Source organism: Anabrus simplex, chromosome 1, assembly GCF_040414725.1.
Source record: "Anabrus simplex isolate iqAnaSimp1 chromosome 1, ASM4041472v1, whole genome shotgun sequence".
Lineage (NCBI taxonomy): Eukaryota > Metazoa > Arthropoda > Insecta > Orthoptera > Tettigoniidae > Anabrus > Anabrus simplex.
This window is the reverse complement of record NC_090265.1, coordinates 584,958,314-585,026,433: the sequence shown is the minus strand read 5'-3', so window position 1 is coordinate 585,026,433 and position 68,120 is coordinate 584,958,314. Positions and strand designations below refer to the sequence as shown.

Here is a 68,120-nt window from a genome sequence, read left to right as displayed (position 1 = left end):
TCTCGGGTTCGGAGAATCAGCTGGTTGGTCTCCCTCAGATGCCAATCCCATTCTCAGCTTAGTTGTTCATCATGATGCCGTCGTATACATGCGTCAGAAATATATTTAAATATATCATTAGTTTCATGCTTCTATAAACTATTATATTCTCTTGAATCTTATTTCCACTATACAAAGTAGATTATAACACCGTAGGCGATAATATTTCAGATCGAATGACTTATAAAAATGCTTTATATATATATCTCCTTGTTTGACGAGAATATACTTCAAATTAACGATATCTAATTTCTGTTCTAAGTAATCCTTGTTAATTTACGATTCAATTCTAAACTACCGACAGCTATTCTTTTCCTTCTCCTATTAGTTATTGTACTTAATAATCTTGTTGCATATACGAAAATTAACGTTATGTTTCTGTATTACTACTCGTTCCTTCAATTATTCAAGAAATCTTCTTTCCAAAACAAGCTCCATTTCTTTGCATGTTACTTTCCTCATATAACTTCGTCTTGATATTCAACGTAATATTCGATTGTTCACTTTGCCGGTTTTAACAATTTAAAAGTTCTGCATTTATCTTAATCACGGCCATTTGGATTTCGTAGGTTTGAACATTTTTACTTCCCGTTTATGGTCTATTTGATTCGACATGTCTGTATTTCCTTTCAACATATTCACGGCCTATTTAATTCCGTATGTCTGTATTTTATTGCAACTTATTTTTGTGCTGCATATTTTCTGACATTTTATCGCGATTCATGGCAAAAGTTACTTTTCTAACATCTCGTTTTGACGTAATCAGGGCAATGAAATGGTACAATACTATAGGTAAGATCAGTGGCGTAGCCAGGATTTCAGTTTGGGTAGGGGGCATTCATCCAGAATTTTATGTTGATAGGTGTCCAAACTTCCAGAGTTTAGGTGGTGTAGAATACCTAGAAAGGAAATTAGTGTCCTTGGATCCAAGTAAAAGTGGTAGATTCGTGTGGATTCCGGAAGCTAATAGTAATCTTTTTCTTCTCTTCCCCCGCTTTTCCAACATCTGTGTGGTCGCGGGTGCGAACTGTGCCGCACATGTGGATTTGGCCCTGTTTTACGTCCGGATATTCTTCCTGACGCCAACCCTATATGGAGGGATGAAATCATTGTTGTGTGTTTCTTTGGTGGTTGGTAGTGTAGTATGTTGTCTGAATATGAAGAGGAAAGTGTTGGGACAAATGTCTAGTCCCCGAGCCAGAAGAATTAATCAGCCTATAAACACAAAACACCGAAGAAACACTATCAAAAATATACATACGAATATACAAGTATATGCACTCAAGGTAACATATTACATATTATAAAATGTTCCACTGAAGGCTACTCGCCTGGATTGTACGATGACGGTGAATAGGCGAATGGTTTTCTATCAAAACAATGCAATTATTTTATGCTTGTCTGAGCACATGAATAAGTTAAAAAACGTATTTTCCAAAATATGACTGATCTTGGTCACAACACTCATTAACTCAGCAGCACACCCCCCACACTTGTCACGGTTTTTTCAACTTTCATTATCAAAATATTGAAAACATTGAAAGAAACATCCCTAGAATTTCCACTGTCTAAAAATATATCTTTGAATCAGATATCAAGGTATGAGTTAATGTGTAGCTTTCCACAATTTAAAAAAGTAGTATAATGGTCACTAGACAAACTGTTGATGTTTCTAAAATGCCATTATATTACACTTATTTGAGCACATAGTGTTATTAATTAATTATTTATGAATGACAGGAAAATATTTGCTATGATATGATAGATCTTGGACACAACGCTCATTAATTCTGCAGCTCACACCCACACTTGTCACAGAAATTACCAGGTTTTTCAACTTTCATTATCAAAACATTGAAAGAAACATCCCTACACTGAATGATATATCAAGGTCTGAATTAATGTGTAGTTTTCCACAATTTGAAAAGTAGTATGACGGTCACTCGGCAAACTGTTGCTGTCTCTAAAATGCCTACCAAGCGAGCGCTGTTCATTCCGAAGGCCTGCAGATTACGAGTTATCGTGTGGTCAGCTTCTCAATTATAAGCACGTAGGCTGAGTGCACCTCGAACCAGTCCTCAGATCCAGGTAAAAATTCCTGACCAGGCCGGGAATCGAACCCGGGACCTCCGGTAAGAGGCAGACACGTTACCCCTACACCGCGGGGCCGGCTGATTACTTTTAGGTCTCCTTATTTTAGAATTTGACTTAAGGCATCCTGAATTCGATTCCCGGCACTGACAGAGTTAAGAAAGACATGGGTTGGATAAGATACAGCCTTGTTTGTGGGTGCAGTAGAGTTGCCTTTGAGTCTCCCGTAATCGAAACGTCTACGACCTGGAAGGTAGTCACCTTCATGGGGTGTAGTACCAAAGTGGTTCCCTTTTTTAAGAAGAGAAATTAAATGAAAATTCTACTTCCTCCCAAACGAAGAACGATATTACCAATTTTACGAACAGTTTCAATAATGCAGCCGGTTTATGTTAAGAGTACAGAAGCTATGATTGTACATGGTAACAATAAAAACCACCAATATCTACTGCAGATCCGTCACCGCACTCGGTAGGACCAGCTTTTTTTCATAACCACCGGGCGAGTTGTCCGTGCGGTTAGGGGCGCGCAGCTGTGTGCTTGCATCCGGAAGAAAGTGGGTTCAAATCCCACTGTCAGCAGCCCTAAAGATAGTTTTTCCGTGGTTCCCATTTTCACGCCAGGCAAATGCTGGGGATGTACCTTAATAAAGGCCACGGCCTCTTCCTTCCCACTCTTAGCCCTTTCCTTTTCCATTGTCACCATAAGTCCTACGGTGCGACGTAAAGAATATTCTAAATAAAATTAAAATATTTTCACAACCCCTTCCAAGGAAAAGTTGTATCCACGCTGCTGGCCTCGACTTATTACCCACTGAAATTATTTTGTGGGTGCGCCACTGCATCCACTCACCATTTAAGGTACAAGGTAAGCCCGTAGAATGGTTGGATACTCAAAATATACCACCATAAGTGACGCGGTTATGGCTCAAAAGTATAAAGAAAGGTAAGGGACTTGATCTTGTGTTTTAAGTAGAATCCGCATCAATAGAATGTGACTGCCCATTTTAAAAATGTTTCATGCATCGACTGCGATTCAAGCCTGGACAGCCCTGTTGAGAAGATAGAACCATTGGAACTGAGTTATCATCACGCCCGCCAATTACAAAATATTTACCCGCACTTTTGATGGTGCAATTCGAAGTTGCAATCAGTCGCCGGGCATTTGACAAAATATATAGGCCTACATATCGAACTTAGGCACGCATCCGTGGTTGTCTTGCTACTGTTAGAATTTTTTTAAAAAAAATTCATAACTTACCGAGGATGTACATAGTTTTGGCTTCTCAGTGACGAAATGGCCTTCTTAAAAAAATACTTATATGGCACAAAATGGGGAACTAACGTGCAGCTCAATATCCTGTCACAGTTTTCCCAACGCTGCAACTTAAATACAGCACATCTCTCAACCACGGTACAACCCGAGGATCCCTAGGACATTGTTGTTTCCTAGAACCGATGTGCAAAAGCTGACACTATGTTGTAAGCTTGCAACTGTTTCTGGCCGTGGCCCCAGTTATCTCGGTGGTCACGTTCCGGCCCCCAACTGAGTAATGCCATGGTAATTGCCCTTTTCCTGTCCGGCTCTATGGCTAAATGGTTAGCGTGCTGGCCTTTGGCCACAGGGGTCCCGGTTTCGATTCTCGGCATGGTCGGGAATTTTAACCTTAATTGGTTAATTTCGCTGGCACGGGGGCTGGGTTGTCGTCTTCACCATAATTTCATCCTCATTACGACGAGCAGGTTGCCTACGGGAGTCAAATCAAAACACCTGCATCTGGCGAGCCGAACTTGTCCTCGGACCCTCCGGCACTAAAAGCCATACACCATTTCATTTCATTTCATTTCATTTCATTTCATTTCATTTCATTTCATTTCATTTCATTTCATTATTTTTGACCCTTTTCCTCATGTCTTGAAATTTGTCAACACACAGTTAGATTCCCAATACTGAGGCCTCTACAGGGAAATATCCCCGCGCATCACAATCCTAAGTGTTTTCCTTTCATTCAAGCAGTAGAAATATGGAGAATTATGATTAACCCTATTGAGCCTTGCTAGTAGATTCTTTGTCGCTGCGTTAATTTGACATTTCGGCGTAAGTTTTTAAGTTGTTCGTACCGTACGTAAAACAACGGCTGATCCTCGCTCTAGTTTCAGGAAATATTTCGGGGGGGGGGGTGAAGCCCCACTGCCCCCACCCCCTGGCTACGCCAGTAGGTAAGATATTTTACATAATAGGCTAATCCATGGAAGAAATGAAATATACTGAAATACATCAACCAAACACAAATATGTCAGTATGGAACTAATCAAGGTTCTAGAATGAAATTGGAATGATGAATCCACACTCTATAAAGTTTGTATTTAAAATTATGAACTGCCAAGTGCCAAAACATTTAACGAACGTTCCACAACAAAATCTAAACTCAGACTAACGGGTGAATACCGCTCGACTATATGCAATATTTCTCATCTGCACTGCAGAACTGCCAAAACAATATGTTTCACGAGAAGTCAGTTTATGTGGTGTCGGCCTTATTTTATTACAAGGTCGGTATCATTATTGCACCTTCTTAATGAGCGACACAGCTTTCGTGTTCCTTTATTCTTTTCAAGCCTTGCTGAGTGGCTCAGACGGTTGAGGCGCTGGCCTTCTGACCCCAACTTGGCAGATTCGATCCTGGCTCAGTTCGGTGGTATTTGAAAGTGCTCAAATACGTCAGCCTCGCGTCGGTAGATTTACTGGTACGTAAAAGAACTCCTGCGGGACTAAATCCCGGCACCTCGGCGTCTCCGAAAACCGAAAAAGTAGTTACTGGGACATAAAGCCAATACTATTCTCCCTTTCAATAGATGTAGAGAAAATATGCTTCGAGACCCATCACGCCAGTGAAAGCACTGCCGCGTTCTCAGAATGCTGAATGACAGCTAGACTACTTGTGTCCCACATTGAGTGATGTGCTGTACGCACCGCAGCCCCAAGCACAGTGATTATATCATTGAAGAAGGGGAGGGCGGCTGTAACTTATTTCAGTAGATTTTGTTACTCTGAAAGTGAGAAATTAGAGGAGAGAAAAAAGATTATGGATTTTTTAAACGCTCAAATAAAAATCCGTCAATATTTACTTGTATTTTATATTAGCCTAATATTAAAAAGGAAAGATCTTCATTGGGGTAATCACATTAACGAGGTTGTAAATAAAGGTTACATATCTCTTCATGTGTTTATAAAGGTATTTAGAATAAGGATATAAAGCAAAGGGCATATTAGTCACTGGCAAGTCTCCAGTTAAGGTTCCAATGTATGGGACCCTCACCAGGATTACTTGTTTCGAGAATTGGAAGATACAGTATCTAAAGGAAAGCATCACGATTTGTTCTGGGTGATTTTCAGACAAAGGAGTACGCTAGTGTTCCGAAAATGTTATAATCTTTGGACTAGGAAGATTTGGGAGTAAGGAGACGAATTGTTCGCTAAGCGATATGGTCCAAACTGTAAGTGGAGAAATAGCGTGGAATAACATTAGTGGACGAATAAATTTGAGTAGATTTTTTAAAAGTAGAAGATAAAGTTGGAATACAAGAGCACCAACTGGGGCAGGTATTCGGTCATAGGAAGAGGATTTAGGGATTTTAGTAATTTACCCAGGACCGGGCGAGTTGGCCGTGCGATTAGGGGCGCGCCGCTGTAAGCTTGCATCCGGAAGATAGTGGGTTCGAACTCCACTGTCGGCAGCGCTGAAGATGGTTTTCCGTGGTTTCTCACTTTCACACCAGGCTGTACCTTAATTAAGGCCACGACCGCTTCCTTCCCACTCGTAGCCCTTTCCTATCCCATCGTCGCCATGAGACCAATCTGTGTTGGTGCGACGCAGGCCTAAAGCAAATTGTAATAAATAAATAAATAAATAAATAAATAAATAAATAAATAAATAAATAAATAAATAAATAAATAAATAAAAATAAATAAATAAATAAATAAATAAATAAATAAATAAATAAACCCAGAGAGATTTTCGATGAATTTCCAGTTCTTTTGAAATTATTTAAGGAAAGACTAAGTAAGCAACTGATAGGGAACCTGCCACCTGAGCGACGGTCCTAAATACAGATCAGTTGTAAACAAAAAAAGCTTTATTTTAGACTCAGTTCATTTCATATAGGGCCTAGGTGAAACTTGTTCAATCAATCAATCAATCAATCAATCAATCTTAGGAACATGGATGTATAAATATGTGCTGTTCATAATTTTGGAAATAACATTTTCTTTATATACTTTTTTTTTTTTTTTTTTTTTGCTAGTTGCTTTACGTCGCACCGACACAGATAGGTCTTATGGCGACGATGGGACAGGAAAGGGCTAGGAGTGGTAAGGAAGCGGCCGTGGCCTTAATTAAGGTACAGCCCCAGCATTTGCCTGGTGTGAAAATGGGAAACCACGGAAAACCATTTTCAGGGCTGCCGACAGTGGGGTTCGAACCTACTATCTCCCGAATACTGGATACTGGCCGCATTTAAGCGACTGCAGCTATCGAGCTCGGTTTTATATACCTTACTACGTACTACAGAAGATATGGAGAAATTGCTGAATGGTATGGACGGAGTCTTGGATAAGGAGTACAAGATGCAAATAAATAAATCCGCAACAAAAGTAATGGAGTACAGTTGTATGAAGTCAGGAGATGCAGGTAATATTAAATTAGGAAATTAAGTCTTAAAGGAAGTAAGTTAATATTGTTACTTGGGTAGTAAAATAACAAACGATGACAGAAGTGAGAAGGACATAAAACTCATACTAGCACAAGGAAGGAGGGCCTTTCTTAAGAAAAGAAATTTGCTCACTTCGAACAATGATATAGAAATTGGAAAAATGTTTCTGAAGACTTTCGTCTGGAGCGTGGCAGTGTTTGGGAGTGAAAGATGGACGATAACTAGCTCAGAAAGGAAGAGAATGTAAGCTTTAGAAATATGGCGTTACAGAAGAATGCTGAAGGTGAGGTGGATAGATCGAATCCGAATGAAGAAATACTGAATCGAATTGGTGAGAAGAGATCGGTTTGGTTAAATTTGACAAGAAGAAGAGATAGAACGATGAGACACATCTTAAAACATCCAGGACTTGTTCAGTGGTTTTTGAGGGAAGTGTAAGGGGTAAAAACGGTAGGGGTGGACCGAGGCATGAATATGACAAGCAGATTAGAGATTTAGAAATGAAAAAGTTAGCACAGCATAGGATGGCATGGAGGGCTGCATCAAACCAGTCCATGGACTGATGACTCAAACAATTCCACCTTACTATGTATAAATACTACTGTACATAGGATTACACTTTTATCGTTTGATATTTTTAAGAAACGTTTTTCAACTATTTTATGGGGGGAAATAATAGCACTCTTACGTACAAAAATGCAGAAATTATTATTCACACCTTATTACAAACATTTCTCAATGTTTTAATTCAATTAATTGTTTCTTGAGCACATGTTACATAAGTTTATTTTTCAATATTTATATTTCCAATGAAATATTTTACACAAACAAATGGAAAAGACTTAGGCTCATACCATATTTCTTTCTCGTACATTCCATATTTTCATACTAATAGTTTAAAAATGTAATTAGTCGACTTGTTATGATGCTCATTTATTAACATGAGACTGTTTTTCAAATATAATATTCAAATTCAAATAGGCTGTAATTTGTTTTGGTTATTCATGCCAATAAGTTCTTCTAATCGTTGTACTCGCAGATGAAGAGTAGTTTGTGAATACAGTTGAGGTCGAAGTATTTGGCATCCTTGTTCACTCCTCCACAGTTATCCTCTTCGGCACCGTCAGGCTTGTCTTTATACCATTCTGCGTAACCTGAACTGTTCAATGGCTCACCTGAGGACACAAATGCGTATTCATGAAATAATATATCTCCCTAAGTATATCTTCACTAAGCATTCCTTGTCAGAGGCTCATCTGTAACACACATTGTAAAAAAATAAAATAATACTTTTCTTTATTTTGAGCAATGAATGTTGTCTATTTTATTATGGTGAACATAGAAGTGTGCATAATTGAAATTGTATATAGAATTATTTATCCTAGAAAGGATAATTCCCAACATGCAGCGTAAATATGTATAAGGCATACATTATATCTTAGAACTAAGGTTCGGATGCTGCTAAAAAGTCATTTTTCATTCTTGAGGTCATTTTACCCGAAACCTTAAAGCATAACTGTGAATGATGGGTTCTGACCCCGTTCAAAGCAATTTTATGTTGCATATAAGTGCATTCCGGTATTGCGACCATTTTTATTGCTTTGGACACATTTTTCTCATTTTAGTGATATAAGGTCATATTTGGCTATATGTTGAGCATTTTTGTTTAAACCGAGGTGTCGTTTTTAATAAGACACACGTTCTTTGCGTCGATTTCGAAACACAGGATTTCAAATACTGTGGTAGATGTACTTTTATTTCTTTTCCCGGAAGAGGTAGCAGGTTTATAGGTAGCTGGTTTAGAAGATATGATTCCGAGAAAGAGATGATGTACGAACGTACGCTGGCAGATACCAAGAAGCATGCTAATACTTCATTTTTTTTTGAAAACAGAATGAGAGCGGTACTCTAATACTTGCTACCTATCCCTGAAATGCTCAAGTCATATTTTACCATTTTAGATCATATTTAGCTAGTTTTTAGGGCATATTTGCTTGCATATTTTGTACTTCTTTCGGTCATAAACTTCCGAACCCTACTTATAACATTGAGTTGCTTACAATAACTTACTTCAGCAGCTACATACCCTTGCCAGTGACGACAATTAATTGAAAGTCAGTTCAGAAGAAAGAGGAAATTGCCCATCCCATAGAAGCAAGAAAGACTGGAATATAACTATGTGGTCCCTATATTTCTGAACACGTTGATCCTTATATAGTAATTCAAATATAATTTCTAACTTAATTACCAATTGCAGCAACTTAAAGGCAGGTTTGTAGCTTGTCAAGTTCAATGGAAAGGCTCTGCGGTTGAATTGGTACGGTAGTGTAAAATATGAAGTGAAAATCGGCCATACTACTCGATGGAAGGTGAGATTGAGATTTTTTTCACAAGATTAGAATCACAGTCTTGTATTCATTGGCCTAGTAAATGTAGAAACGTCCACAAAGTTAATAGAAAGCTGAGTTGAGTGTTGTGTAGAAAATGGATGCTGTTTATTGCCGAGATCGAGGATCAAACCATTTAACTTTGGAACCCGTGCAGCCACGACGGGATAGGAAAGGGAAGCGAATGCAAGCTCAAAGCGACACCACCCTAACCCTACGGTCAACTCGGTTGGTGCAGCCCTTGTAATGCAGACCCTCCGACGAGGGTGGATAACGTGTGTGGCGTATGGCGTATAGGAAACACGTGTTATATGGTGGAGGATAGTGTTGTGTTTGTGTTGCAGGAATGTTGGGGACAGCACAGATATCCAGCCCCGAGCCAAGGCAATGAACTATCTAAGATTAAAATCTCTCTACCCAGCTGGGAATTGAACCCGGGGTCTCTAGGACCGAAGGCCAAGATTCTGACCATTCAGCTAAGTAACCGGATTGATTGGCTCCAAGAGGGATAGAGTGGTTATGGATGAACATGGTAATCATTTCAATTGTAGGCTGTGTGAATCCATTGTTTTTTTTTTTTTGCTAGGGGCTTTACGTCGCGCCGACACAGATAGGTCTTATGGCGATGATGGGATAGGAAAGGCCTAGGAGTTGGAAGAAAGCGGCCGTGGCCTTAATTAAGGTACAGCCCCAGCATTTGCCTGGTGTGAAAATGGGAAACCACGGAAAACCATTTTCAGGGCTGCCGATAGTGGGATTCGAACCTACTATCTCCCGGATGCAAGCTCACAACCGCGCGCCTCTACGCGCACGGCCAACTCGCCTGGTGTGTGAATCCAGATCAACAGGCTATGTCATTCTCATAGGTAACATCTCTGAGTATTTAACAACCAACCAACCACCCAACCAACCAACCAACCAACCAACTAACTAACTAAATAAATAAATAAATAAATAAATAAATAAATAAATAAATAAATAAATAAATAAATAAATAAATAAATACACAATAAAGAAATAAATACATTCTCGAACCAAAAAATGTGATGACATATACCGATTATGCAGTAACAAAGAAGTATATGAGATATGCAGCAGGATTTCATATACAATACGCAAACGAAGGGTTAAATTCTTTGGCCATATTTCAAGAACGCCCGACGACAGACTCACTAAGAATTTTTTTAACCATTTCAACAAGCCCAAGAGGAAACACAACTCTTATGACAAATAGTTTGTTAATACCAATAAATGAACATCCACAACAGAACCACTTTCAGAAACAAGATGCACACATTTGAGGGGTTTTTAGAGCCAGAAACAGGGACCAAGAAAAAACAACATTGGACGGCTGAAAAGAAAGAAACTGCAAGCAAGAGAATGAAGGAATAGTAGCGCCAAAAAAAACCGAAATCATGAAGAGTTATTTACGTGGTACATAGTTGGCCAAAAATGGTTATGGAAATAAAATAAATAAATAAATAAATAAATAAATAAATAAATAAATAAATAAATAAATAAATCACCACTGAACTGCATTTGTGGCTGTCGCCCAGGTGGCAGATTCCCTATCAGTTATTTCCTGGTCTTTTCTTAATTATTTCAAAGAAGTTGGAAATTTATCTAACTTCTCTCTTCATAAATTATTCCAGTCTCTAATTCCTCTTCCTATAAACGAGCGTTTGTCTCAATTTGTCCTCTTGAATTCCAACTTTGCCTTCATTTTGTGATCTTTCTTACTTTTAAAACTCCACTCACGCTTATTCATCTACAAATGTTGTTCCAAGACATCTCCCCACTGATAGCTCGAAACATTCCGCTTAGTCGAGCAGCTCGTCTCCTTACTTCCTAGTCATCCCAGTATCAAGTTTGCAATATTTTCGCAACACTTCTCTTTTGTAAGAAATCACCCGGAACAAATTGTACCGCTCTCCTTTAAATATTTTCCAGTTCTCTTTCCTTTAAATATTTTCCAGTTCTACGTCTACATCTCAGTATTATGCTATGCTTGTATACGTGGCCAGTCTTTTGGATGTTCACGAGCAATGAATTGAAGAGTGAAAATGGAAAAGGATGAAAGTGCCACAATGGTGAAATTTCATTTTTGCTCGAAATTGGCTGAAACGACCGGAAGGTATAACATGGTGAAGGCTGGAATTTCATATTGTGAGACTCCAGACTTCCAACCTTCACCGTGTTACGCCGTATGGCCCCTTCAGCCAGTTGCGAACAAGAAAACAAAATTCACAATTGTGGTATTTTCAACCTTTTCCATTTTCACTCTTCAGTTAACTTCCTCAAAGGTCTTTAGTAGCTCCCTCTGTGAATCAACGGAAGAGTGTCGGCCTGCGGATCTCAAGATCGCGGGTTCAAACCTGGAAGAGGTAGCCGGAAGTTTGTAGGACGTATAATATCGGCATGCAAATGATTTTGGGTGACACTAGTGGAGTTTATCCAAAAATAATTGATTAATATTCAGCCATGGATCTGCTCCCCTCCCACATGGCTTTCGGGTTGACTTTAGGATTGGAGGGTGAAGGCTTCAACTGTTCGTAAAATCAGCACTAGTTAGGGTAGAGTGCCGCCCTGTCACCTTACCCTCGAAGAATTAATCTGGTAGTCATTTTTGGAGCACGTTCAGTGAACCCAGGGCCTCTTACCCGTCCAGAAGTGAATGTTTTATTGTAAGGGTGGGGGTAGGGGTAATTGAACCCACATCCTTTTGGGTAAATCATCCACGCTATTACTCCTCGACAAATGTCCCCGTTATTATTATTATTATTATTATTATTATTATTATTATTATTATTATTATTATTATTATTATCACGCATAATATTTCTTTAACAATGTGATATTGCAAACGTATTGCAAGTTGGTTCATATTTAAATATATCATATTTTATTCTTTGTAAACATTTACAAAAATAGCTGTTCAGGATATGAATGTGAAGGGAGGGAGATTAAACCTGGTTAACACCCATTCTCCCGCATACTCCAATGAATAGCTATATAGAGTACTAGCAAGTACCCGCGGGTTCGAAGCGTGGATTTCGCAATTTGGTCAAAGTAATCGTTCCTCGGCATTGTACTAAGATATTATCTGAAAATTCTTAAAGTATAAAAACTCACCCAAAAATTGAGTTTCATTTACCCCAGATATTCTTTGTAAACCCTGGTTAAGGTATTACCTTTTGGGGCTACGACGACCATGCGACATAGAACTATACATGTGAGAAACAGTCTTCTCTCACGTTGCAAAAATAAATACATGTTTCTTTATTTTTAAAGGAGATTCCAAATACCAATTTTCACGTCTATTACATCTTCAGATTTTAAGATATAGTATCCTCATAAAAAATAATTCAACTATTTTTTATTTCTTTCACTCCCCGTTAAGTGCCTTCTCCGAAAATAAAAAGGTACATATTCCTGTATTTTTAAAGGACTTTCCAAATACCAAGTTTCTTGTCTCAAATGTGTGAAGTTTTTGACATATAATGTAAACATACCGGTACTCATTTTAAAAACTCACCCGATTTTCAAATTCTTTTCAGCCCCTCAACTGGATTTTCCGAAAACAAAAAAATACGCGTTTCATTATTATTAAAAGAGATTCTAAATAACAGTTTTCATGTACGTACGTCTGTAACACATTCAGTTTTTGCGATAAATGTGTAGTCATAAGAATAATTCAACTTCTTCTTCTTGACTCCTTTCCACCCCTCTCCCGCCTTAAGTGGACTTTCCGAAAAAAAAATAATGTTTCTTTATTTTGAAAGGAATTTGAAAATACCAACTGTCACGTCTGCAACAGCTTCAGTTTTTAAGAAAAAGTATCCTCATAAACATAATCAACTCCTTATTTATTTATTTATTTATTTATTTATTTACTTTCAACCTCACAACCCTTACGTTGATTTTCCGAAAAAAACAAAAAAACAAATGTGTGTTTCTTTATCTTTAAAGGAGATTCCAAATACTAATTTTCACGTCTGTAACATCTTCAGTTTTTGAGATATAAGTATCCTCATAAAGGTGATTCAAATCCTTCCTCCCCCCCCCCCCTCCTTTCCTACCCGTTAAGTTGATACCCCACCGCCCCCCCCCCCAAGTGCGCGTTTCTATTTTTAAAGGAGATTTCAAATACCAATTTTCACATGTTAAGATTTTGAGATATAAGTATCCTCATGAAAAGAATTCAACTCTTTTTCACTCCACCTCCACCCGATAATTTTGTTTCTGCCCACCCAAAAAATGCGCATTTCTCTATTTTTAAGGGAGATTCCAAATACCAATTTCCACGCCTTAACCTTCAGTTTTGAGATATTTCTCCAGAAAAAGAATTCATTTTTTTTACTTCCTTTCACTCTCCGCACTCAAGTGAATTATCTATAAACAAACAGTACACGTTTCTTTAAAAGAGCTTCCAAATACCAATTTATCACGACTGTAACATCTTCAGTTTTTTGAGATATATGTATCCTCGTAAAAGTAATTCATCTCCGTTTTCATCCCCCCTACCAAGTTGATTCACCCCCCCCCCTCCCCGTATGCGTGTTCTTTTATTTTTAAAGGGGATTCCAAATACCAGTTTTCACGTTTGTAACATCCTTACACTTTTTCGTATATATACATACATTCTCACACAAATAAGCCAACGGCCGTAGCCGTGTTGAAACACCGGATCACGTGAGATCTCCGAAGTTAAGCAACATTGGACGTGGTCAAGATTTGGATGGGTTGCCACGCGCTGTTTTTTGGGGGGTAAGGGAATGGAGGAGCGGAAAGGAACTGGCCACCCTACCGCAAGCAAACTCCGGCTCAGGCGCACCTCTGCGGAGGTTCGGACGTGCCTTCGGGCAGAACACACCCTTACCTTACTCATACAAATAATTCAACTCATTTTTCAATTCCTCCACCCCCTGCCCCATTAAGTGTTTTTTCAGAAAACTAAAGAATACGTGTTTCCTTATTTTTTAAAGGAGATTCCAAATACCAATTTTCACGTCTGCAACATGTTAAGTTTTTGAGATATACTGTAGATAGGCTAATTTTCAAAATTCAACCCCTTTTTAAGTTCCCCTTAAGTGGATTTTCCTAAAAACATATTTATGTTTCTTTAATTTTACAGGAAATTCTAAATACCAGTTTTTAAATCTGTAAAATATTACTTGTCTGAGATAATTTGCAGATATGTTCTTTTTAAAATTTCACCCCGTTTGTCACTCCTGTTCACAACCTATTCATCGGATTATCCAAAACACAAAAATACGTGTTTCTTTACTTTCAAAGGAGATTCCAAATACAAATTTTCATGTCTGTAACATCTTCGGTTTTTGAGATATATGTATCATCATGAAAAGAATTCAACTCCTTTTTCATTCCACCCCCCGCCCGTTAAGTTGGTTTCTCCCACCTAAAAACGCGTGTTTCTTTATTTTTAGAGGAGATTTCAAATATTTTCCATGTCTGTAACCTTCAGTTTTGAGATATCAGTTTCTCCAGAAAAAGAATGCAATTTTTTTCACTTCTTTTCACACTCGCCACTTGAGTGAATTTTCCAAAAACAAACAGTACCCGTTTCTTTAAAAGAGATTAAAAATACCAGTTATCACGACTGTAACTTCTTCAGTTTTTGAGACATATGTATACTCCTCAAAGAATCTCCTTTTTCATCCCCAACACCAAGTTAATTCCCCCCCCCCTCGCCCCCTCTTTGAAATGCGTGTTTCTTTATTTTTAAAGGAGATTCCGAACACCAGTTTTCACGTTTGTAATATCTTTAAATTGTTTGGTGTATATATTCTCATACAAATAATTCAAATAATTTTTCAATTCCTTCCCCCCGCCCCCGTTAGGGTTTTTTCCTGAAATCAAAAGAATACATGTTTCATTATTTTTAAAGGAGATTCAAAATACCAATTTTCATGTCTGCAACATGTTAAGTTTTTGAGATATACCGTAGATATATTAATTTTAAAAATTAACCCCCTTTTTCAGTACCCTTAAGTGAATTTTCCGAAAACAATATTTATGTTTCTTTACTTTTACAGGAAAATCCTAATACCAGTTTTCAAATCTCTGATATGTTTGCAGATAGTTTGCAGATATAGTCTTTTTAAAAATTCACCTCGTTTGCTACTACTGTTCACCCCCTGTTCATCGGATTATCCAAAAACACAAAAATATGTGCTTCTTCATTTTCAAACGAGATTCCAGACACCAATTTTCATGTCTGTACCATCTTCAGTTTTTGAGATATAAGTCTCTTCACAAAAGGTCTTCTACCAATTTTTCCCCTTTTTCCACCCCCCATAATGGGATATTCCGAAAACAAAAAAATACGTGTTTATTTTTAAATGAGATTCCCATTACCAATTTTTACGTCTGTAAGCTTGTAGGTACCGGGCGAGTTGGCCGTGCGCGTAGAGGCGCGCGGCTGTGAGCTTGCATCCGGGAGATAGTGGTTAGAATCCCACTATCGGTAGCCCTGAAGATGGTTTTCCGTGGTTTCCCATTTTCACACCAGGCAAATGCTGGGGCTGTGCCTTAATTAAGGCCACGGCCGCTTCCTTCCAACTCCTAGGCCTTCCCTATCCCGTCGTCGCCATAAGACCTGTCTGTGTCGGTGCGACGTAAAGCCCATAGCAAAAAAGAAACTTGTAGGTTTTTGAGATATAGATATCATCATTTTAAAAATTCAGTCCCCTATTCACCCCCTTAGCGATGGAATATCCATAAATCCTCCCTTAGTGAGCACCTACATGTTAATATGTGTGTATCCCCGAAATTTCACTTCTTTATGTCCAGTAATTTTGGCTCGGCGATGATGAATCAGTCAGTCAGTCAGTCAGTCAGTCAGTCAGTCAGTCAGTCAGTCAGTCAGTCAGTCAGTCAGTCAGTCAGTCAGTCAGTCAGGACATGTTATTTTATATATATATAGATTAGGTAAATGGAAATTTGGTACATATACCTAAAGGACCTAAAGAAATCGTTCATTGCATTCTGGATAAGAGCACGTTAGGCGACAATACTACGCATGTGGATATCAAAGTCAATAATTGACTTTGAATAGAATTATTCTATTCAATCCTACCAAGCGAGTCGGATAGGAGGATTTGTTAATGCGAAGTTGAAACTTACTGAAGCAGGTAGTTAGTCTTCAGAACGATGTTAAATTGTGGAGAACTCCTTAAATCTAATTTCCTGTGAAAGCTACAATAATAATGGCGAGGTAATGTTGCACTTGACAGGAAATGTAATTCAGAGTGACGAAGGAATTTGGTATGAGCTGTGAGAAGGAGCGTTATGAAACAGTGAAGAGGTATATAAATGGGGAGAAGGCAACATTAATGTATAAATGTTATGGAGTACTATGCCATCTTAAGATAGAAGATGGAACAGAATTAAAATGTTAATGACGTGCGATAAGAAGGAAAGGTTTCTGATAGTTAATTCTATGACTAATATAATTTCTTTGAAAGAAGTGATCAGTGCTTGTTTAGAAAAAGAAAATACGTGAAAATGAGTGCCTGATAAAAATACTGTTTTGCAATCAGTTTACACAGTATGTTATTTTAGTGGTATATCGTCCAGTCCAAGTATTTTTCATGAACCTATCCGAAATTAGAAAATTTGAGATTTAAAATGAAGGGGCTTTATACACTGAAATCTTTTATTTTTTAGCTTCATGCGATAGATCATTCACCTCAGTATAATTTCATGCAAAAATTTCCAGAATTTCTTTTTAGATATTTTATTTTTATTTAGCATGTGGCTTTTATTGTCGGGAATGTCCAAGGACATGTTCGACTCGTTTGCTGCAAATCCTTCTATGTGATGCCCGCGGGCAATATGCATATCTGGATGTGTGGTGATGGTAGCCAATGAGCAGTAGCGGCGATTGGAATTAAAAGTGGGGGCGGGGGCGGGGGGGGGGGAGCGGCGCAAAGTGTATGGACAACCAAAAGACACGTTTCTCTTCCTATAAACGAATATTTGCCCCAATTACAACTTTATCTTCATACCCTACTTTTAAAAACACCACTCAGGTTGATAGTTTACCAACTTAAGTGCGGTAATAATCGTACAATACAGTAAAACTTTCACCAGAGGAACAATAGTTACGCATGTATTAAAATTAAATAGAAGTACGGCCTGATTATACAATTTAAAAGTAATTTAGTATATGACTACGCACTAACAAGATTGCCAGACTGACGAATGCGCGCGGCAAGCGTACGGCCTTGGCAAAAATATACCCCTGCTACACTTTGTCGCAGAACATGCTCTTTTTACTCCGCGGGTCGTCACTACTTGCTGTGGTGCTGTACAATTCGGTTAGCCGCGACGAACGACATTTTGTGCGTATTATCACTGAGGATTTTTCTTAATAATTGAATAAATTAAAGGAAAGAATTAGCTGAAACAACAACAGGGTTTATACAAATCGTTTTTTAATAAAAATGGATTTTTCTCCACAAAGTGGGGGTGGGGACTGCCCCCCCCCCCCTTAATTGCCGCTACTGCCAGTGACCCAGCAAATGAGCAAGGATTTAAATACCAAATAGCAATTCCATATAATGATGTCTGGACACATTGTCTGTACCTTAATGAAGGCCACGGCCGCTTCCTTCCCATTTCTAGACCTTTCCTATCCCATCGTCGCCATAAGACTCATCTGTGTCGGTGCAAATAAAAAGCAAATAAAAAAACGATAAAAAGAAACGTGACGAGAAGTCACCAAACGTCTTTTCTCATATGAAGACTGCGTTAGGGAATTGTAACTGTAATGGTAGGTCCGCTTGCCTACCATCAATCACAATCAGGTTGGGGAGTTTTCATTATAATGGCAGACACTCACTCTCCACCTGCTATTTTACATCCTCAGAAAGACTGTCTTAGTGGTTTTCCCAAGTGCATAGGTCATTACAATGACGTCAATAGGAATGGCGCGATTAAAAGCAATATGAAATATTCGATCAAATAAAAAACCGCACATTCTCTCACTTTTAACGAACAGTACCACGCTGCCGGTCTAACAGTCCAAAGTTTCAGAGCTGAAATGACCACGCCGCAGACAGCCGTCATCCATGAACACTCTTCGTCTTTTTTCGGCGTGGGGGGGGGGGTCGAATAGTGGAGAGTCCCAGGGCAAATCTATCTCCTTTTACTAGTCTGTTTCCTAGGAGTACCCGATGAGTCGGAAAATCTCATTTCACTACACTGGCGGCGGAAAAATCTATCTGACTTGGAGAAAACCCCTCTTCACTGCTAATTTGGAATGAAATGAATGTAGAATTTAGTAAATGAAGAGGAAGACGCTTTTCTTAAGAAACGGCTCTTTTCAGGGTTGAATTTTGAATTATTTAGTGAATTGTGGTGCTATAATTTGGAATAGACCTAAATTGTAATTCTAGACCAGGTCATACTACTATTATTAAGTGAACCTCTGTAAAATGTGCACACTGCTCATTCAAAACAGCGCGTCAGAGTAGGGATCGAATAGCTGGAATACTGATGAACCAGTGTGTTAGGTGCCAGCAGTATCAGACAATGTATGAACCAGAGGAATGGCATGCTAAAGAAAAAAGCTTCCTAACTCCCCAGCTATTTTCCGCCAATATTCAGTCAGGCTGTTATACTCGGTACGCAACAGTAATCCCATCTATCGGAGTTGAGGGCACCTTAAGAGGCAAAGAACATCACAACAAACGATGGTCAATGTAATGTTATTGTTAATCAATGTTATGCGCTTTCCATAGTGTAGATCTTCACATTTAGTTTTCTTCCGACTCTGAAATACTACTCTTATCATAGTCGGTATGGTAAAATTGAATAAAACATAAATGATCGGAAATTGTATTCTCTATAACATTTGTTATGTAGTACTTTTCTATAGGACCAATAGCATTAAAATTACATTTTAGGCGCCTACCCGTAAACTGCTATTTCATCCAGGGTCAGTAAAATTGTTTATAGCTTAGACTATAGTTTCTTCTTCCTCGGCTCTATATACCGATTTTCATTAAATTCTGTTCACCCATTTTCTCGTGGCTCGGCGTTGGTGTGGACTTAGCAACAAAAATCGAAATTCATGAATATCTGTGTTATCATAGCCGGTACGGTAAAAAATGTACAAGACATAAATGATCGGAAATTTAATTCTATGTAACTTTAGTTATGTAGTATTTATCGATAGGACCATGAATAATATAAATATTTGAGAATTTAATTTTAGGCCTTCTCTTAAACTACTCAGCGTGAATAAAATGATTTATAGCCTAGATTTTAGTGGCTCATCCCCCGACTTTACATACCGATTTTCATGAAATTCTCTTCGGCCGTTTTCTCGTGATGCGTGTACATACATACATACATACATACATACATACATACATACATACATACATACATACATACATACATACATACATACATACATATATACATACATAGAAAGACAGACAGACAGACAGACAGACAGACAGACAGACAGACAGACAGACAGACAGACAGACAGACAGACAGACAGACAGACAGACAGACAGGCAGACAGACATAAATTACGGAAAAGTAAAAAAAAAAAAAAGCATTTCCTTGTTTCTGTGGACATGGCCGATACAGAAATACCATCCTTTTCAAATTCTGAGCAATGTACAGACAAAACTCTTATGTTATATATATATATATATATATTATGCCATACCTTTGATTTGCGACCTTTACCAGTATCTCTGTCTAATGTTATTGGAGTATTGCCTGAGTATACACATATTTAAATATTGCTCCGGCCTCTAAATCCTAAGTATCGGGTCGCAAGTCATACAAAGATTCCAAACTGGAATAGTATTTATGAACATAAGTTCCAACATATGGCATATAATCACTTCTCAGGGTAAAAATTCGCTTCGTTGTTCCTATATGCATTAAATAAATCGCGGATTCCGTTGAAGAGTTGCCATCCGTTGAAATAGTCACACCATATCCTGATGTTAAAAGAAATTATCCGATCCTCACCTAATACTCAGCGTAAACTAACTCAATAATTCCGTATACTATCCTACTACTACCTACTTAAAGAGTAGAAATGCAAAATCAAATCTAAATCTAATTTATTAGCATGCTAATGTATAATAAAATTGAATAATATATATTCATTGGCAATAAGGAAAGGAAAAATCGTGGAAATATAAGTATCATTCTCAAAGTGCTTGGTTTCCGAGATAAACATATTTGAAAGAAGTTAAATCTTCAATATATTTGCTTACATATTTGTTAATAACCAAATTATACCATATCTTCCATGATCAAATTCATATAAGGGGAAAAATAGGGATCAGAACTTTATTAAATCAAGGAGGAGTGGAATATCTTTCATTTAATGTTGTTTGGGATTTTCTTTGGGGCATAGGTTAAGTTTCATTTATGATTTCGGTCTATTTGACCAAAAATTTATCCAAACACAGATTTGTATTCTTGTTTAGATTCTTGTTTGTGACTCTCCACGTTACGAGATAAGCATTAGCATGTTTAATTATGGGTTCAAAACACCCATACAGTTACCAATATTCCTATCATAACCCAAATGAATAAATTAAATCAGTACATTACCATCTGTACAACATAAACCTAATAAATCTAGTACGGAGTGCCATAGATTTGTCGGTACGTCATTCTAATCTGCGAAAATCGTGCCATACAATCCTATTCGTGTGCCAATATATATTTACATACTCCCAAATATTTCCTCGCTGTGCCATAGTTTCGATAAGCAGACCGTACTCCGTGTAAGCGCTAACGTGCTGACCTTCAAATACGTAAATGTGCGAGATTTCATTCTATTCCCAAAAATATATGTATCGTAATGCATAACAAACACGTAACCTCTCCATATCATCCTCCGAAAGTTACAACGAATCACAAACAGCATGGATCGAGACATGCATTCAACTCAACATGGCCTATATTCATTACTTGCAGTGCTAACCCAAATCTAAATACAATATGTAACACAGGAATTCGCATTTCATTTATCTATCCCAATCTTCAATAACGAACAGAAACATATCTCCTCATTTTACTTATAACATGCCACATTAATACTTCATTTCCTCTGTATATATATATTCCTCCATATTTAAAATATTTCATCACTCAATTCCACTAAAATAACCTCTGTGTTACGGACGCAATCTTCAATAACCTGATTATTGTTTTCTACACTGCAACTTCGTAATATTTCAAACACCTTTTTACCACATTATTATCATACTGGCCATGATTGGTATACATATTGACCTGAAGTTCTAGGTTACGTCTTAAATCTCGCTTACATTTATACATCCATGACTGGTTAAACGCTTCACGGTCTATACGTATTAATTGGCACAAAACATGCATAAATACTCAGTCAGATCTAGATTCCAATAACCTTAAAATTATCACATTAGCACCGTAGTTATATAGCACAAAACAGCACATTTCATCGGCTAAAAATTGGCATTTGTATTCATATATCCTTTCATTGGCACTTGATCTCTTATATCTAGCACTCCTGTACACCTATAAATATTTTTCATTAATTGATTTGAAATTCATTACGATGCAACTCGTAATACTTATCTCGTAACTGGATTTCTGCTGGATCTCTGCTGGACTACGGCATCATGGAGTAGGCAACCACTGCGATCCGAAGACTACGTCATCTGCGGCTTCATCTTGGGTCTTGGCTTGAGCTAATCAGTCTTGAGCAAAACATTTCCTCTGTTTAAGCTGAGTCCATGTCACCAGTCATCATGCAATCATAAAAGAACAAATACATAGTAGAGTACATAGTATACTGGTGAAAAATAGGCAATTCAATTCCCAATACTTGTTCTTGGAAACTCGTGTTAGATGAAAATATTCTTTTCTTTAAATTTATACTTTTCTCTAATTTGGCCTATTCCTTGCTTTTTCTTTTGCTTAAACAGATATTGCCTCCCTCCTGGAAACAATAAATTATGCCGCTATGGTACTGATTTCGGCAATGTGTAATTCAGCTGAAGCTTCCTTTCCGTTTCTGACTTCAGATCTCACAGTGACGAATAATCCTTTCAAATCTAGTCTTCTTCCGTATTATGTTCTTGCAGATATATTCTTCTATACTGTTAATATACCAATATTTTCGTATTCGACGTTGATTTGATACTTTTATAATCTTTCTATAAGCCGTGCAACTTCTCTTCAACTTGTAGCTTTTTCTTCACAAAGTAGTCAAGAATCGTTCTCTTTCATATTTTTCCGTCCGTCATTATTTAACTCTTGAGATTCTTTTCCCTTGCGGCCGGGCAATATCGATTTATTAGATCACTACTCTGTGTACTTGCACTTGAAGTTATTGTCCGCCATCTTTGCCCACTGTATTCATTACCTTGACGGCCGCTAATGTAACGTAATGGTACAACATATATTCTGAGCAATTCTGAGCAATGTACAGACAAAACTCTTATGTTATATATATATATATATATATTTAAAAAGCCATGGTTCGCAATGGGATCATATACTAGACGCCACATAACCACTATAATAAGACTTCGTTTGAATCATGCTTGTACACTGGAACACCCATAGTGTTTGAATATTAAGGATAGCATTTATGTATTTGTGGTAACCATATTCGCACAGTAAACCATATATTATTTCAATGTAATAAATATCAAGTTTAGCAACAACATTCAATTTCAAAACTAATATAAATAGGATTCCATTTCCCCTTAAATGTTTTCTGTTTAATATATCATCCGACAGTTCAAACGGCAGAAATTTAAAACAAATGTAATATCGCGATATAATATTAATTTTCCCGAATTCCGTATGTGTGATCTGGTCATGTTTGTGTTTGTAGCAAGACGCCGTGATGGATTGCACTGGCGTGAAGAAAGTAGAACCCTGTGTCCTCGTGCCAAATATATTACTAACCATCTTCTTCTTTTTCTTCCTTTCTAGCCTATTTCAATCCACTGCTGGATATAGGCCTCTTCCATATGCTTCTATCGTCTTCGGTCGTGAGCTGGTTGGAACCAGCGTGTTCCAGCCAACAGCTTTATGTCATCGAGCCATTTCTTCCGGTGTCTTCCAATGCCTCTCTTGTGTTCCCATGGTCTCCAGTGAACAGTCCTAGAGGTCCACCTGTTGTAGACTTGTCGAGCTACATGTCCTACCCATTGCCATTTTAGTCTTGCTATGTATGTTAGATTCGTTCTTCTCCTGATGTCCTCTAAACGGATCTTATCCCTAAGGCTGATCCCTAGCATCTGTCGCTCCACGGCTCGTTGTGTTCGCTGAAGCTTGCGAGCACTTTCCTTCGTCAGAGTCATCGTTTCCAGACCGTAAGTAGTAACTGGCAGCACGCACGTATTATAAACCTTGATCTTCAGGTTAATTGGAACATCCTTGGTGGTCAGGATGAATCTTAGTTTTCGGAATGCTATTCAACTCATACTATTCTGCGAGGAATTTCTGCACGTTGGTTGTATTTTCCAAGTTTTATCTTGTGTCCAAGATAGATGTACTCACCGACAGCTTCTATATATTGGTTTCCCATTTTAAGTGGTTGACTGTCTGGGCTTAGTATTTTCGTTTTATTAATGTCCATTTCCAAACCAATCTTAGCAGAGACAGTTTTTAATTCTTGGATGATGCTTTCTAGCTCATCTAGATATTTTTCACTTATGAGCACAATGTCATCGGCAGAACGTAGGTGGTTCAAATATAATCCGTTGATTTTTATTCCTTTATTATCCCAATGAAGGGTTTTGAATACATCTTCCAAGGCAAGGGTAAACAGCTTTGGAGGGAATGTGTCACCTTGTCGAACTCCTTTGCCAACTGGTATTTTATTGGTGATGAGGTCTTCGTTCACTCTGGCTACCATTGTTGCTTGATCATAAATGTTTTCTAGGAGCTTTATATATCTTGAAAAACGGCTGTAACTAACCAAAGAAGGATGCATTTTTCACAATTCCAATTTATAGCACTCAATAGTTATTTCCATCTATTGGTAGTCACTAATACCTAAATCAAGTTAGTGACTGGACGTAGCACGTAAGCGAAGTACAAGAAAATCCAAAGAAGAATTTCTCTGTGAATAGTTTCAAAAGATTTCGACTCCCTACTAATGTTCTACAAGAAATGTCAACTGTGATTTTGAGAGATTCACTCCAAATCGTAAAATATCATCTGTATAAAAGTTATTTGAATAAATAGAATCCATCAGGGGGTAGTGCCCGAAAATTAATGAATGTTACTACATTAAAAAATTCTAATGAGAATGAATTAACTGTATTTTCTTATTTCTTACGGATTAATCAGCAGGCTGAACCTATGTGTTTTCCGTAGTATTAGGGCAGCTACCCTAAGAGGATTTTTCCCATTTGAAATTTTGAGTGTGATGTAAACAACAAGATCATCAGACGCACACACATAGACTACGATGGAATAAAAAACATCTCTGCCGCTCAAGGGCAGTACCCTGGAGCATCATACTTTGGGTCGGTACGGGGGGAGGGGGTACAACTTGGGAGGAGGGCCAGACCTTGCCCAGGCGGCTTCACTTGCTATGTTGAACTACTACTACTACTAAACATTTTCATTCTTCCCCTGAAGGGGAAGGCGGGCCTCCTAGACGGTGACGCCGTCTCTCAGGCCGGGAGATTTGTTACGGTGAAGGAGATGTGCGGAGAAGGTGAGGGGGTGGGCGGCCGTGGCCTATACTACGAACTGTCCCGGCATTTACCTTAGTGCAGGAGAGTGGAAAACCACGGAAAACCATTCTCAGGACAGCCGACGGGTGGGGCCAGGCGTGAAGTCTGGCACTGTGCCCCAGGCCCGTCTCCCGACCGTGGCCAACTTTCCTCTGCTCGGTTGGTCCGTCAGAGTACAGAGCTGATGGACCACGGGCAAGCCGTGGCCTCTTAAGGGAAGAAACCCAAGGGCCGAAACCCACTCCGCATCCACCGACGCTGTGCTGAAGAGGAGCCTTGTGGGGTGATGCGCTGCGCTAAAGCTAGCTAGAGCGACCAAGGTTTATAAACACAGGTTTGGTCATGTTCCGAGAATTCTTTTCAGCAGCGGTCATTTTGGGACCAAAGCTCTCTACTTGATGTCGTCTGCGTGCTATCCAGTGCAATGAGATTAAAGTTATAATGGGTTATTGTGTCGCTCCAGATTGTAAAAGTCACTTATTTAAAGGTACTATATTATTTAGAGTCCGGAAAGATAAGAACAGGAGGGAAAAATGGATGCAGAATTGCCGACGTCGTAAATGGCAGCCAACATTACATTAACAGCTGTGTGATGTTAGTATAAATTTTGCTAGAGAAAAATAGTGAAGTAATAATCACCAATTTTATTCTATTTGCTTTTGTAAAAAGCTGGTCTATCAAAGTATTTTTTACTGACCATATCTTGATCAATCTTTTCCTGCAGCTTCGTTTTGTTGAATATAAATCTGAAGTAAAGAGAACACATGGAAGGAAGCTGCTAAAATGGAATGCCATCCCTACACTCTTCGACTTTTCTAATCCCCCGAAATCTTTCCCGTGTGTCAGGAAGGCCCCGAACGAAAGAAGGCCGCCTTCAGTGCTTGTATATAAAATTGTGTTTGTCAATTTATTGGGACGGCAATTTATTGGAATAATCGAAATCGACTTTCAACCTATTATGTCGTGAAAATTCAGTATTTATTGTAATAATTTGTCTTTCTTTCTTAATACGTTTACCGTCCAGGGTTGCTTTTCCCGTGGACTCAGCGAGGGATCCCACCTCTACCGCCTCAAGAGTAGTATCCTGGAGCATCAGACTTTGGGTGGGGGAGCGGGCAACTTGGGAGGAGGGCCAGACCTTGCCCAGGGGGCTTCACCTGTTATGCTGAAGAGGAGCCTTATGGGGGATGGGGAGATTGTAAGGGATAGACAAGGAAGTGGAAGGAAGTGGCCGTAGCCTTACGTTAGGTACCATCACGGCATTTGCCTGGAGGAGAAGTGGGAAACCACAGAAAACCACTTCGATGAAGGCTGGGAGTCAAGCCCCCTCAACTCAGTTGACCTCCCGAGGAGAGCTATTGTGATAATTATTGTAATTGTTATTATTCACCGTTAGGGCCAATAAGGACCGCGAGATCTCAACTGTTTGTCTTCTTGCGGGCCCACCAGGTTTTCATCCTTTCGGAGTGTTTTCTTTCATGCATCAGAACTATAGTAATAATTTTGTAAATTCATGTAAATCAATGACCTCTCAGATTCTTTAACATTTAGACACGGTTTTCTTGATAGTACTAATGTAAAATTTAATAATTATTCAATTATTACTATTTTTATTATTATATACAATTTACTTCACTCTATTATTATAATAATTAACACACGTTCTTATCCCGAGGTGGTGCAACTTCTTTTTCAAGGAGACTCCCAATGGAGGTAAGCTGTATATACCATTTCAACCACATACCAGCCCTCCTGCCATACCTAAATTTCTGGCAGTACCGGGAATCGAACCCGGTTTCCGAGGACGGCATCTAATAACACTTGAGACATTGGGAGCGATGCATCAAGTCGGCCGTGTATAGACCAACGGTAAGGCATTCTTAAATTCAAACCTTCATTATTAAAGAAGTCTTGTTTGTGAACAGATGAGATTTTCTTCTGAAGAAGCGGAGGAAAGTTCTCTGCGAAACGTAAAGAATTTCACCTTGTTTTCTGACACGGCAAAAGCCCAAAAGCTTATTATCATGTTTACAATTACGAGCCGTGAAAGGATTAATTTAAATAACAACAATAATACAGTACCTAACACGGTTACAAATTGTCCCTCGATTTCCAGGTCATTGAAGCCAACAAAAGCATAGCCTTCATAAGACGCGTTCTGGACTTGTGGTTCTCTTGAGAAGAATGTGGTGACCACTGTAGCCTCTTGTTCGGAATTGATGACTAGGAGATAGGCGCCCTCCGCTATACACTTGTCCTGTGCCTCCTGCCATGTCAGCGCCTCGGTGTGCAATTTATAATACCCCAGTCCGGGAAAGAGCTCGTAACCAGAGGGAGATCCTGGAACAATTAAGTTACATATCATTACACCACCATAATCACAATTCAAACTGTATTTGGATAATATTTTAATACATCCCACCCCACCTCAGTCAGGAAGAAAGGTCTAAGGTAAATTTTATCACATGTTGAATAACAGTGTAAGTAGGATCTTTGGCAATCAAAGAATGTCCCACACACCACTAGGTGGCAGTATGCTAATTTATGTTTTAATATTTTATCCCTGGAATAAGGGTCCATGAGTGAATACATGATGGGTCCCAGTAGCTATAGTATCAGCCCCGGCCAGATGAAAGACAACACAATAAAAAGATAGATCTTGAAGATTGGAAAGATAACGAAAGGAAACACAAGTGAAATCAAATGAAATAACAGCTTGTTTAGTGAACTTTGTTATAGAACATGTCCAACCACTAACATATGGAACATCGTATATTGTCTGAGAGATGTGTAGGGCAAAATGACAACTTCAGAATGGTTACCCTATACAGTTTCCTTATTATAAGAGAAATCTTTACTCTGAAAGTCAAACAGAAATTTAGGGCTCCGATAATAGATTTTTTACCCTGCGATCGTCAGTTTGCGTTAATGGAGAAAAGGAGGGAAGTTTCTGCAGCTTTTGTGCCAAGTCAATGGAAATATGTAATTGCTGAGGTAAGGCCATAAAAATTAATTAAACGAGACCTTTCTGACCATAATATTCTCTTACATTAGGCCTGCTATAGTACAGAACGTTTGAGGAGAATTTCCAATTATAAAGTAACAGAAACGGTGTGGTTAAAGTTCACTATCGATGTCCGAAGCAGTGTTAATGTCAGAAACTCTCAAAATAGGTGAAGTATAATTTTCAGAAGAAAAACAGAGCCAGAGATCTTCCAGGCGTTTCATTACCACATAACTTAACATAATTAAATAATTCTGAATGTCAGTTAAATCTGGAAGCCTGACCTCGTACAGTTGCATCCAATCAGCCTAGACAGATATTGGTATAGTAATGAATATGACAGGAAAATCAGCTATGAATTATTATTATTATTATTATTATTATTATTATTATTATTATTATTATTATTATTATTATTATTATTATTAGGGGCTGCCTGGCCGAGGCGGTAAAGGCGTATTCGGTTCGCCCGGAAGGACGTGGGTTCGAATCCCCGCCAGGAAGTCTAAAAAATTTAAGAAATGAGATTTCCACTTCCGGAGGTGCATATGGCCCTGAGGTTCACTCAGCCTACACCAAAAATGAGTACCAGGTTAATTCCTGAGGGCAAAGGCGGCCGGGCGTAGAGCTAACCACTCTATCCCATCAAGTGCCGAGGTTACGAATAGTGGAAGCCTTTACCTTCCACCACTCCCAGGGCCTTCATGGCCTGTACGGAGATGACTTTGCTTTTTTTGCTTTTGCTATTATTATTATTATTATTATTATTATTATTATTATTATTATTATTATTATTATTCCTAATGATTTCCTCCGCAACGGCATAGGGTCCACTACTTTGCACTTTGGTCCTGTTAAGGGCATCATGGGATCTGACACCCCTCTAATTTCAATGCCTTCTTTAAAGCGCCTCTGAGGGATGTCATATGCAGTAAATAAATAAAACTATACCTGTGACTGCGTAGGATGTAGTGGCTCTTGCTGTTAGCTGTGCAGTTGACAGATCCTTACAAGATCGTGATTTGTGACCGACGACGACTCCCATTTCACGAGGTTTAGCCACTTGCCAGCTTTGTTTGGGGTCCGCGCTCGCCGTATCCACCTGAACCAAATACAGATAGTTAGATAGTTATAAGGAACTAAAAGTAATTATGATGTAATTTCACAATTATATTACAATAGCCTCGTAACATTAAATTAATTATTCGAATATAAGAGTTAGAATTATTAGTACTGTATTGCATTACCAATACAATATATATTGCTAGTGTTTAACGTTACATTAATGCGCACACATTTTGGCGACGCTGAGAGAGAAAAACGTTAGGACGGGAAAAAAGCGGCTGGTTAGTAGTTAGTGGGATATTAGACCAATAACATTATTATTATTATTATTATTATTATTATTATTATTATTATTATTATTTAGTCTAATATCGAAGCTATTTCCAATTCTTTGGTTATCTGGTTATTCCATTTGCGATCTAATAGACTGCAGCCTTCCGTCTTTCTAAGAAATTTCATCTCAACTGTGACAAGCTATCGTTCATCCTGTAGTCCGAATGCTCTAGAGCCTAAGCCTAACTGTCATATGTGAGAATTCTTTCGGCATAACTTCACCAACCTTCCGTCTTGTGTAAATATGCAGTTTCAATGTTTTGAAAACCAGAATGTTTATCCTGGGAGCTCTGTTGTAATTTTGTATTTTAACCTGGTTATTCGATTGTTCTTGGTAGGTCATTTTGTATCCCAAACCAAACATTTAATAAGAGCTGCCTTGTTCAAATATTATGTTCTACCTACTTGTTTAACGTCGGACAGCCCTTATGGCAACGATGGAATAGGACGGGGCTAGGACTGGGAAGGAAGCGATCGTAGCCTTAACTAAGGTATATCCTTAGCATTTGGCTGGTGTGAAAATGAAAACCCAGGGCTACCGACAGCGGGGCTCGAACTCACCATCTTCCCAATGCAAGCTGACTGCTTCGCGTAACCAAATCGCGCGGTTAGCCTAAACTGTATTCACAATGCCGTCCTTACTTCATTTTTCACTTCATACTGCATGAATTTATGACTTTAAAACGTAATTATTTATTTCTATAATTAATTTGCTCTGCGATTGGCTAGCGAAACTAACTGGATTCTCAATGTTGCTGTACCAGCCGGTGCTGCGACTTCACGTGGGAGTGATGGATGAGTCGTCCAGTTGCAAAACCCGTTATGTCCATTTTTCCTCAAAATGAGTTATCACCACCATTGTATGCAGCTAATCAAAATACACAATCCAGTAATGTAATGCGTGAGCAAAGGCCATTTAATACATACGTTTAATGGTGACAAATAACGGAACTGCTGCAAAAGTCGTTATGTCCAGCGTGTGTTATGCAGCAAAGCTCGCTATGTCGCAGAACCCTGTTAAGAGGATCATATGTATGCGAACAAAATCAGGCAACTGTGTGATAAGAAGTGAAGTAAACTATAACAGCAATTGTGGTGGAAGCAAAAATCATACTGAACCACGGGAAAACCCTTTCCTGCTATTGTGCCAGTACCAGTGGAGGAAGGGGTTCCTCTTAAGAAAGAAAAGCTCAACGACCTGCACACATTGCTGACCAAAACATTACGGGAAAGAGTGGATAAGGAACAATGACCGCACGTTCTACAAGGCACTATTTGACCAGCGGTAAAATTTAAACAGTGAAATGCCAGACTATGACATTGATGTGAGAGATTTTGTTGAGGACAATAACGGATTGTTAATACAACTGTACAGAATGTTAAAGAACTTATAAAACGTTTTGAATGAGTGATGATTTCTTGATGCAATCATTAAATCAAAGAGCGGGGATTAGATATTAAAACATTTTTTTTTTTTTTGCTACTTGCTTTACGTCGCACCGACACAGATAGGTCTTATGGTGACGATGGGATAGGAAAGGCCTAGGAGTTGGAAGGAAGCGGCCGTGGCCTTAATTAAGGTACAGCCACAGCATTTGCCTGGTGTGAAAATGGGAAACCACGGAAAACCATCTTCAGGGCTGCCGACAGTGGGATCCAAACCCACTATCTCCCGGATGGAAGCTCACAGCCGCGTGCTCCTGACAGCACGGCGATATCAAAACATTATATCCTAATCTAAATTCTTTCCATTCATGCAATTTTCATAGTGTAATACTTTCAAACGTAGCTACTAAAACACATTCACCATAAATCTGCACACTCTATTCCATATACTGCTGCACATATCTTTTATCTCCACAAAACTGCTGCAAAACTCTTTATGTCCAATTTTTTTGCAAAAAACATGGGTTCTATAAGTTAAATTTTGTGAATATTTTGCGGTATGTCGAAGATGAACGCTTACTGTTTGATTACAAAATATCAATCTCCCATCTTTGTTGCATAACAAATGACAGAATTTTGCGCTTCCTGAAAAAAAAAAAAAAAAAAAAAATTGTCTGCACATAACGGGTTTTGCAACTGGACGACTCAATTGATCTTCCATGGTTTTTACAGTGAAATTAATTAAGGTACAGCTCCATCATTTTCCTGGCGTAAAAATGGGAAACCACGGAAAATCATCTTCAGGAATGCCGATGGTGGATTCGAACCAACTGTCTCCCGAATGCGTTGACGAATTCACCGTGCGTTTAGAGTCGCGCAGCTGTGAACTTGCATTCGGGAGATGAAGGGTTCGAATCCTACCTTCGGCAGCTCAGACAATGGTTTTCCGTGGTTTCCCAGCTTTGCACTAGGCAAATGCTAGGGCTGTACCTTAATTATGGCTATGGCTGCTAACTTCCCAAGCCTAGCCCTTTCCCTTCTTTCCGTCACCGAAAAGCTTCGATAGTCCGCCTCTGTGGTGTAGTGGTTAGCGTGATTAGCTGCCACCCCCGGAGGTCCGGGTTCGATTCCCGGCTCTGCCACGAAAATTTGAAAAGTGGTACGAGGGCTGGAACGGGGTCCACTCAGCCTCGGGAGGTCAACTGAGTAGAGGTGGGTTCGATTCCCACCTCAGCCATCCTCGAAGTGGTTTTCCGTGGTTTCCCACTTCTCCTCCAGGCGAATGCCGGGATGGTACCTAACTTAAGGCCACGGCCGCTTCCTTCCCTCTTCCTTGTCTATCCCTTCCAATCTTCCCATCCCTCTACAAGGCCCCTGTTCAGCATAGCAGGTGAGGCTGCCTGGGCGAGGTACTGGTCATTCTCCCCAGTTGTATCCCCCGACCAAGAGTCTGAAGCTCCAGGACACTGCCCTTGAGGCGGTAGAGGCGGGATCCCTCGCTGAGTCCGAGGGAAAAGCCGAACCTGGAAGGGTAAACAGATGATGATGATGATGAAAAGCTTCGAAGTGTTAGTGCGACATTAAATCAATAACGAAAAATAAATAAATAGTCGCTCAAGAAATAATGAGCGCATTGTATGTTCCTCGCATTTAATATTTTGTCAGTCTTAGTTTCAATTATAATCAAAATATAATTCTCTTCCCATGTAGATACAAACGCTGTGCATTCCCAAAACAAACATATTGTTTTTGAGGAAAGTGTACATGCGCAGTACGTACAATATCATTGGGGCTCTTCTAAGCGAATACACTGCCTGATCTGTTTGAAGTACAGGTTATTGAAAAAGTCCTTGGGCATGTAATTGCAAAAGCGGCTGAGGGGAAAAGATGCAACGTGGCAGAGAGGTTGATTAGACGTAGGTTATTGTTTACTATTGTTATCCAACAGTGTCCAAATCTAATTGTGACTTCAATACGGGAGAAGCTTACGGTATTAGTAATAATAATAATAATAATAATAATAATAATAATAATAATAATAATAATAATAATAATAATAATAATAATAATAATAATTTCATAGATGTCAAATACCTTGGAGAAATCATACTACTATCGGGACTAGACAGTAGGGCAAACATAGAAAGAGCCACTAAACTCCATCAGGCGTACAGACTAACGTGGAATTACTACAACAAGAGAGTCATATCGCGTATTGCAAAATTACGACATTACAAGACAGTTGTTTTGCCGGAAGCGTTATTCACCTCAGAAACCATAATCCCTTGGAGGTTACTCTAAAATTATAGACATTGAAAAGTAAGAAAGGAAACTTCTCCGGAATATGTATGGCCCCACGAGAGACAATGGAATGTTGAATAAGAGGAGAACAGCGGACCTCTGCTTATTAACTGACAGGTTCACTGATGCCGTACGCAGGAGACGCCTGAAATTCTATGGCCATATCTATAGAACGGACAGCGACAGACACACCAACAGATTATTTAAAACCGAGCTCGATAGCTGCAGTCGCTTAAGTGCGGCCAGTATCCAGTATTCGGGAGATAGTAGGTTCGAACCCCACTGTCGGCAGCCCTTAAAATGGTTTTCCGTGGTTTCCCATTTTCACACCAGGCAAATGCTGGGTCTGTACCTTAATTAAGGCCATGGCCGCTTCCTTCCCACTCCTAGCCCTTCCTTGTCCCATCGTCGCCATAAGACCTATCTGTGTCGGTGCGACGTAAAGCAACTAGCAAAAAAAAAAAAAAAAAAAAAAAAAAAAAAGAAAAGATTATTTAAAGTAATCAACTGAAAGAAGATCAAAACAAACTGCCTAGAAGAAACTAAGGCGGATCTCTAAGAAATGAATATCACGGACGACGTACTGGAAGATTGTAGTTGAGCCTTTAGTACATTAGTAGACAAGCACAAATTCGTGGAGAAACCTAAAAAGAAATCTAGTAGGAAGTGGTCCACGAAAACCAAGATGTAACACAGTGCATTCATGAAGAGATTTTGGGAGGATAAGAAAGTTAAAACCATCAGGCCAACGAACAAGTTCAAATGCGCTCTTTCAATGGGCATAACGAAAAAAGAAAAGAAGTATAATAATAATAAGAAGAAGAAATACTAACAGACGGCGAATGAGCGGAATGGCCGTGCGTGTTAACGCGTTAAGGCTATTGAGGCAAGCTCTGCATTCGGGAGACGAGTGGTTCGAACTCCTCCATCGGCCGTCCTGAGAATTGTTTTCTGTAGTTTCCCATTTTCACTTCCAGGCGAGTGCTGGGACAGCCCTATTCATAGGCCACAGCTGATTCCTTCCACCTCCTTACCCAATTTCATTCACCATCGTTCATTTCATCTCCATAAGCTTCTCAACTGAGGTTGGCGTCAGGAAGGGCATCCGACCATAAAAGCATGCGATATCATTTCATTTCATCTCTGACCCCGTATCACGAAACTGAACTAAAGGGTAAATATACATACACTTGAAGTCGGTGAATCATAATACTTGGAGACTACGTATCGACATTTGCTTCTTCTAAAAGTATGTACTTTGAACACATATAAAATAATTACTTTTGAAAGCAGTCACATTAATGTCTGCAACAATGTTAATTGAGTTGGCTTGTTTACGTGTGCATTTTCTATAACGGACTGATTTCATACCTTGGAAGAAAGATACTTGCAATGCGCAGTATTCGCGGGGAATAGTTTATCCAACAGAACACGACAATATTGTAAAATACAATGTTGACTTGAGTGATTCGACGTGATTAGAAATGACTGCAATGCAATTATTTACGGCCCTTTCTAATAAATTTCTCCAGGATATTTGCAGAAGTTGATCTAAACTTGTCTTGCAATGGCTTCGTGTCTTATGAGCATAGAGTGGGCAGCCGTAGTGTAGGGAGTAGTGTGCCTGTCTCTTACTCGGAGGCCGCGGGTTCGGTTTCCGGCTGGAAAGGGGTTCACTCGGCCTCGCGAGACCAAATGAGGAGCTGTTTACTATGAAAGACAGTGGACTCGTCCCCAAAAGACAAGCAATAGGCTGAGGATATCGTAACGCTGACCATGTTGCGCTACAATATCTGTAGACAATCTAGCTGGGTAGGAGTCGTCTTGGCAAGACGCCAAAAATTGGCTCTATGTACCAAGTGTTTTAAAATCTAGAGTGATTTTAATAATGAACTTGTTTAACATGCTGATATTGCTGCATTTCCGACAGTTAACATTCTATGGTCGTCTAACGAGAAGTCGCTTAGATGCGGGGTAAAGGGTGCGAGGGGGTAAACATGGCTGCCGCGCATGCGCCTATCTCAAGTCTCAGGGCCTGACAATAAACATCTGTTCCGTCCGCGGTTACTCTTGCGAAATGAGGTGCTGTTCCGAAGTTTCAAAATGGTAGTGCAATTTTTGCTTTAGTTACACATTTAGCCTTCTGCAATTAAGTGTACTGAACATGCATCTGTTTCGAGAGTTCGCACTATATGTCACGACGAATGTTTGTAGCCGTACCTACAACTTGCCGCGACTTCTCGTGAGACGCAGATAGTATATCGTTTCGTAGATTCTAGCGATCGCGTAGGTTAGTCTCTCCTCGTAAAGTCACGTTCAGTCACACTCGGTAGTTAACGAACAGACAGGTTTATCGCCTCTTAAGAAGGGAAAATGATGTAATCCCCACATTATTGGTACTCATGGACAACTTAGAAATAGTAAATTGCTCTATTAACACTTCAGATTGCCTAAACCAATTCGCAATGACGTCGAATCAGTGTCAGCACCACCTTCATGTATTGAAAGGAGGCGATCACACGTCACAAAATATATAGAATTAAGAATACTTTACCATGAAGATCCAGTGACCAGAGAGGTTCCGTTTGCTGGTAATAGAGAAGGTGAAACTAGTCTCTTGGGTCCCCTGACAAACATCTGCATTGCCACAGTGGCTACAAAGTACCACCAACAGCAGCAGGTATATCTGGAAACGAAATAACATTTTTTTCAGTTACTGTTAATTGATTTTAAAATTTCATGTAGAAGGAGAAGAGGGAGTCCATGAAATTAATCGTGGACGGTGGGAATTTGGAGAGTACCATCACCTTTTCCCGCAACTGAAAATGGACCCTAAAATGTTATTTAGCTACATGCGAATGGGGATGGACACATAAAATTATATCCTGAATAGTATAGACAAAGAGAATTTGGTTTCAGATGAGCTTTTAGTTTAGTAGAGGTTTTAATTTCACTACGAAGGGAATTCGGGGTTTGTGCAACTCTAGGGTTCCACAGGGTTGTATTATTTGACGTTCATGTTTTCTTATATATAATATATGATATGAGCAGGAGCATACGCAAAAGGCGGTATTGGGGGGGGGGGGATAAATACCCCACCTTACAAATTTTGAATTGTGGCAACCATGTAAATGAAGATTTTACGTAGCTTGTTGTTTTGATTTTAATTTGAACTACGTATTTGCCAACAATGTGTTGATGCTTCCATTAATAATAATTATATATAAGTTTTTCCTCTATAAAAACATTTTAAATTCGATTGAAATGATATCATACCCGGCGCAATCGCTTTAACATATTTGTGCAAAGAAAAATCACAAATCTTACAATCTCAAGCACAATTCAAATTCTGGAATAAGTTTCAAGATTTCTTGTCCGTACCACTCAAAATATCCACACAGGACACTGGTGTTTATTTCGATATTGTAAACTCGTGTCTTCGTATTCTTCGAGTTGCAGTTCTTTTCATACTCTTCTCCAAGGGAGGTGAGCTGCATGTACTACATGTATACTTTTAATCACATACCAGCCCTCCTGCCAATCTTGAATTTCTGGCAGTACCGGAAATCGAACCTGACCCTCTCAGCACGACAGTGTCCGGCTCCATGGCAAAATGGTTAGCATGCTGGACTTTGGTACAGGAGTCCCGAGGTTGGTTCCCGACAAAGTCAGGGATTTTAACCTTAATTGGTTACTTCTGATGGCTCAGGGGCTGGGTGTGTGTGTGTGTGTTGTCTTAAGCATTAGAAATCATCCTAGTTTGGGTCCCATCCTCACAGACGCGCAGGTCGCCTATGCGGTGTCAGCTCGAAAGATCTGCACCAGGCCTCACAGGAGGCCACACGCCATTACTATTTTAGCACGACAGTCACGCTACGGAGGTGACCATTTCTTTCGATGATCACAAAGCAAGTTTAATCTCAGTAACGCGTCCACCTAAAGTTCTCGAGTTATTTCGAGGCGGTATCGTTAATAGAACACCGGAATGGATAGATAAATAGAAAGAAAGAAGCATAAGGGGCATTAGTATCCCATTCCTGTGCATTTGTGTGTGATTTCGAGACTAGGAAAACTTAACACTGTCATGTTGAACGAAGAACAAGAAATTATCAAGGGAGGTTTGACAGAAAACATTACAGAGAAGGACTTTTATAAGAAAATGGAAGCAATTAATAATAATAATAATAATAATAATAATAATAATAATAATAATAATAATACATACTGTACATGCATCTCCATGTATTAAATACCTTTTGATTTGCAAGTTTCATGAATTTGAAATCAATTTTCGTATTCTCTAAGTACGACCGCTTTATTTTCTACTTTAACAAGACGAGTTCTGTAAATTAAAGAACTTGGCTTAAGATATTGTATATCTTACCAAATGCTTCTCCATGGTTTTGAACGCCGTTTAGATATTTACTTGTCATCATTGGCCATCATTTATAGTAATGCATATTTGTGAGGGGATTCAGCGAATGTCAGATGGAAACTACTGACCTTTTGACCTTTTAAAATGAACACAGAGCGATAAGGCCACTTTGATAACAGATACGCTTCATACACGATAGCATGAGTTTATATTCAACATTACAAGGACAATTTCGATCTGCCCTCAGCACGACAGTTTACTGAATTGCGAATTGGTATTTCATTACAATAATGGATATGCACTGAATAAGTTTGTGCCTGAGTGATTAGCTGAGTGTGTAGCATAAGAAGATAAAACAATATTATCTCACATTCCTGCGAATTTCGGCGATGTATGAAAAATGATAGTGTGATGAGATTATTCACATAAAGACCTTAATAGAATTAAAAAGTTTTCATTTTACTTACGATGTAGAAATATTAGATATCAGTTTGTCATAATTCTAAGATGTGTACGAGCATATACATACACCGATCGAGCCGGCCATGTGGTTAGGGGCGTTTAGCTGTGAGCTTGCATCCGGGAGATAGGGGGTTCGAACCCCATCGTGTTGACCAAAGGAGCAACATTCCTTATAAAGTTTAATTTAACATAATTTTTAATGTTTCTCCCTGAAGATGGTTTTCCGTGGTTTCCCATTTTCACATCAGGCAAATTCTGGGACTGTAAATTAATTAAGGCCACGGCCGTTTTCTTCCAACTCCTAGCCCTTTCCTATCCCATCGTTGCCATAAGACCTATCTGTGTCAGAGCGACGCAAAGCCAATTGTAAAAATAAAATAAAAATAAGGACACATACATACATACATACATACATACATACATAATACGCCATATAAGCTACAGGTCAGTTTCGACAGAGAAACTGGAGCTCCCTTGGCCGTTGTATGGCTGAGACCAGAGAAGCTTCACATACCAATATTGTACATGGAATCCCAAATGGGCGTCTTTTTACCCCATTCAAAAATCCGACTTATTCTGCCGGATTGAACCCGCGATCTTGGAATCTGGGGATAGACACTTCGCAACTGATCCACAAAGGGAGAAACATTTCTTATAAAATTTAATTTAACATGTATGTTTTTAATGTTTTGCTACTGATGTGGTTCCTATAACTCTGGAAGTTCCTTTATTTTTGTCCTATTTATTTTATAACATTTGAAACCAACAGTAAATTATTGACATCCTAAGAAACCTCTGTACAATTATTTTTCTTCTTCTTAGAACGTCGTCTTCCTACGAAGGTTGTCGGTCCAATTGATCATGATAACTCGTGAAAAAGCGACTCGAAAGATTTCGTTGGAAGTTCGTCCATGCCAGCGGCGCAGGTCATTAAGCCAGGAATTTCTCCGTCTCCCCAGAAATAGTTTTCCTTCAATAATTATTATTTAGTTCATATAAAATGTATTTATTTATTCTCTATCATTATCAATCTTGGTTTATTATTTCTAAAATTTGGTCGCTGATACATATAGCAGTTGGGTGGGATTAATGTGTCTCCGTTTGCCAAGAGGCACCAGGTTCGATTTCCGAACTGTAATCAGGCAAATAGGGCTCGAACAAAGTTCACTCAGCCTTGTGAATTCAACTGACTGACTGCTGGTGGTGGTGACCATTATTTTAAAAGGAAGTGGTGCTGGTGGTGATTATTGTTTTAAGAGGAAGTACAACTAGCCAACCATCCTCCATATAACAATAATCAGAGAGAAAAAAAATGGAAGGGATCCGAAACTTCAAAAATGAAGGTATCGGCCAAAGAAAGACAAGGGTCACGAAGGGCGTGAAAATGAAAGACTCCCTCGGATTCGCAACCTAATAACTTACCGCCGAGGTCGTAAAAAACAAGCGTTGACCAAGGGAGGTTGGATAGAATAGATGAAAGTGAGAAGCCTGACACAAGTGGAAGCAATCCAGGACTCAGCTAAGGGCTCCGTGGTTGCCAACTCACGCTCCCAAGTTTGAAAGCCCCTGGGTCCTCTTTAAGTCGCCTCTTACGTCAGACAGGGGACACCGGGTGTAATTCTACCGCTCCCACTCACAGGGCGATTTTAAGAGGAAGTAGACCTACATCTCTGTAACCATCCTCTATTAACACTAATCAGAAAGAAAACGGTTGAAGTCCGACGCCTCGAAGAATGAAGGTATCGGCAAAAGAAACGGAAAGACCGCAAAGTGTGTGAAAATGAAAGACTCCCTGGTCCTCGCAACCCTAATCCCGTCGGAGTTGAAAAAGAACAAGAGTTGACCAAGGGAGGTCGGATAGGAAAGATGAAGGCGAGGGGCCTGACACAAGTAAGTGGAAGCAATGGCAGACTCAGTTGGGGGACCCGTGGTTGCCAACCCACGCTCTCAAGATGAAAGGCAGAGGATACCGTTGGTGTATTCTAACACCCTCACCCACAGGGTGGCAATGGAGGAGCTGACGATATGGGAGGCAGCGGGCCTGGTCACACAATCAAAGCAATACCACTGAGGATGTTGTCACAATGATCCGTGTCACTGCCATGTCTACAGGCCATCTGGCTGGGCAGTAGTCTCGTGACAGAAACGGTACTGTAAGTGCGAATATTGCAACTACATAACCATGTCCTTTTTATATTTACTATACCTTTTTATTCATATGTTAATAAAGAATAATGCAATTAGCTTTATGCCTCACTAACTGCCTTTAAACCGGGCGAGTTGGCCGTGCGGTTAGGGGCGCGCAGCTGTGAGCTTGCATCCGGGAGATAGTAGGTACGAACCCCACTGTCGGCAGCCCTGGAGATGATTTTCCGAGGTTTCCCATTTTCACACTAGGCAAATGTTGGGCTGTACCTTAATTAACGCCACGGCTGCTTTCTTCCCATTCCTAGCTCTTTCATATCCCATCGTCGCCATAAGAACTATCTGTGTCGGTGCGACGTAAAGGAAAAAAAAATCCTTTAAGGATTTCGGAGGCGCCGAGACGTTGCAAAATTTTCCCCGCAGAAGTTCTCTTGTCCACCGCCTCTGTGGTGTAGTGGTTAGCGTGATTAGCCTCCAACCCCCCCCCCCCCCGGAGGCCCGGGTTCGATTCCCGGCTCTGCCACGAAATTTGAAAAGTGGTAGGCTACGAGGACTGGAACGGGGTTCACTCAGCCTCGGGAGGTAAACTGAGTAGAGGTGGGTTCGATTCCCACCTCAGCTATCCTCGAAGTTGTTTTACGTGATTTCCCATTTCTCCTCCAGGCAAATGCCGGGATGGTTCCTAACTTAAGGCCACGGCCGCTTCCTTTCCTCTTCCTTGCCTGTCCTTTCCTATCTTCCCATCCCTCCACAAGGCCCCTGTTCAGCGTAGCAGGTGAGGCCACCTGGACGAGTACTGGTCCCTCTCCCCAGTTGTATCCCCCGACCCAATATCTCACGCTCCAGTACACTGCCCTTGAGGCAGTAGAGGTGAGATCCCTCGCTGAGTCCGAGGGAAAAATCGACCCTGGAGGGTAAACAGATTAATACACGTTCAGACTTGTTTGCACAGACCACGTTTGCAACGACCGTCTGCACGTCTGGTCTGCACTGTTCACGCTGCGTTTACACGTTCCGACCATTTGTACAGCTTTCGCACAGTCCTGTATGTCTAATCGAGACGAGCGCAGGTAGTATTTCCTGACCATGGCCACATTAAGTCAATTAACTTACAAAGTGGTACTTCTGTCTAGTGTTGTTATTTCGGAAGTTAAAAAGAGGAAGAAATCACAACGTAGAAGGTGGACAAAAGACTGGCTTCTATAACACGTTTCGCTTTCGCACGTTGATCTTTTGAAGGAGTTAAAATTAGAAAAAGATGACTGGTTTAACTACTTTAGAATGGATGAAGAGAAATTATTAGTGTTGTTGCAGTATGTCACACCGTATATAAGGACAGAAGACAGTGCAATGAGAGAATCGGTAAGCACATTAGAAAGACTTGTAGTAACATTGAGGTTTCTGGCAACGGGAAAAAGCTATGCGGACCTTAAATTTTCTGCTATAGTGTCTCCTTCATCTTTAAGCCACATCATTCCGGAAACATGCCGTGCTATATATGACGTTCTAAGAAAGGAATATTTAAAGGTGTGAATTCAAAGGCATTATTTTGCTTAGGTAAAATAGATTGCGTGTTCCTTCCTCAGCTGCTGGAGTTCCGTAGCTGTAAGTTGAGTGCATTCATTCATTCATTCATTCATTTATTCATCCATCCATCAATAATAAGGGCTCTCTTTTCATCTGGTGGTTATCCGTGACAGGGAGAGAACAGTAGCGGTATTTATTGGATCATGCAAATATGCATGAATACAATTCAATCGTGCAATCATTCATTCATTTATCTATTCATGCAGTCATTCACAATGTGTGTTGTAATTGTAGTATAACTGGATCAGGTACAGAATTGTGACATGAAGCACTAATTGAACTCACAGAGTGTTAAGATAGGCCTGCATGTTGTCCTAGATCATATAACACTGTTAACATCTAGGACAAAATGAATGAATGAATCAATTAATTAATTAATTAATTAAAATACAATTTCAAGATTGGGTGTAAATAGTTAGTAGGCTTAATTTTAATGTTTAATATCGTGATAAATGGACAAGTTTTGATAAGGAAATATTAGTTTAGAAACTAATACATCATATGCTGCGTTTTCTTCATTGCGGACACTGTATTCTTTGCTCTTGATCTTCCAAACACTTGGCAATGATTTATAGAGTTCTATGAATTCAATCATAAATGTACGGGTACAATTACGCGAATCTTGAATAAACTCACTCATAGCTGTTTCTGTATTGAGAGCAAACACTACGCTACAGTACAACACTACATACACGCTCCCAGACGAAGGACTGTGTTATCTGTCTGCAGCGTTGTCTGCGTAAGCTTTACACGCCCAGACTTGTCTGTGCGTGGTCTGTGTTAATTCAAACTCCGCCAGACTTTGCACAGGCCGAACACAGACCGCAGTACAGACCAAAATTACGGTCGGCGATTCATTTACACGCAACGACTTGTCTGCACAAACACGGTCTGTACAGACACATCTGTGCAAATGTCTGAGCGTGTAAAGGGCCCTTTCCTTAAGAAGTAGAAAAAGAAGTCCTCTTATTTGCTAATGGATTTACTGACACGAGACTTTGTGTTCAAGTACCTTCAAATACCTCTGGTCTGCGCCAGGATCAAACCCATTATCTTGGCCTCAGAAAGTCAGCGCTCTATCATCTCAGCCACCTAGATCGGGATATGTTAATACTTGCTTGAATAATATATTTGAAATATATTTTCCGATATTTATTATTCTTTGTTTTACGACATGAGAATCCTGCCCTCACACCACTACTTTGGAGTCTATTTACCGGGCGAGTTGGCCGTGCGCGTAGAGGCGCGCGGCTGTGAGCTTGCATCCGGGAGATAGTAGGTTCGAATCGACTATCGGCAGCCGTGAAGATGGTTTTCCGTGGTTTCCCATTTTCACACCAGGCAAATGCTGGGGCTGTACCTTAATTAAGGCCACGGCCGCTTCCTTCCAACTCCTAGGCCTTTCCCATCCCATCGTCGCCATAAGACCTATCTGTGTCGGTGCGACGTAAAGCCCCTAGCAAAAAAAAAAAAATGGAGTCTATTAGAGAGGACAAGTTTCACCAAGTTCACTGTTTCGCATTCTCTCTCTTCCTCTCCAATAGCTCCTTCAATTTTTCTTTTCTTTCCTTTTTAGGCAATTAAAAGTAATGAAATGAAATGGCGTATGGCTTTTAGTGCCGGGAGTGTCCGAGGACATGTTCGGCTCGCCAGTTGCAGGTCTAACGATTTGACACCCGTAGGCGACCTGCGCGTTGTGATAAGGGTGAAATGATGATGAAGACGACACACACAACCAGCCCCTGTGCCAGAGAAATTAACCAATGATGATTAAAATTCCCGACCCTGCCGGGAATCGAACCCGGGACCCCTGTGACAAAAGGCCAGCACGCTAACCAGTTAGCCATGGAGCCGGACAATTAAAAGTAATGATTTTACGTTAGTTACCGTGAATAATAATAATAATAATAATAATAATAATAATAATAATAATAATAATATAATAATATAATAATAATAATAATAATAATAATAATAATATCGGCCCCTCTGCTACCGGTATATTCACATTTCTACTTTTTTTAACACACCCCCGTCTTAAATAAGATTGTGATTATATATTTTTTCACACACTTTACTATCGTTATGCTTTGTTTGCGTATCTTCACATCCACTCCTAAGTTTTAATAATTAATTTTCGTAGGTGTCGTGGTGGTGGTGGTTCATCTATTTAAAGTTCCCTCTTTTCACCACGTATTCACGGCCGAAATAATTAAACATTAATAATTAAACATTATTACAATGTCGTCACACTATTCACATAACATCACTACAAAAACAGCAAGTGGACTTCAAATTGTTAATGTACTGTAAGATCTGTCACCGAAGACGGAAAAGTTGTTGCTTACGAAGACTTTTTTTTAACCAGTCCATTGTCCAGAGGGGCAGAAGGCAGAGAATTGGCAACACGGGCTTGGGATTTTTGTCGGTACCTTCACTAATTGGTGTCACGCTCTCGTCAGACAGGCAGAGTTCTTATGTCGTGACTTATAATAATTTCTTTTGTTCTGATTTATATCATGAATGAATCGCTTTGCTTTAGATAGCACTTTAACTTCGCATTAACACGTAATATACATTTTCAGTGACAGTTGGAGGGGGAAAAAGCTAACAATGGAAAGTAGCAGCCGTGGCGTTAATAAATTAAGACACAGCCTCGTGTGAAAGCAGGAGGCTATTGAAAACTTTCTTCAGGAATTCTAGAGGGTGGGGTGTCGGAATTCAACATCATTAGAATGACAGCTTACGTTTTTTCAATGACTCGTACCCCGTAGCCAACCGTAGCCAACTCCCTCTGAATCATCAACAATAATTACAATTTCTAGCCGTTGCGAAGAATCTTCTCTTGACATTCTATAATCCAATTCGAAATCCCCCTCGTATGTGCCGGGCATACAAGTTACCACTCACCGCTTTCTCTTTTAAATAAACAAGATTACGTTCGTCTGTTTCATCTGTCTGCTGGTGACATGGGAGATTGTAATGGAGTATCGCTTTCCTTTATTCTCTCAATCGAGACCTTAAGGTTAGCGGAGCCCCTCAAATTAATGTTCTCCCTCGTAAACTATATCAATGAACAAATTTCTGTCGGGTATGCCTAGGTATTGGCTGAAGTACAATGCGCGGTACTAGAGAAGAGGAAGGAAAATGTGAATTAATGAATAAAGAAAGAATGAATTGAGCTCACAGTCGAAATAACGGATATAGAGATATAGGCTATTAGAAATTAACTCGACGGGTGATGAAATGAAATAACGTATTGCTTTTTAGTGCCGGGAGTGTCCGAGGACAAGTTCAGCTTGCCAGGTGCAGATCTCTTTGAATTGACACTCGCAGACGACCTGCGCGTCGTGATGAGGATGAAATGATGATGAAGACGACACATACACCCAGCCTCCATGTCAGCGGAATGAACCAATTATGGATAAAATTCCTGACCCTGCCGGGAATCGAACCCGAAACCCCTATTACCAAAGGCCAGCACGCTAACCATTTAGCCATGAATATGGGTGATGAAGCTGTGAGTATGTAGGCTACTGACTTCGGCGGTGGGGGTCATATGAGGCGAATGGGGGAGAATAGGTTACCAGCGAGCGAGTTGGCCGTGCGGTTATGGGCGCGCAGTTGTGAACTTGCACCCGGCAGATAGTGAGTTTGAACCCCACTGTCGGCAGGCCTGAAGATGGCTGTCCGTGGTTTCCTATTTTCACACCAGGCAAATGCTGGGATTGTACCTTAATTAATGCCACTTCGAAAAATGAAGGTATAGGCAAAAGAAAAGACCACAAAGGGTGTGAAAATTAAAGACTACCTATGACTCGCAGCTCGTCCGTGGAGGGTAGCAAAAGCGGACGGAAACCAAGACGACGATCGTTGGACCCATTTTTAACGATTTAAAGGTAAGAGGCGCTGATCCAACCGAGGTTACAGAGCTAGTTGTAAATAAAGGATTGTGAAGACAGCCCATTTATGGTAGCTTTTACATTGAACTCTGGAAGGAAGAAAGGAATAACGGTCTATAATGAAGATGTAGCAGGTGGCCCATTAGCGCCAGCAGAAAAGCAAAATACTCAACAATACAGTACAAACAGAATGATCTTCTATATCCAAGGGGCATTATCAAAGAGATTATTGGTAGTTCAGAGAAAATTAATTAAGGAAAATGGAAATTATATACATCTATGATTGAATTTTCGAAATAACACATTATAATGCAATAATAATAATAATAATAATAATAATAATAATAATAATAATAATAATAATAATAATAATAATAATAATAATAATAATAATAATAATAATAATAATAATAAGAAGAAGCTGGGCTGTGTGGCTCAGACGGTTAAGGCGACCGGGTGAGTTCGCCGTGCGGTTAGGGGCGCACAACTGTGAGCTTCCCTCCGGGAAATAGTGGGTTTGAACCCCACTGTCGGCAGCCCTGAAGGCGGTTTTCCGTGTTTTCCCATTTTCAGGAAAATGCTGGTGCTGTACCTTAATAAAGGCCATGGGCGCTTCCTCCCCAGTCCTAGGCCTTTCCTAACACAAAGTCGCCATAAGACCGACGCGACGTAAAGCAAATTCTAAAAAAAATGAGCGAAAAGATGGTTAAGGCGCTGGCTTTCTGAGCTCAAGTTGGCAGGTTCGATCCTGGCTCAGTCCAGTGGTATTTAAAGTTGCTCAAATTCGCCAGCCAGTCTCGGTATATTTACTGGCATGCGAAAGACCTCCCGCGGGACAACATTTCGGCATCTCGGCGTCTCCAAAGACTGTAAAAGTAGTTAGTGGGACGTAAAACCAATACAATTATTATTACATTAATAACATTAATAACAAAATGTGTGAAAATTCTGGCGAGGCTTCAAGCATAATGTAGCAAATTTCAGACTTTCTTATTGAAAGAGTTCATTCGTAATGCTAGTGTTCAAAAATTAACCCCCTGCTGATCGAAACACTGACATAGACATCTTCATGTATTTTCTTGAACTCGCCTGAGCAACCATGCGTCACAGATGCACGTTCCTCTTTGATTCTTTGATGTATCTCCTCTACATTAAGGGATTAACCTTAGTCTTAAAGTAGCCCCACAAGAAAACATCGAGTAGGATTAAATCGGAAGATCTTGCTGCCAAGAAAAGGGACCATTTGGACCAATCCTGCGTTCATGAAACACTTAATTAAGGTGATTTCTCACAGGTCGCATAAAAAAAAAAAAAAAAAAAAAAAAAAAGATGGCGGGTCATCCTGCTGGAACCAAAGCTGAACTCTCAGTCGAAGTGGAAAGCCTTTCTGCAAATTCTTCGTAAGACTTCCGACACTAAACTTCCATCACTTCCAGAGTAATACCCATCAACAAAGGTAATAATAATTGTAGCAGGGGTACCCCTTTCCCTGCTATTTGAACTGTGCCCCTTCTCCACTATGGCCATCACTGACAGTGATTGAAGTCTTTTAATACTACCTAAAAATTTCTTTTCCGATGGTTAGATGGAGCTACCATCTATTTTCTAGTGATCTCTGCTGGGCTGAGCCCAAATTAGTTTAAGAAGAAATTAATTTGTTGCAGTTGGTAAACCTTTTTCCTGGTTATGGTTTTTCATGTGCTGAATTTGTCAGTACTTTGCCTGGTTCTCCAACAATGTAATCTGCCTATCACATGCCTGTAGCTAAGTCTCTAACCAATCAGTGCCCGGGGGTGTGTATGGAAATTTAGCCCATCAGAGCTCTAGATTCTAATATAGTCTACAGCTTACCCCTGCGGAGCTATTTAAGGGGAGCGCTTTAGAGCCGTCTTGTCTGATTTGCTCCAGTGTTTGAGAGTGCGACTTGACGGAGATTAGAGGGGGCCAGGAAGCAGGGCGCGGGCGGCTTGAAGAAGATCCAGTGCGGACAGGTAATGGCAGAATTTACCTAAACATGTGATTGTGCCGGCGTGTGTTTCGAGGGGAAGATTTCAGCATTTTCTTTACAATCTAATATGTAATCGTTTTTTGGTGGAGGGGGGATGAAATGGAGGACCTTCTGCTCAGTCTCCGGACTCTATTTATATTCCCTACTGAGATAATATTTAATGTAAGGGAGCACGAATGGTGACCCTCGGAACTCTCCCCTCCTACTTTAGTGCTGGGTAATTAAAATTTTCAACCTCGAATATTTGGAAATTTTTATCGGCCTTTAAACGTTTCCCTTTTAGTCACCCTTCGTAGCACAGGATTAGCCTCTGTGTTCTTGGGCCTCAAGTCCACTTAGGTTCTTGTCCTTTCCAGACCATTCTTCTAAGGTGTGCTGGTGTGCCTTTTGTGAAAGGCCGCTTTTGTGTAACCTTTTCTTTTTAAGGCATAATAGAATGGGTAATATGCCCCTGTATACTTTTTATGGTTTTACTATTATTACATTATGGGCAGATGAGGTGAACTACAAAGAAATTGTAGAGTTTATGGGTTTACGAGCGAAAACGTACGCCCTTCGTTTCCGTGATAGTTCATCTACACACACACAAAAAAAAAATTATAATTTCGTATGGCTATTTCTAGCCGAATGCAGCCCTTGCAAGGCAGACCCTTCGATGAGGGTGGGCGGCATCTGCCATGTGTAGGTAACTGCGTGTTATTGTGGTGGAGGTTAATGTTATATGTGATGTGTGAGTTGCAGGGATGTTGGGGCCAGCACAAACACCCAGCCTCCGGGCCATTGGAATTAACCAATGAAGGTTAAATCCCCGACCCGGCCGGGAATCGAACACGGGACCCTCTGAACCGAAGGCCAGTGCGATGACCATTCAGCCAACGAGTCGGACCACAGAAACATAAGGGGGTACGAACGAACGCTCGCGCTATTACCGGCAAGTGTGATATACAGTTCCAAAGATTATTTAAATTGTCTCTTTGGCGATAAGGAATTGTTTGTGGATCAGTATTACGTACAGTCTCGACAACACGTTCCTAGAACAATAAAACAACGTCGGTTGGCACTGTCGTCCACCGACAAGAAGCGGATCGTGTTACCAGATCGTAAAAGTACCTTGCCACATGGATTTGAAGGAGCAAAGAAATAAATACAACAAATTAATGTAATTGTATTTTATTACACATTATGTACAAATATATACAATAAATTATGTCAAAAAAGGAAGTCTACGTTAAGATTCCCTTGGAGAACAGGAGCCTACTTCACCTGGTGGTGAAATTTTGTAATTGATAAGCCCACCATGGGACACAACCTGTGTATGAACATTATGTAACAAGTGACACTTCCCTTTATTTGAGGCTAGCCTCTATGCATTTGGAGCTCAGACTCTATAGTGTTGTACCTGTTCGGAGCAATTTTGCTCTTTCGTAGGTTAATGACTGGGAGTTTCTCCAAATCAATTTTTTACCTGATTAGGGACTTCTAAGTCCAATGTATTGTTGGAGCTGACGAGCTCGTTGTTTAATGTGAATATCTTCAAGTAATATTTCAAAAGTTTCTGGTTATATCATTAAATTATTCTAACTGAATTTTAAGAAAGGAAAGAAATAACATTTTCAATTTTTGTTAAAGTAAATTATTACTCTAAGTGATCCCCTGTCCAGCCATTCACCCCACGCGCTTCCTTACCTCTGCGTTCCACGATGAATCCCGAAAATATCAATAAAGATATTAATAGTCATGGCTAATGGACATCAGAATATCCAAAGATCCCCACTACAGACAAATTATGGAATTATCACACAGGTCCCTTCCTTCAAATATCTAGGAGATATCATTGCACCATCCGGATTGGACAGGAAATCTAAATTTAGAAAGAACCACCAAACTCCTGAAAGCATACCGAATAACATGGAGCCACTACAATAAAAGAGTGATGTCACGAAATGCAAAAATTCGGCATTACAAGGCTGTTGCTCTTCCGGAAGCCTTGTATGGCTCAGAAACCACATCTCTAGGAGGCCACTCTAAAATTGATGAAATTGAAAAGAATGAAAAATTCTTAGGAAAATATATGACCCCGTTCATGTAAATGGTATATGGATCAAAAGGAAAACTGTAGATTTGTACAAAGCTATCGACAAGTTCACCGATACCGTACGCAGGAGACCATTGAAATTCTATGGCTACATCTGTAGAATGGACGACACTAGATAGTATATGCAAAAAAACTGCTTGCTATAATTAATTCAAAGAAGGTAAAAATAAACTGGTTTGAGGAAATAAAGCAGGACTTAAAAGAAATTAACATAATAGAACATATCATCAGGGATCGCAAGGCTTTTGGAAATCTAGTTGCAAAGTACACGTTCACGGAAAAGGCTAAAAGAACCACAGGAAACCAATGGACGGAATACGCAAGAAACAGCATATCGAGTTCATGAAGAGATTTTGTGAGGAGAAGAAGAAAGGGAAACCATCATCAAGCTAACAAGTTCCAACGCGCTCTGTAAACGAACATAACGAAGAAAGAAGAAGAATAGGTAAGGAGTATGCACATTATAAACTGAACTTTAAACATGTTGCACATTCCTGAAGATAGCAAACAATCTTCGGTACCATTTTCTCGTTCAAAAATACTGGCCACTCTCTTGATTGTCAGACATGAAATGTTCCGTCAGTTTGTAACCTCATCACTATACGCTTAAAAATGTGTTCTAAAGGTAACCGACGTACCGGTATATCGGTCATGGTGAATTCTGCGACCTACAGCAGCATTTTTCTGTGTTTCACTACACAGCAGAATAATGTCAGTGTATTCTTCGTTAGTAAACGCAACTAAAACACCAGCTATGTCAAGATAAACTGAAGGTCTACTAGCATTAGTCAAGATTCTAGTATTATTATTATACTATAACGTGATATTCTGAATATTCAGTCATATAAATAGCCTACATTGTTTCATATTGTCTTTATTGACTTTCTCTAAACTAGCGACAATCTCATTGATACTGCTCCGTCGTGCTTTCTCCTGTTTTAATTGTTGTCTATGTTTGCTTACCTGCCGGTGGGTGGTGTATTCTTCTTCTTTCCTAGCCTTTTTTCCTCATCTTTCCGATCTAGTTGCCTTTGATTATTTACGTCAAACGGTTCCTTTTATTTAAATAAAATACGAGGACTAAATAAAGTAGTGGCAAGGTAGACTGGTCACTCGCAGAAAATCGGGTATGCGTAAATAGGATATGGGAGCGGTCAGGTGGCGCTGTTGTCGATTTGTAATGTGAATTTTACGGGCATCCAGTTGGGAGTGTTGTTACTGTGTGGCGTTGAAGTGAAGCATGTTTTCAACAGGTACACCGCGTTCGTGGATTACAATCGAGGTTGCCCGTGGCAAAAATGCATCAGAATGTTATCGAGGATTACGTGAAGCCTGTGGCAAAAATGCATTTCCGTATACGACGGTTGCACGATGGGTCAAGATATTTCGTGCGAGTCGGAATGAGGCTGCAGATTTGCACCACACAGGTTGGCCGTCCATTCCTCAAGATCAGATTGACATCGTGAGTGGTCACGTTTCCGTAGACCATCAATGGACTGTCCGGGAGTTATCCGTAGAGGTTAGTCTCACTTGTCAAATTCTGGTGCCAAAAGTAAATCTTATAAATGCTTGATAAGACCGATTCTCGAATATGGATCTGTGTGCTGGGGTTCGTGCAGGGTGGGTTTAATAAAATCCCTAGAAAAAGTTCAAAGAAGAGCGATGTGTTTCGTAACCAGGAATAGGAGGAACACCATTAATTGGGAAAGTCTTGAATCTAGAAGAAATAGTTTTTGATAGTTGCTTTACGTCGCACCGACACAGATAGGTCTTATGGCGACGATGGGACAAGGAAGGGCTAGGAGTTGGAAGGAAGCGGCCGTGGCCTTAATTAAGGTAGAGCCCCAGCATTTGCCTGGTGTGAAAATGGGAAACCACGGAAAACCATTTTCAGGGCTGCCGACAGTGGGGTTCGAACCTACTATCTCCCGAATACTGGATACTGGCCGCACTTAAGCCACTGCAGCTATCGAGCTCGGTCTAGAAGAAATAGAGTGCGCCTATGTGGTCTTTATAAGAGCTATACGGGAAGGGCTGTCTGGAGTAGTACTAGGAATAGGTTCGAATCTCCCTCATACTTATCGAGAAATGATCATGAGCATGAAATTAGGGCCAGAAACCAGCATACGGACGTGGGCTAGTTTTCCTTCATCAGCAGGACCATAAAGGATTGGAATAAATTACCTGCAGCAGTCTTTGATATATTCCCTTCCGATATCAAGTCATTTAAGAAGACCATTAGTGCTAGTGTAAAGTGAAAAGTAAATGTTGTAAATTACGCACACTGAATTTGTGATTTTCTGCTTGGTTTAGATTGTGAAACTAGGAGTTTTTCTTGTGGAATTTCCAGAGAATTGCTTGTTGTACTCATGTTGTAGTGTTGGGTAATTACTAATGTTTTTAACTTTACTTTATTATAACTTGTAATGTTAAACTAGTAGTAAGTTAAACCTATAGTATTGCAAGATGTAGTGTTAAGCACTGGAAAATACTTAAATTTTGTGTGAATTTGTATATGATGATGATGGATTTAAAATTTTAAACTTAAACTAGTAGTATTTCTTGTAATAATTTTTCCGTAGAATCACTTGCTGTACTCCAGTTGTTGTTGTTGGGTAGTTTTGTTTTGGGCCCGATGACCTTAGATGTTAGGCCCCTTTAAACAACAAGCATCATCATCATCATCATCATCATCAGTTTTGTTTTAAGTTTACTTTATTATAATTTGTAGTGTTAATCTAGTAGTCTCAACCTATAGTATTGTAAGTCGTAGTGCTAAGTATTGTAAACAATTAAGTTGTGTATGAAATTGTACATGATGCTGAATTTAGAATGTTAAACTAGTAGTATTTCTTGTAACATTTGCTTTCCATGGAACTGCTTGTTGTACTCTTGTTGTTGTAGTTATTGTTATTGGGAATTATGTTTTAACTTTACTTTATTATAACTTGTAACGCTAAGCTAATAGTAAGCTCAACCTATAGTTTTGTAAGCCATAGTGTTAAGTATTGGAAATAATTAAGTTGTGTATGAAACTCTACATGATGCTGGATTTAGAATGTTCAACTAGTAGTATTTCTTGTAATATTTTTTTTCATGGAAATGCTTTTTGTACTCGAGTTGTTGTAGATGTTGGGTAGTTATGTTTTTAACTTGACTTTATTACCACTTGTAGTGTTAAGCTAGTAGTAATTTCAACCTATAGTATTGTAATTCGCAGTGTTAAGTACTGGAAATACTTAAGTTGTGTGCGAATTTGTGTATAACGACGCTGGGTTTAGAAAGTTAAACTAGTAGTGTTTCTTGCTTGTTGTTGTTGTTGTTGTTGTTGTTGTAGGGTAATTACGGTTTAACTTCACTTTATTATCACTTGTAACGTTAAGTTAGTAGTAAGGTCAACCTATAGTATTGTAAGCCGTAGTGTTAAGCACTGGGAATGCTTAAGTTGTGTGTGAATTTGTATATGATGATGCTGCATTTAGAATGTTAAACTAGTAGTAATTCTTTTAATATTTTCTTTCCATGGATTTGCTTGTTGTACTCTTGTTGTTTGCTTGTTTGTTTGTTGTTGTTGAATAATTATGTTTAATTTACTTCATTATTACATTACTGTAAGTGACCATCGCCACCGGGATATTTCCTATTTGCAATATATTTGTTAATAATAATAATAATAATAATAATAATATTAATAATAATAAATCACAGTTATTTAGCAGATTTCGGGTAAAGAATGATGACTTTTCATTGACATTCGAGCCTTAATAATAATAATAATAATAATAATAATAATAATAATAATAATAATAATAATAATAATAACTGTGATGATACTAGTATTCCTAGTTGGTTGAGATTGAGTTATCGACTGTGATATGGTCTACCTATGAATTTACCATTGTGCAGGCAGCCCCCTGAGACAGAACTAACGAAGCCATCTTTCCCTAGCGCTTCAGAGAGGGCTCTATCGTTCAAAAGCTTGTTGCATCATCTGTTGCACTCGACCTGTTATCAGTTTGTACTCTTAATTATTTTCACAAGCTTCTGCAGATAGGCGCCTTGCGACTGGGTCGTTGAGCAATGGAGTAGTTTGCCTGGTCTGTAACATCGTCAGCGTATCAATTTCGACATCCCATTTTATTCTGTCAAAAGGCAGAGAAATCGGACATCTGCTGAACGATCTATGGGTGAGTTTTACTCATTTTTTCATGTAATTATTAGATATCACCAGAGAACTCTTAAACGCCGATATCGTTCGACATGGAGAGTCGAATGGACTTTTCTCCACCCCTCAGATATTCGACTACCGCTACCTCTGTCAGATTTAAAGCAGTGATTTTGGGATCCAGAGACCGATTGATTCACAGAGGGAGATAATAATAATAATAATAATAATAATAATAATAACAATAATAATAATAATAATAATAATAATAATAATAATAATAATACCGGGCGAGTTGGCCGTGCGCGTAGAGGCGCGCGGCTGTGAGCTTGCATCCGGGAGATAGTAGGTTCGAATCCCACTATCGGCAGCCCTGAAGATGGTTTTCCGTGGTTTCCCATTTTCACACCAGGCAAATGCTGCGACTGTACCTTAATTAAGGCCACGGCCACTTCCTTCCAACTCCTAGGCCTTTCCTATCCCATCGTCGCCATAAGACCTATCTGTGTCAGTGCGACGTAAAGCCCCTAGCAAAAAAAATAAATAATAATAATTGGTGTGTGAGCCTCCGTGGCTCAGACGGCAGCGCGTCGGCCTCTCACCGCTGGATACCGTGGTTAAAATTTCGATCTCTCCATGTGAGATTTGTGCTGGATAAAGCGGAGGCGGGACAGGTTTTTCTCCGGGTACTCCGGTTTTCCCTGCCATCTTTCATTCCAGCAACACTCTCCGTACTCACTTCATGGCATCTATCAGTCATTAATAAATCACTTTGGGAGTGGCGACCCCATCGTACTAATAGCCTATATATGATTCATCACATCCCTGACCCGGTTAAAGACTGGAAAACAGGTTGTATGTTTTCAAATTGGTGTGTGGTCTCCGGAGAGGCCTAGAGCAAGTCTTTCGAGCTGGCACTTTATAGGCGACCTGTGAGTCTGTGAGGATGAAGTCGTACTTATGATAAATTCTCATGCTGAAGGAATTAGCCAATGAAGATTAAACTTCACGATGTAGCGGGGAATCGAACCTGGGACCTCCTGGGACTCAAGACCATCACGCTTACCATTTAGTCATGCAGCCCGAAAAAATAATAATAGAATAATAATAATTATTATTATTCGTGGTTAATGAAGTTTCAAATACAGGGTCTTTTTTGGCTCACTCCGTGTGTCAGGGGAATATGCACGGAAGGCGACAGCGCGACCGGGTGAGTCATTTGCCGAGAGGTATATTGCTTCATGCCCGGTTAAGATGTTTTAACCGGGCGAGTTGGCCGTGCGCGTAGAGGCGCGCGGCTGTGAGCTTGCATCCGGGAGATAGTAGGTTCGAATCCCACTATCGGCAGCCCTGAAGATGGTTTTCCGTGGTTTCCGGGAAGTTTTCGAAGATCGTGTGGTTAATCATCTCCTTAGATTTCCTGATTTAAATCCCTGTGATTATTACCTGTGGGGGATGCTGAAGGGAAAAGTGTATGTGAACAACCCTCACACACGAGAAGAACTACAAAAGAACATTACACAAGTTATTTCGAACATCACACAAGCAAATGCTGGGGCTGTACCTTAATTAAGGCCACGACCGCTTCCTTCCAACTCCTAGGCCTTTCCTATCCCATCGTCGCCGTAAGACCTATCTGTGTCGGTGCGACGTAAAGCCCCTAGCCAAAAAAAAAGAAAAAGAAAGAAAAGATGTTTTAATGCAGTACAGTAGCGATAACCATTGCTTCCCAGCAATAGTTTAGTTTAACATCTGTGGTACTGTATTGGTAGCGTGTTCAATGTGTTCACTTTAAAACAGCATAGTTTCTGTATGAATATTGAAGTAATTGTGTGTTTAACGAGTGATCTATACAGTAGAACAGCGTGTATTCATTGTGTTGTGCTATGCGAAGCATTCTTCTTATACGGAGTGCCGCTTTCGACTCATTCGCAAATTTCCTGGCATCCTCCCCCCCCCCACCCGCCTCCCCCCCCCCTAGGAGTACGGTACGTAAATTAGTAAAGAAGTTCCGGACCACCTGGTCCATTCTTAACAAGAAATCACGCAGGAGACGAACCGATTTAACCGAGGAAAAGTTTGACGAAATAAGAACTCTCTTGGAAAGAACCCCAACAGGCTAATGTGTCATTATCTTCTGCCCACAAAGCAATAAAACTGTTGAAAGCAAAACCGAACAAACCCACCCTTGCCCAATATTTAAGAGGACCTGACAGTTTCGCTAGAGTTCGGTATTGTAATTGGTTGCTTCAGTCAGTTCACGATGGGTATGTTGACCCAGAACTTTTATTTTATAGATGTAGCATGGCTATGTAAATAGTCAAAACAATCGCTACTGGTGTGCGGAAAATCCCCACCAGCTGCATGTCCGTCCAATTCATGATGTAAAGATAGGAGTTTGGTACGCAATAAGTGCTCGCAGAATTATAGGGCCTATATTTTTCCGTGAAACAATAAATGCTGATCGATATATAGACCTCATTCTCAGACCATTCTTTCCAGAGCTGACGGAAAAAGAAAGAAGTAATGGTTACTTCATTCAAGATAATGCGACGGCACACACTGCTAATCGGTCTATGGAGGTAATACGGGAAGTTTTCGAAGATCGTGTGGTTAATCATCCCCTTAGATCTCCTGATTTAAATCCCTGTGTTTATTACCTGTGGGGGATGCTGAAGGGAAAAGTGTATGTGAACAACCCTCACACAAGAGAAGAACTACAAAAGAACATTACACAAGTTATTTCGAACATCACACGGGCTGAGGTTCGCCGAGTGTCTGCAAACCTATTTACGAGGTGTCAGGCACGTTTAACAGTTGAGAGACATTTTGAACATCAAATGTAATGCCAGGTAGGTTTTAGACTAGAAACGGATTTCTATACGTGTGAATTGTCATGAGTAGCGGGTAGGAAAAGAGCGCATTATACCGGCTAGCGACGGAGTGTCATTGCGCCAGCCGTGCCGTGCTTTGACAAGGGGGCATTCCCTACTCGTCACCACCGATTTCGCTCAAATTTATAGAACATGCAGGGCTTGGCTAGAAATGAAAGTACCCAAAGTTGGAACTCCAGATGGCCAAGCGTATAGAAAATAACAATAAAAATAATAATGTTGACGCGGCTCTTGCACCGTATACGCCACTTACGTTGGTGCCCTCGCCGGGCAGTAGTTGACGTAGCAGTAAGAGCTTGGACTAGTAATTCGGTGGTCGTGGGTTCGACTCCCCGTGCGAAGAATTTTTTTCAATTTTTATATTATTCATTTATTTTAATTTACTATTTTTTATTTGTATGCAAAAGGCATATAGGACGTCATTTTTGTAATTAGCGCATAATTGTAGAAAATTTGGAGTTGCGAACTTTCCCGACGTTTTCAAATAGAAATTCTCCTTTTTTCTCCTTTATTGGCTATCTCCCTCCTTGGGGAATGTGCCGTAAACGTGAATAGTCGATTCGCTGTAAGATTCGTTTTCACCTGACAAGTGAAGGTTGCTCCTGGCGGCTGTACACAAACAGTAGATTCTTGGCGAAGGGGGAAAAAGTCTGACAATTAAATCCCAATTTTTTACCGTTTCTATGCCTTTTGCGTATAGATAAACAAATAAAATGAATTATTCACCTCTTCGCTTAATTGGAAAATGAATAATATAAAAGTTGACAGAAAAACCAGTTTCCACACGGGGAGTTGAACCCACGACCAGCCCGAGCTCTTACCGCTACGCCAACAACCATTCGGCGTCTGCACTAACGTAAGTGGCTTATACGTTGCGAGAGACGCGTCAACATTTTTGTTTTCATTTTTATTTTCTATACGCTTGACCATCTGGAGTTCCCACTTCGGGTACTTTCATTCCTAACCAAGCCCTGCATGTTCTAAAAATTTGATCGAAATCGGTGACGGGTAGGGAATGTCCCCTTGTGAGTGGTGCTGCGGAACGAGCTAAAAGAAAGACCCTGAACTATCCGTCTTATGAGATGCCGAACTGCCGTACCTTTTCACTGAAAAGGAGTTCTCTAACTTGTCAGTAAATCTAATGACACAGATCTCTCACATTTGAGCATTCCTAAATGCCAAACGACTACGCCGAGATTCTGTGTCGAAAACTTGAGCACTGAAAGAAAGTCCATAACTTCCTGAGCTAACAATCCACACTGATGCACTGCTACCGTATGTTTTACGTGACTGTGGGATATCGTAATCACAGCCTTGGAACCTCCACTTTTACGTGAAATATGAACCACTCATGGGGACATATTTCATTTCAAAACCTCACACGTAGCCTATTTGCCGGTATTCGAACTACATCCCCTTCGTGAGAAGTTAGTGATGATACCACTCGGCTACCACATCCCTCTTTCAACATACGGGTATTTATATTGTCCAATCATTCAGAGTGCTGTGTGTTTCTAGGTTAACACGTTATTCTTACGATAGATTGGAAGTCTTATTGTCATTTTTCCAGTTTCATGGGGTCGGCAATTGTAGTGGATTTGGCTAAGTTCTACGTTCGGATGCCCTTCCTGATGCCAACTCTGTGTAGAGGAATTTATTCACTATTGCGTGTTTCTGTGGCGGTTGGTAGTAGGCTGTAGTGGGTAGGGGGATATGAAGAGTGCACTGGTACAAATACGAACACCCTGTCTCCGAGTCAGATGAATTAACCAGATGCGACTAAAATCCTCGACCCAGCCGGGAAGTCGTACCCAAGGGTCATGTGCCTATTCAGAAGTTGAAATCTTGTTTCTAAATTTTTAGACTTTTTGAGGGGGAATCGAACCTACGTCCTTCCAGGTGAACTGAACACGTCTTACCGTCTCAGCCAGGCAGCCCCTTTACTGAAATGCAGCTAGATAAATCATCATTCTACCGTCCATCATAAAAAAAAAGGTCTGTCGCTTCAAAGAACAAAGACATCAGCAAAGGAAAAAGGAAGGCCCTCGAAGGGAATTAAATTGAAAGACTGCGTAGGTCTCGTATTTACTGTTGGATCGGAAAGAAATCGGGAGTTGAGCAAATGGGATTGGATATAAGAGATAAAAGCAAAGAGCTTGTCGTAAAAGGTAGCTATATCAGACTCAGTTAGGGGACCCGTAGTTACCAATCGACGTTCCTAAATTGAGAGTCCCTGGAGAATCACCCGCTTTAGCTGAGCCTCATGACAGGTCGGGGATGCTGTTTGCATCCTGAAAAATGTGAAAATGAAGACACCCTCCCATTCTATTGCCATCGGGGTCAGAAGGTGGTAAAAGTTGGTCATGGGTGGTTAGATGTGAAAGATGTAATTCGAGAGCCCTTAGGGAGTGGTGGTGGTGGTGATTACTGTTTTAAGAGGAAGTACAACGAGGCAACCATCCTCTACATAAGACTGATCAGAGAGAAAAAGTGGAAGGGATCCGACACTTCGAAAAATGAAGATGTCGGCCAAAGAAAGACAAAGGCCACAAAGGGCGTGAAAATGAAAGACTTCTTAGGCCTCCATACGTAATACCGATGGAGTCAGAAAACAAGAGTTGATCAAGGGAGGTCGGATAGGATAGATGAAAGTGAAGATCCTCACACAAGGATCCCCTGAAGTCCCATTTAGGCGTCTCTTACGACAGACAGGGGATACCGTGGGAGTTATTCTACCACCCCCACGCACAGGGGGGGGGGGGGCAGTGGTGGGATGAGAAAGGGCTAGGAGTGGTAAGGGGGCGATTGTGGTCTTCATGAAGGTACAGCGTCAGCATTTACCTGGTCTGAAAATGGGAAACCACGGAAAACCATCTTCAAGGCTTCGAACGCAAGCTAGCAACTACGTGATCCAAACCATTCAGCCACTCACTTGGTATATTATTATCATCTAAAAATCCGGCCTCTTCTATATTTAGTCTACCGTTCTTACTTCTATTCTGTGCGCCATCTAGCGCTATCCCTTGAAACATTACATTTAATTTTCGGGGTTGGCATCCCTTCCTGAACTGTTGAAATGGCACCAACTGTGTCCAATCAGCAGCCAGCCAGCCTGCGTGTGAAAGTAAACCTGTCGTCACGTGAGCTGGCTGGTGACAAGGTAACGGCAATCTTCAAAATGTAAAGACTACCTCATATCATCGTGACTCCGATCCTGCATGAGGGAGATATTTTATAGGTTATAACGTGCAATATTGCTGTTATGTAACTGGTAGGGGACCTTTAGGTTTCCTTTTGGCATATTATGCCTTATGACTAGGATCAGCTGAAATTTTTTTTTTCACGAAGTTAGAGGTGTTAAATGTGTAACGGGGTGTTAGAGTGCAGATGGTCGATGTGATCCTGCAGGCTGTGATGTGAGGTATTGATGGATGGCCATGACTGAGAGACATATAGAAGGCTATTTTATCAAAGAGGCCTCACCTCATTGTACTCTAGAGAGCAGATTATTTCATTCGAGGTAGTTTCATAGGCCGTGAGTCAGTTTCCCACTTTTGATGCACTAAATCCTACACTTGTCGACTCCAGGTACAAATAAATTAATCGATATCGAGTTTCATTTATTGAAAGACATATTTGTGATCATTTGGTTTTTCCAAAGAGAAATTTGACACCCTTTTCGTGAATGTCGTAATTGGCTAATTGAGATAGTCTTTCGGCCTATTCCAAATTAATTTCATGAACACAAATAGAAATTGACCCTGAAGAAGTCCACTTGATAAAAGGAAAGGCCTTCCTCCCTTCTTCTAAATTGCATTAATTTGACAACAATAATTCAGTGATTAGGGGGGTTTCATCTGTGATTTAGCCCCACCCCCATAAAACAGATCGTTTCATCCTCCCACCAGTGCAGGTAACAGTGATTTCCCGACTCATCGGTACTCTATGGAAACAGATGACTAAAATAGCATAGTTTTCGCTCTGGGGCTCACAATCACTTGTCCATAACAACAACAACAACAACAACAGCAACAAAATATTTTGCAACGTTGGCGGATGGAGAGTGGGTTTCGGCCTACATATGGCTACGACTGGTCCGTGATTCGACGGCTCTGCATTCCGACCGACCAACCAAATGGAGGAAGGGTGGCTCTGCATTCGGGAGACGGAGGGCTGGTCCCCACCGTCGGCTGTCCTGAGAATGGTTTTCTGTGTTTTTCCATTCTCCTGCACTAAGGCGAATGTCGGACAGTTGCTAGTATAGGGCACGGCTGCCAACCCCATCACCTTCTCCGAACATCTCCTTGGCCTGAGAGACGGCGTTACCGTCTAGGAGGCCCGCCTTCACCTCCAGGGACGGAATGAAAACGTTTTAGTAGCAGTAGTTTAGAAATTCCTTCACCATTGAACCACAAAGATTTAATCAGAGTGTTTCTCAAACCGTTTTGCCTCACGACACATTGTTTCTGTAAATTATGCATGGAATTTATGTGATATTTAACAGATCATAGACATGTGTTGGGTCGCCTTATGCAAATCCGCCATGCGAGACTAACCTAAGCATGTAATGAAATAAAGAGGTTCGAGGGATTTACCCTCGGTGTCCTCCTATCTTTTTCCTTACTGCGACTATGTTTTCCAGAATTTAAACTCTTGTTAACCGTTTCGGATTCTAGCTTTCTAGTTGCAGCGTAGTTTGGGCTTATCAACGAATCAAATTGGGTGCTTATGCCCAAGTAAGATGTTTTCTTGTGTTAATATTTAGGGATGTCCGGTGTTTTCAGTATCCCTCGTCTGCTGCTATTTTCAGCCTTTTCATAATTTAGCCTTTCTCTTTTGGAATATCGTGTGTTCATTTTGAGGTCACTTTAATTGTATGGGCTTCAATACCCCGTCTTTTGTGAGCCATCTTTTTGCTGCGTGTTTAGCACTCCTATCTTCTATGATGCATATAAAAAGACCATAGTTTTATCTAACCATTAAAATGGGGCTGGGAACCCAATTCTGTGCTTACTCACTCACCTTACAAATCTCTCAATGCTCTGAGATAACTAATCTCATTAATTTATTTTTCAAAAACGTATTATTAATTACCGATTGAGTTGGCCGTGTGGTTAGGGTCATGTAGCTGTGAACTTACATTCGGGATATGTTGGGTTCGAATCCTACCGTCGGTAGCCCTGAAAATGGTTTTCCTTCTTTCCCCATTTTCACACCAGACACATGCTGGGACTGTGCCTTAGTTAAGGCCAGGGCCACTACCTTCCTAAACCTTTGTTGTGTTAATGTGATGTGAAACCGCTAATTAAATAAATGTTAATCGCTAGATTTTCTGATATTGTTGAGATCACTTTTTTAAATTGTTATATTCTTTGTATATTGTATTATTTTGTTCAATGATATTTCCAAACAGTAAAAAAAAAGTAAGGGGTATAAATAAATGAACTAAATATAACTGTTCGTTCTTCTCACAAATATCTCGTTCAGACCCAAGGCCCTGCTGTTTCCTTGGAACTTACCATCTTCTGTAACAGTTATTAATATCACATCTGTTATAATGTCTTTTTTGACATTGTTTGTGGTGTATAGCGGACTATAAAATACTGTTTTATCCTGTTGATTTTACAGTACTTTTGCGTTCATCTATAAGTAAACGAATGATAGTATTTAAAAAAATACAGCCCCATGAAAATGGAATACCAACCTCCTTTGTAGACATGAGCTCATTTCACCCTATCCTTATACAGCTTTCAAACAATCTCATTTGCTGGAGACACGGTCTACGAATATTATGGTCGTGGCAACACGACGGGGGTTCTCTGTACAAACGGGACGTGTATAGAATTCTTTCTCACTTGTAAGTTGTTCTGAATACAGATCAGCCAACCAGCAACTACTTAGACTAAGGTACGGTCTTTTTCAGACCAAGGCTTTCTATCAGAATGTGTCTACTTTGATTCAATGTTCTACTTTTATTCCCACGATCTGGATCATTCTTTACTGAAGGTAGCTGCTCAAAGTTTCAGGTTCTTAGTGTAGTCTAATTCATACTACTGATAACTAAAGATTACCTTGGATTTGTACAAATGAAAATTTTGTTATGAATTTCGTCATTATCCTTTCCACTGTGAGGGTGATTGATGTTTAAGAAGAATAACAAGATGTTCCTCAGCCTCTCTTACATGCTAACAACGGGAAGTATTATTTTGAAAACAAACACGCTTGGAAGTCATCGGCTATTAATTGTAAAGAGAAAGAAATTAGCCCTGCGAAGAATGAATATTTAAAAAAAATGGTTTTTCATCCCACTAAACATTATTATGGTTTCAAATGCCACGTGTCTGAGGCGGGATTGAACACACTAACTTGAACTCAGAAGGTCTGCTCTTCTACCGTCTAAGTCAGTGAGAAATAAAGGTAGGTCTATCGGAAAACGTAAAGAAAAGGGCCATGAATGACAATAAAACGAAAGACACTCTACGGCTCTCTACACACGGAGCTACTCATTAGAAACGTGACTGGTTTGTAACCGCAATCGCAAACTGGTTAGTAACAGAATGGTGACTCGGCTCCACACACGAAGGTACTGTACGATGACGGATTCTTCCTAATTAGCCATTTGTAAAGTTTGGTGCGGGCTCTCTAGATCGCTTCTCAACTTTGCTAGAATTTCTTTTTATCGTATGACCAAACACAGTTATATGGATTTGGTGCAGCTTATTGCGCGCGCCATTCGGCAGCAAAGGCATTTGATCACTGGGAACTGAGGAACTAAACTCGCTGGTGACTGGCTCCGCGAGTCACCTGGAACTGATCACAAACTAGTTACTAACAAATTACTAATTGGTAGCGCCATATGTGGTTTTCCATTGAAATACACAGGAAGTGACTTCCAAATAATCGGCGGGAAACTTGAGTTACCAATCAATTACTAACGAATAGCTCCGTGTGTAGTTGGCCTACATCTCGCAAACCGAATACCGTTGGTATGAAAAGAGTCTCATGCTCTACCGACTGAGCTAGCCGGGCACCGTTGGTATATAAGAGTATAAGCGTTGACCAAACGAGATCAGATCAGTGACAAAAGTGAGAAGCCTGGTGCTTGTTAGTGGAACCTGGAGAAAAACAGAGTTCTGATATTTCGAAGTATGAAACTATCAAGTGAAGGCAGAGAAGGAACATGAAAGGTAACATGAAAGACTCGCCAGGTATAGTGGTAGTGGAGGTGTTATTGTTTCGAGGGGAAGTAAAATTAGATAAACACCTTGCGAAACTGTGAAACCGGGCCTTAATCAGAAGAAAAGGGAAGATTCCACTCCCTCGAGGAAAGCAGGTATCGGCAAGGGACTGGGAAGGTCCACGACGGGTATAAAAATGAATGAGCTCTGGGGTTCTGAAATCTAATATCGTCGAAGTCGAAACAGAACAAACAATAACCAAGGGAGGTCAGTTTACGACTTTCGGAGATGGTGAGGTGTCGAATTTTCTCTTGCAAATCTACCTGCCCTTTTTCTGAGCCGTCAGCCCAGCGGAGGTCAGGTAGGAAAAATGAGAGTGAGCCTCCAAAGATGTGATAGTGTTGTGTAAGTTGACTGAAAGTGCACTCAGAAATATGAATGCACTAAGGAGCAAGGAAGATGATCAGAAGGTCCTCTGTACGGTTTGGAAGTCAGTGAACGGAACCTTGTTTTATAGCGTAAAGGACCATTTACTTGATCAAGAATTTGCACAGAGCCATGAAATGGACTTGGTAAATTAATTATGAAGTGTTATGGTAGTTCCAGAATGCGACGTGAATGTGCTAAGGAAGAGGAGAAAAGAGTCAGAAAGAAAGTAAGAAGTGTATTGAACAAGTACATACTGCTCAATCAATACTTGAGTCCTTATCCACCTGATCCTTCCAAGTCTCTCTCTCTTCTGTTTGACAATGCGCATTAACTAAAATGTGTTCCAAACGATTAAACTAATGTAGTGAAATTTGTTATAATGGGTGTTGAATGAGTCATTTATCATTATCGAGACATGTTGAACATTTTTCCTGTGAATTTCCTAGCAATTCTGTCTTAATATTTTGCAAATGCTTATATAGCCAAAGGTGTCTGTTAGAGAAAATTTCTCTCTTGCATGTAGTACATATTTATTTATTTGCATGTTTCATTCATTATGTGAATTTTGTGTTATAATTTAAACGATGGTAAGGTACCGTAATGAATTAACCTGAACAACGCATTCCTTACAGACATGATACTGTATAGGCTCTGCGAAACGTAAAGAATTTCACCTTATTTTCTTGACACGGCATAAGCCCAAAAGCCTATACAGTATCATGTCTATAAGTACGGGGCGTGAAAGCATCAATGGCAACGCATTCCTTAGTAACCTACTTTTCAATCAATCAATCAATCAATCAATCAATCAATCAATCAATCAATCAATCAATCAATCAATCAATCAATCAATCAATCAATCAATCAATCAATCAATCAATCAATCAATCAATCAATCAATCAATCAATCAATCAATCAATCAATCAATCAATCAATCAATCAATCAATCAATCAATCAATCAATCAATCAATCAATCAATCAATCAATCAATCAATCAATCAATCAATCAATCAATCAATCAATCAATCAATCAATCAATCAATCAATCAATCAATCAATCAATCAATCAATCAATCAATCAATCAATCAATCAATCAATCAATCAATCAATCAATCAATCAATCAATCAATCAATCAATCAATCAATCAATCAATCAATCAATCATCTGTATTTAGGGTTGTCGTCCAGGTGGCAGATTCGTTATAAATTGTTTATCTAGCTTCTTAACGAAATTGGAAATTTATCGAACAATTCCCTTGATAATTTATTCCAATCTCTTACTCCTCGTCCTATAAATGAACATTTGCCCCAATCTGTCCTGAACTCCAACTTTATCTTCAAATTATAATCTTCCCTACTTTTAAAAGCTCCACTCAAGCTTATTCTTCTACTCATATCATTCCACGCCAACTCACCACTGACAGCTCGAAACATACCACATAGTCGAGCATCTCGTCTCCTTATAAGTCTTCCCAGCCCGAAGTTTGCAACATTTCCGTAACACTACTCCTTTGTCGGAAACCATCCAGAACAATTCGCGCTGCTTTCCATTGAACTTGCATCAAGTAGTCCTGGTGAGAGTCCCATACACTGGAGCCATGTTCTAACTTACCAGAGACTTATACGCCCTCTCCTTTACATCTTTACTCAACCACTTAATACTCTCATAACCATGTGAAGAGATATGTAACCTTTCTTAACAACTTAATATGATTATCTCAATGAAGATCATTCCTTATATGAACACCTAGGTACTTACATTATTCCCCTTGAGGTACTATCACCCCATCAACACAATAATTAAAAAGGAGAGGACTTTTCCTCTGGGTGAAAATTACAACTTGACGTGGGGAGATTATGTGGTGGAAAGGCAACCACGGTAGAGTGCTACACAGTAATTAAGGCAGATGTTGAGGAAAATAGAAGGGGAGGAGGAGCATGAAGAGAAGGTGGTAGTTTTCCCGTTGGTATCAACGACCTAAAACAAGTAGAAACAGGTGGCAACATAGTTGGGGATGTGTGGGACCTGGTTATGAGAGCGCAAGATAAATTTAAGGGAAATTAGATTTATATCAGTGGGATGCTGTATAGGAGGCGTACTGACTGGAGGGGTGATCGGGAATTTAAATGAGACTATGGAGTGGGTATGTGGGAAATTGGGAGTAGATTTGTAGAACCTAATGGTTGGATAGGAAATAGATATCCGCTCTCAGATGGCCTTCACATGAACAGCATATGTACCTATAAGATTGAGGTTTGTTTCGAAGGGTTATAGAGATATATATTCAGGGAAACGGAGTGGACTAGGGAGCGGTGTTGAGATTACAGGGAGTTGAAAGTCATACAGAGAAATAAAGAAATTAAGAAGGAGAAGCAGGTTAGAAAGAAGAGTTACTTGTGCTTCATGCTTGTTGTAACAATTGCGTCCGTCACATTATAGAAGAAGAGACGAAATTGTGGAGCCTGGAGAGGATAGAGAGGAAGATAGGCTTGTGATCAGCGTTGATAGTGACGATCTGCGAGGACATGACACATGAAGAAGAAGGTCCTGTATAGCTGCTCCTTCTCAGTGGCTAAATAGTTAAAACGGAGAGTTGATAACGCTGTGTCTCAAGTTGGGGAAATCCTGGCACCTCGCGGACAAGAAAAGTAAATACGGCTGGCCAGCTAGGCTTCAAAAGCGTGCCGGTCGTTAATGAAGAAATTACATGAACTATACCTCCTTGTCGCAGGGGCTGGGGTTAGTAAGAACAGATAATACTCTTACTCTTTCAATGATTCCGTAATTAGCATGGCTCCAGTGCTTTCGCAAGTCAACAAGGCTAGAATTATTGGTATATGGCAGTCGCATATTCTTCCAGAGCAAATCGCATATGCAATACCATACAAACCGGAGACGGTTTGGAAATGGATATAATGCATTGTTTTATTTACCTTTACAGTTGTTTAAAAAATATTGTTTAGTATATAATTTTAAAGTTTTAACAGTTTGAAAGCAATATTTATCGATCAATTTTCTCTGGTTGAAAATATATATCCAGAAATTTCTCAGGCAAAATTTTAAATTTATATATTTATTGCAAACAAGTTGCATGGTCAATTTCTTTTCATTAGGCTCTTAAAAAACTTCATATAACTTCTGGACTTGAAGACTGTTTGTAGGTTTAGAATAGATTCATTTTAAAGGACATATTTATAATCGAAACCAACTTTCAACCTATTAGGTCGTGTGACGTACATTTAGTATATGTTGAAGAGATATTAAGTACAGAACAAAAATGGCCAACCGGACACCATTAGGATCCGAACCCGCAACCGACGCGAAATCGGAAGGTTGTGGATTCGGATCCCACTGGTGTCCGGTTGGCCATTTTTGTTCTGTTCTTAACATCTTTTCAACACGTACTAAATGTACGTAACACGACCTAATAGGTTGAAAGTCGGTTTCGATTACAATGCGGTCGTGAAAGTTCAATATCCATTTACATACCTATTTATAACTTATTCTGCATTGTTTAAAACAAATTGTATCACGTCTTTAATGATACACACACCCTGAACACCTAAACCTCCGAGAAACATCTCCGCTGTAGTGTTTGAATCGTGAATATAAAACATTTCAATTCACTTGTTTATCCTTCGGTCCCATGCATTGGGAACGACCAGCTGAACTCTTGCTTTGTTTACATCGACTTACCATCATTGATGATGGCTGTCACTACAAATAAGTGGAGCAATGCCAAACCATGCTGAGAGCAACTTGGAACGTCTCCCGTTTTAGTTGCCCTTTTACGACAAGTAGGGGAT

At 39.9% G+C, this 68,120-nt stretch overlaps 1 protein-coding gene across 1 annotated transcript; it reads right to left on the bottom strand.

Moving 5' to 3' along the window:
• Nucleotides 1–7,547: 7,547 nt before the first annotated feature.
• LOC136870466 (hemolymph lipopolysaccharide-binding protein) lies at nucleotides 7,548–37,473 on the bottom strand. Its single transcript, XM_067144919.2, has 5 exons — nucleotides 37,455–37,473; nucleotides 35,625–35,756; nucleotides 28,937–29,087; nucleotides 27,064–27,321; nucleotides 7,548–8,017 (listed from the first exon to the last, which is right to left on the bottom strand). The coding sequence occupies exons 1-5, from the start codon at nucleotides 37,467–37,469 to the stop codon at nucleotides 7,863–7,865; spliced, it is 711 nt and encodes a 236-aa protein (XP_067001020.2). The 5' UTR covers nucleotides 37,470–37,473; the 3' UTR covers nucleotides 7,548–7,862.
• Between the last annotated feature and the right edge of the window lie 30,647 nt (nucleotides 37,474–68,120).

Excerpts from the sequence above, each read along its gene's own strand:
- LOC136870466 (XM_067144919.2), bottom strand. Across the intron at positions 29,088-35,624 it reads CTGGTCACTGGATCTTCATG|GTGGATACGGCGAGCGCGGA; the intron begins GTAAAGTATTCT and ends TATTTGGTTCAG. Across the intron at positions 8,018-27,063 it reads ACAATTTGTAACCGTGTTAG|GTGAGCCATTGAACAGTTCA; the intron begins GTACTGTATTAT and ends TTGTGTCCTCAG.